Source organism: Delphinapterus leucas, chromosome 11 (genome assembly GCF_059928025.1).
Source record: "Delphinapterus leucas isolate spDelLeu-1000000601 "Yukka" chromosome 11, BTC_Dleu_Yukka2, whole genome shotgun sequence".
NCBI lineage: Eukaryota > Metazoa > Chordata > Mammalia > Artiodactyla > Monodontidae > Delphinapterus > Delphinapterus leucas.
Window position 1 is genome coordinate 73,620,567 of NC_143139.1, and position 72,089 is coordinate 73,692,655.

Below are 72,089 nucleotides of genomic sequence, written 5' to 3' on the forward strand. Positions count from 1 at the left end.
GAGGGTGTGAGGGCTCACAAGTCTGCATTTATTTCTGTGATCACCACGGTCATGACTCAGAGTAGAGTCCCTAAATGAGTCATATCTCACTTTGCCACTTTGGAAAAAAAGAAAAAGATGAATATCTAAGAGAAAAACAGTTATGTGGTTGTGCTGGATCATGGATCACAACCACTGAAAATACTAATCCCAATATGAGTACCAAATTTCTAATATCATTTTGTCCATGAATTTTATCAGGATCCTTCCTAACACCGACTCCTTCCTTCCCCATTTTCCTGCCTACTTCCCAGTTATATTTCCCTTTACTGCTCCTATGATTACTTTGTGATAAACGCAACACCTGCTGTTGTTTTATATATAATGTAAATATATACATAATGTGAATATATATTAATATATATTTACATATTTTATAATTATGTTATTTTACATATATAATGTAAAGTAAATGTGTATATGTATATATGTAATGTATGTATATATAAAAACATGTTCAGTAATTCCCCTACATACGGACCTTCAAGTTGTGAACTTTCAAAGATGTCCCTGTATGCCCCTGTATGCCAGCTGTTGTGCTGCACTACTGTACTTTTCAAGGTACTGTGCTGTAAGATTAAAAATGTTTTATTTTTGTTTGTTTTTTATGTATTATTTGTGTGAAAAATATTATAATATTACAGTATAGTACTGTATAGCCAATTGTGTTAGTTGGGTACCTAGGCTAACTTTGTTGGACTTACAAATAAATTGGACTTACAAACGAGTTCTCAGAATGGAACTCAATGGCATGTAGGGGATTTACTGTATATACATTTAGTTAATATGGTTTCCACACAGAAGAAGACTAAATAGAACAAGAAAGTAAACAAAGGAAGGGAGTGTACCATTACTTTTAGATTCACTACTTCAATTTTATTAGCTTTTATATATGATCCTTCTTAAGGAATACTGTTATAGTATATATTTGGAGAACATTCCTTAGAAAAAGAAAAGAAAGGGCTAACATGTGGTTGAATTTGAGCCCTCTGCTTCCCTTCCTCAATTCCAAATGTTACTTTCTTCCTAAATGAAATTCCAAGGTCTCCCTCTTCCACTAATATAGGAATCTTTACAACTGAAGTGGTGAAATATGTCTAAGACATTATTATGTGTTTGAAGACGGTCACTCTAAAACACCAGATCTAATCAGGTCTCTCTAAATACATCTCATTGTATATGCAGAGCTCCATAAGCAGTTTATTTTAATTCCTTATTTCTTAAAAGAGTCTTTCATGGTAGTGATATCTAGAGAAATTCACCATTTACCATTCTTGACAAAGGTAATAAAGATCATTAACGTTTTAGTTATTTACAATATAGAGAGCCCTTTCATGTATATTATTTGAACTGATCCTTGTTAAAACTCAGTGAAATACAAATTATTAAGTCTGTGTTAAAGATGAAGAAAATCAGACCTCAGAAACAGGACATCTGCCTCCAAATTCCTTGATTTTCAGCTCCACCATCCCTGAAAGAGGAGATACTGTCTCATGTTTTCCATTTCCCTTTGGATACTCATTCTCTCACCACCCCTCACGACCACCCCCAACTCAATTTGGATTCTTCCACTGTACATGGTACATGTAAGCCCTAGGGCTTTTCTCTCAGCAGGCTGTCTGTCTCAGTTACTCTTTTGTTTCTGTCATAATGTTATTGAAAGTGGGATTTGGCTGCTCGTTGTTCTAAAGCCAATACAGCGGCAAAGTTGGTGGAAAGGAAAGTTTGCTTTACTTTGGAGGCCAGCAACCAGGAGGGAGGGCGGACTCCTGTCCAAAGGCCAACTCCTCCAATGACAATCAGTAGGCAAGAGGTTTTGTGGGCAGAGGGAGTGTCTACATGCAGAAACGGCACAGTCAGCTCTGACAGTCATCTTGAAGTTGGTCATGCAGTGTTCAGATCAGTGTCATCTTGATTGTTTTAAGTACAGTTAATCTTCAGCTCCAGGATCTATTTGTTCCCATTTCTTTGAGGCCAGCTCTCGGAATTGTGGCAGCTTATGTCATGGCTATAGTCTGGTCATCATGTAGTTAACTTCCTCCTGGGGGGGGTTTTAGTATCTATAAGACAGCTCACAGGACATGGCTCAGAATATTATCTATAGCCCTTGAGGAGGAACTAAAAGTCTTTGACTATGCTTAATGACTAAACTATTAATATTTGGTCTTCTTTGACTGCTTTCCTTTGCTTCTGTTCTGCATTTTCTCATTTTTCTGATTAAACTTATTAAAGTTTTTCTGCAGACAAAGACCATAGGGTCCTGCTCTGCTTCAATAGCACCTATTACAATTTGCCTTTTATTTATTTTTCTGCTTACTCTGTGTGTGTGTGTGTGAGTGTGTGTGTGTGTGTGTGTGTGTGTGTATTCCTCAATGGAGTGAGATCATACTTGCTTTTTATGTTGTTGTTTTCACCGTAAAATCTCCAGCATCCATCACAAAGTTCTGCACAGAGTAGGAGTTTAAATATTTGTTGAATGAATGAACAAATACATGAAGATCATGGTTTAATCTACTCACAGCTAAAATATTATATATGCCAAAGGATTCTGAATTCGATTTGGAGTCTGATGAATATCTTTTAAGAATTAAACCATAATGGAGGTAGTTCCGGGATTATGTGAGGTCTTCCAGAAGTCTGGGAGATATCCGAATCTCCCCACACTTCTTAGGCTGTGTCATGAAAGCATTTAAGTTTGTTCCTTTTGCCTCACAGTAGAGTCTTTAAACTTTCACTTCTCAATCAATTTGTGCTTCAGAAATATTCATACTATGAGTCTCACAGATTTAACAGTCTCTCACTGCCAATTTAAAACATGCCATCAACACTAAGTTGGCGTGCAAATGATAAAGAATACAGAACTTGTGGACAGGTGGTGGGATTAGTTCTTTCACTAATTTGCTGGGTTTTTTTCTCCCTGGGGCAGTTTTTTAACTTCTTTGGACGTTACAATCTTTATCATTATAATGAAGTCAGTAAAGTATAACTAGGTAAAAAAACAACAACAAAAGTAATAGTAAGCAGAGAAAATCAGTTACCATTTTAAACCTATGAAATAACATTAAGAAAATTTTTTTCATTGGCAAATGTAATGAAATGTTCAAAGCCATTGATCCAGTAATCCCCATATCTAGATATCAAAATATTAAGTGATTTATAATCAGAACAATAAGTTTTTCAACCTACATAATTTTTTCAACATTATGTATTATTTTAGAGTCATAGAAAGTTGGACGAAATTCTAAATTAGAGGAGAAAAAAGCATGTGTAAGTGATTATATGGTAAACTCATGTAATGAAATATAATACATTACTAAAATTATACCAATATTATGTAACAAAGAGGAAACACTTTTATTCAGATAAATCAGTAAAAGTGCAATATATAATTTCATAATCTCTCTTTGCAGTGATATAGAGCTGTATGGTCTTGCATCAGCATACATACCTAACAATGAAATAGTAAAGTGAAATCATTGACACAATTATCTCCTTGAACAAAGATATTTTTATCTCTAGTCTCATAATTTTACACAACTTAATATCAAAATCATCTTACTAAGAAGCAATTCCTAATAATGAACAATTCCTAAATGCAGATGCAGAATTCATTATTTTATGGGTATTTTTTGTAATTATGATCTTATTTATGTATTCTTAGCCCAACCAGAAATAAAGTGAAGAGTTTGACTGTCAAACGTATGTGGGCATTTTGGATAAAAGCTTGAAAACTTTTCGTTTAATTTTTATACTTTGACAATTATAATAGCTTTTTGAAATGAAATTTGTATTTCAAATTTGAGAAAAGATAAAATAAAATTTAAATTATATATGTTATGAATTTATTCACATTTTTATTATAAATAATGTGAAAAATATTATGATACATTTTGTCAAGAACATCTTCCCTCATTTTATGCCCATATTTGTTTTGAAGAAAGTACTCTGGGTACTCAGAAAGCATTGCCTCACCTCAAAAATATAGTTTTAAATAAATGTACCGTCTGATGACCAAAGGAGGCTTTTCAGACATTATGCTTCAGGTAAACACAAGCCAACCTCAAAAAAACCCTGGCTCAGTTTGCAAAAAGGAATCTTTTAGGTGACTGTTCTTAAACTTCATTAACTCTAAGTTTCTGTTTCATCAGTAGCGATCAGAATTCCTGAGGACTGTCCCCTAAGGTATCGGTCTAACTCACCAACATCTATAGAACCCAGTACAACAGATGTGATTTTCCCTCATTTTGCTTGCTGAAAATAATGTGGTGTTTTACCACAACTGCAGTTTTCTGGTTTCAGAACCCAACCCATAGAATTTCATTTGGTTTTCTAATTTGATCCAGCTGTTGAAATAGAACTTTTCTTTTCTCTTTTCTCCTTCTCTTCTCTTCTCACCTCCCTTCTTTCCTTCCTTCCTTCCTTTCCTTTCTTCTTCTTCTACTTCTCCTCCCCTCTTTCTTCCTCTCTCTCTCTCCAGTCAATTATTCTTTGGAAACTTATGGCTAAATGGAAGTAACATTGTTAAAAAGAAGTGAATTTTCAGCATCACAAATGCTACCAGCACACACCTGTTTCATAAGGCAGATACAAGGAGTAATGAAGGCAGATACAAGGAGTAATGAAGACTTTACTAAATGTGCTCATCTTGTGTCACCTTGAACCTATCCCCTGCCTCCGCCTTCTAGAATCCAAGTTACTCCTTCAGGTTCTTCTGGCAGAACCCCTGTTATAAGTGTGAGTGTGAGTATAGAGTATAGAGTCTAACCAAATGGTCTCCTTTGCTCTGACATTCGTTCATTCATTTAGTCCTTCATTCATTCACTCAAGATATATGGAATGTCCAACTGTGTGTTTAGAATTAGCCTTTGTTCTTGACAGATAGCAGTGGATAAGATGGACAAGGCCCCTGCTCTCAAGGAGTTTTTATGGGGAAAAGGTAATAAACAAGACACTGTCCAAAAATAGTTTAAGTACTATGAAAAATAAAATAAGGTAAAGGGATGGAAAGTGATGGGAATATATGCTGTTTTATAAATGGTGGTCATGGAAATGGAATTTGAGCATAGATCAAAGTGTCCCAGACAGAGGAAAGAGCAAATATAAATGTCCTGAGGTAGGACCAAATTAGCATGTTACAGGTGAGAGTTAAGTGCAGAGGTTTGGACAAGGAAGTGTTTGTGTAAAGCCTTATAGATTGTGATGTGGGGTTGTGTAGGAGTGGGGTAAAGAGAGAGGGTGAGTGGAAGCAGGAAAATCACTCAGAATATTTCACATCCCAGGTGAGAGATGATGGTGTTGAATTGGTTGATAGCAGAGTTGATGAAAAGGGAACTTATTGAGGATATACTTTGGATGTTATGTTAGTAGTATTTAACTGATGGGTTATCAAAAAACTTCCCAGATTTTGGGTGAACTAATCAATGACTGTAGCATACTGACAAGAAACAACGTTTGATTATTTCAATAACATGAATGGAATGAAAATCATATTACATTCTTTTGGACAACAAAAAGCTAAGAATATTAATAACGATTAGTTGAAAAACAGGTGCACTAATTACTACCTAATAAGTAAAACTCATATTTCTTGTTTAAAATTCAGTGGGTTTATTACAGTACACTAGTGATTTGAAAAGGCTTTCTCTACTATTCCTTCTTTCTTTTTTTTTTTTTTTTGGCTTTCTAAAACTTATAGATTTTTTTTTAACATCTTTATTGCAGTATAATTGCTTTACAATGGTGGGTTAGTTTCTGCTTTATAAAAAAGTGAATCAGGTATACATATACATATATCCCCATATCTCTTCCCTCTTGCATCTCCCTCCCTCCCACCCTCCCTATCCCACCCCTCTAGGTGGTCACAAAGCCTGAGGTGATCTCCCTGGACTATGTGGCTGCTTCCCACTAGCTATCTATTTTACATTTGGTAGTGTATATATGTCCATGCCACTCTCTCTCTTTGTCCCAGCTTCCCCTTCCCCCTCCCCGTATCCTCAAGTCCTTATCTGGTAGGTCTGCATCTTTATTTCCACCTTGCCCCTAGGCTCTTCATGACCTTTTTTTTTTTTTTTTTTAGATTCCATATATATGTGTTAGCATGCAGTATTTGTTTTTCTCTTTCTGACTTACTTCACTCTGTATGACAGACTATAGGTCCATCCACCTCACTACAAATAACTCAATTTCATTTCTTTTTATGGCTCAATAATACTCCATTGTATCCATGTGCCACATCTTCTTTATCCATTCATCTGTTGATGGACACTTAGGTTGCTTCCATGTCCTGGCTACGGTAAATAGAGCTGCAATGAACATTGGGGTGCATGTGTCTTTTTGAATTATGGTTTTCTCAGGGTATATGCCCAGTAGTAGGATTGCTGGGTTGTATGGTAGTTCTATTTTTAGTGTTTTAAGGAACCTCCATAATGTTCTCCATAGTGGCTGTGTCAATTTACATTCCCACCAACAGTCAAGAGGGTACCCTTTTCTCCATACCCTCTCCAGCATTTATTGTTTGTAGATTTTTTGATGATGGCCATTCTGACCGGTGTAAAATGATATCTCATTGTAGTTTTGATTTGAGTTTCTCTAATGGTTAATGATGTTGAGCATTCTTTCATGTGTTTGTGTTGGCAATCTGTATATCTTCTTTGGAGAAATGTCTATTTAGGTCTTCTGCCCATTTTTGGATTGGGTTGTTTGTTTTTCTGATATTGCCTCTTAATTCAATTAACAAATATTTCTTAATTGCTTACTATAAGCCAGGTCTTAGGGAAATAACACAAGAGAGTGCATGGACATAGTCACAAAACTTTCTGTCAAAATACTGAAAAGTTTGCTCCATGTTCTTCTGGAGTTTAGTGCTGTAGAGAAGTCCAAGGCAGGTGTAATTATTTTCCTCCTGTGGATAGACTCTTTTATTTATTGTTGTTTGTCCCACATTATACCTGTGTGATGTTTCTGTGGTTGGTGTTATGTTCATTTTTGATATCCAAGTACATTACCAGGTTTCATTAAGACTGTTTTCTTTCCATTAATACTTCATGAGCCCCCTTGTAAGCTGCAGATTCCAGTCTTCAACTCAGAATGTTTCTCCAATTTTGCCTTTGATTATTTGTTTTGCACAATTTGAATTAGTTTCTTTTTAAAGAACAGCAATTACCCATAGGATGGTTTTCTCCTTCTGTTTTTATTTGTCATCACATTGAAGTATTCACACCTTTGTCTTTTTCCTTTGCCTTCTCTCTGCAGTGTTGATTTACCTCTTTACTGTTTCTGAAACGACCTTATTTTTCTCATAATGTATTTTCATTTCTTTAAACTCTGCCTATCACCCAGATCTCTCTTTCCCTCTATCTCAGTATCTCTTGTGTCATAAATGCTACTTTTTCAATATGTATTTAGAACTTTTCAAAATTTCTGTTTTCTAGATAAATGATTTTCAAAGCAGTGATTCCCCCCCCCAATGCCAGTTCAGTTCTCCTTTTTATTGTATGTTGCAGAATATTTTCCTAAAGTTCTAGCTGTTTTAACAACGTTTTCTCATCCTTGAGCGAGCTCTACTCAGGCTGGCATTTTGCCCATCAACAAACACTTCAGATTCTTCTTCTTGTCTTTTTCTCTCTTTCGATTTTTAAAAAATAATCCTTTTATATATTAAGCAAGGAAACTAAGTGGTGTGCAGCATTCTGGTCTTCCACAATGATTTTTAGACTGTGAATTTGCTGAGCTAAGGAGGAAATTCCTGGTTCTGTCACCTGGTCATCTTATCTTTCCAGATACAATGAAAAGAGGAAAGTTTCAAAAATAGCATAGAAAAGCAAAAGTGCAGCATTTCTGTGGCTCTGCCAAGAAACATAAAAACAAAAAGCCTGTATAAGATGTTATAAAAATGAATTGCCTATTTCCAAACTTACGCTGTTGCACATGGAATACCATTTTATTTTTTTTGGAATACCATTTTTATCCATTTTGCATGTAACTTATTGAAACTCCAATCCCAAAATTAGTGCAAAAAATATTAATTAAGGCATAAGATTAAAGATTATAAAAGCTCTTGTTCTTTCAGAAATTGACTCTAGATAAATAGTAGTGTTGGCTCTTTGACAATGGTCTCAGCAATATTTTTTTTAGATCTGTCTCCTCAGGCAAAGGAAACAAGAGCAAAAATAAAGAAATGAGATCTGATCACACTTAAAAGCTTTTGCACAGTGAAGGAAACTGTCAACAAAATTAAAAGGTTACCTACGGAATGGGAAGAAATATTTGCAAATGATATGTCTGATAAGGGGTTAATATCCAAGATATATAAATAACTCATACCACTCATATAAAAAAAAACAACACAGCCCAATTAAAAAATGAGCAAAGGATCTGAAAAGACATTTTTCCAAAGACATAGAGATGGCCATCAGACACCTGAAAAGATGCTCAGCATCACTAATCATCAGGCAAATACAAATCAAAACCACGATAAGATATCACTTCACACCTATCAGAATGGCTATCATCAAAAAGATAACAAATAAGAAGTGTTGGCAAGGATGTGAAGAAATGGGAAACTTGTACACTGTTGGTGGGAAGTAAATTGGTATAGTAACTATGGAAAACAGTATGGAGGGTCCTCAAAAAATTAAAAATAAAACTACCATATGATCTAGCAATTCTACTCCTGCATATATATTCAAAGAAAATGAAAACACTAATTTGAAAAGATATATGCACCTCAGTGTTCATAGTGCCATTATTTACAATAGCTAAGATATGGAAGAAATCTAAGTGTCTATCAACAAATGAATAAATAAAGAAGACATGTGTGTGTGCGTGTGTGTGTGTGTGTGTGTGTGTGTGTGATGGAATATTACTCAGCCATAAAAAAGAATTAAAAATTGCCACTTGCAACAACCTGGATGGACCTGGAGGATATTATGCTTAGTGAAATAAGGCCAACAGAGAAAGACAAATACCGTACGTTAACACTTATATGTGGAAACTAAAAGATAAGACAAATGAATGAATATTAAAAAAAAAAGAAACAGATTCACAGATACAGTGAACAAGCTAGTGGTTACCAGTAGTAAGAGGAATGGGGGAAGGGCAAGATAGGTGAAGGGGATTAAGAGGTATAAACTACTAGGTATAAAATAAAAAAGACACAAGGATGTAATATACAGCACAGGGAATATAACCAATATTTTATAGTAACTTTATGTGGAGTATAATCTGTAAAAGTATCAAATTACTATGTTGTAACCTGATACCTACATGTACTGTAAGTCAACTATACTTCAGTTAAAGAACTACCAAACCAATACATTGTACACCTTAAACTTAAACTATGTTATATATCAATTATGTCTTAATAAGAACAACCCGCCCCCCCAAAAATAGTAGTGTTGGTTTCCTTACTCTGACCGACAAAGAACCAGTATTTTTTTGGTAGGATAATTATACCTTGCCACCAACCAAATATGACCATTCCATATTTGAAGAGTTTGTATTAGAAGTCTTTTTACTTTTAGCCATTGTCATAGGTACAGGGTAGCATCTTATTGTGTTTTGTTTGTTTTGTTTTGTTTGTTTGTTTTGTTTTGTTTTCTGTTCTTTAAATAAAAATTATATATATATATATTAAAAGTGTACAACATGATGATTAGATAGACATGTAAATAGTCAAATGATTACTACAGTCAAGCTAACTAATGTATCTTCTCACAGAGTCACCATTTTCTTTCCTTTGTGGTAAAAGCATCTGAAATCTACTCTCTTAGCAAATTTCCAGTATTCAAAACAGTATTATTAACAATAGTCATCATGAGCTTTTAAACAGCATTTCCCTGAGGACTACGTGATCTGTACATGTTGTACATCGTTGATCTTACCATACATTTTTTGGGTTATTTACATATTTTCTTTCATGAAATGTCTGTTCAAAAGTTTGTCCATTTTTTGAAGGTTGTTTGGTCTTACTGAAGTTAAGTTTATGTGTGTATACACACACAAACACACACACACACATACACACACACACTCTAGATAAAAGTTCTTTGTTAAATATATGTATTGGAAATGTTATCTCTCAGTCTGTAGCATTCTTTATTTTTCTTAAAATGTCTTTTGAAGAGTAAAAATTTTAATTTTATTTAAGTCCAACTTATAAACTTTTTTTATTACAGTTCATGTTTTATGTATCATATCTAGGAAATATTTGCTTACCTCAAGTTCACAAAGACTTTCTCCTATGTTTTCTTCTAGAAATTTTATAGTTTTAATTTTTACATTATATTTATGATCCCTTTTGAATTCATTTAATTTTTATGTAGAGTATAAGGTAATGGTCAATTTGAATTGTTTTTCATACCAATATCTAGTTGTTCCAGGACCATTTGTTAAAGTGCCTTTCTGTCCCGTTTCAATTGCCTTGTCACTGTCATTGAAAATCACTTGACTGTATACGTATGGGCTCATTTCTGGGCTCATCTCTCTTTTGTTCAATTGATTTTTATATCTATCCCTTGGCTAATGCCACACTATCTTCACAGAACTTTTTTAAAAGTGTAAATGATCAATTTTTTTCTTGGAAAAAGAGCTTTGTATCTACTCAGTTGTTTGCATTTTCATGTAAAATTTAGAATCAGCTTGTCAATTTCTATATAAAGTCTTATTAGAAATATGATTGAAATTGTGATGAATCTATAGGTCAATTATCTTACAATAATGAATTGTCAAATGATGAGCACTGTATATGTCTCCACTGTTAAGGTCTCCTTTGACTTCTTTTTTTTTTAATATCTTTATTGGAGTATAATTGCTTTACAATGGTGTGTTAGTTTCTGCTTTATAACAAAGTGAATCAGCTATACATATACATATATCCCCATATCTCCTCCCTTTTGCATCTCCCTCCCACCCTCCTTATCCCACCCCTCTAGGTGGTCACAAAGCACCGAGCTGATCTCCCTGTGCTATGTGGCTGCTTCCCACTAGCTATCCTTTGATTTCTATAAGGGATATTTTATAGTTTTTTATGTATATGTCTTACATGTCTCCTGTTAAATTTATTCATAAGTTTTCAAACATGCATTTTATAATTCTAAGATAAACGGAATAAAAAAAAAATCCAGGTTTTTGCTACTGGTAAGCAAAAACAAACCTGATTCTTGTATATTAACCTTGCATTCTGTGGTCTCGCTAAACTGACTTATTAATTTTAGTAGGTATCTTTTATTGTTATCTTGGTATTTTTATGACTATATTCATGTCATTTTCAAATGAAGATGGTTTTACATCTTCTAATCTTCATTCTTTTCATTTATGTTTCCTGTCTACTGCATTATCTAGCACTTTCTGTACAATGTTTAATAGAAGTGGTAAGATTAGTCATTTTTGTTTTTTCCTGATCTTAGGGAAAAATGCCCCACTTTCTAATACCGTCATATTGAGGGATAGGGTTTCAACAGATGAATTTTGGAATGTCAAAGACATTCAGGCCATAACAGAAAGGGAATGGATAAATGAGAGAATGAGGAAGTAAGCCAGGGAAGAGGTGGAGGAGATACCAATAAGAATATTGAAGGAAAAAAGATATTTTTCTTCCCCAGCCTGTTAGCAATGTAACTCCTTGTCCCCTAGCTAATGGATTAGGCCTATGTTTAATTTCATTTCTCTATCAAAGCCTTTTAAAATTACTTATACCTTGTCTCTTTCAGAATATAAACAAATTCCACTGTTGGTCGTAAAACAGCAATGAGATTATATCAGTGAATACACTTGTCAACCAAAAGCTGTCATATCAATGCAAAGTACTGCTATTGTTATCATTACTACTGCAAGAAAACCCAGTGAAAGGATATAAACTGAGAGATGTTAACTAAACTTATTGTGGTGATCGTTTCACCACTATATATATAGTATGTGTGTAAACACCAAATTATTATGTTGTATAGTCGTCCCTCGGTATCCATTGCAGATTGGTTCCAGGACTTCCCACAGATACAAAAATCCATGGATGCTCAAGTCCCAGTCAGTCCTCTGTATCTGTGGATCTGCACCCATGGATTCCATTAACTGCGTATCACTACATGTGTTCATTGAAAAACATACGTGTATAAGTGGACCTGCACAGTTCAGACTGGTGTTGTTCAAGGGTTAATTGTACACCTTAAAGATAATGTTATTATTTATAGTATTTGTAATAATATTTGTAATTATATCTCAGTAAAACTGGGAAAAAATACATGCTTGCCCATGTGAAAAAATAAGCCAAAACAACTTCAAATCAATTTGCTGTTTTCAGAGTCAAAAAGGACCAAGGTCAAGAAGTTCTAGCAACCTATGAAAAGACTCTGTTTACATTATTACCTGATTTCCTGTTTTTGCCCACTAGGGCCAAAGGCATTCTTTCTCAGAAAGGAGTTTAAAGTGGACCCTAGATATCTGAGAAAATGTAGGCTTTGTGAATGTGACAGCAACTTTTATATCCCAGCTGTGTTCTACAGCCCACTCATGAGTAGCTGAGTTTTCTGCACTAACTTTCCCTTTCAGGAACTACGAACTCTATCATCACTCATCTTAGGTAAATAGATTTCTAGTATATTTATCAATGAGAGTTGCTGAAGCTAGGAAGCTATACCAGAGGAAAAAATCCATCTATCAGTCCAGATGTTATGAAAAGGGTCTTAATCAAAATAACAGCATTCATGAATAGCTGGTCTCATAAGCTTTATTTATCATTTCCTAGACCTCAGAAAAAGCTTTGTGAGTTGTAGGTGGCCTGGTATTTCTCACAGTGTTCCAGATGTTTTTCCTGAAGTCAAAGACAGCCACAGGAAATTTGTTTAGCATTATAATTTTTAATCAGGAACAGGGACACAATACTTTTGACTTTCATTTCCTCTCAGAATCTTCTCAGGTATTACCATTTCATTCATTTTTAAAGTTGATTGAAATAATATCTCACTTTCACATCCCACTGTTATTAACTACAGGAAATCAAATATACATTTTTTTGTTTTTATTTTCTCCAGACCTAGCATAGCTCCTGTCATATTCTATGTCTTCAATAAATGTGTGAATTAAATAAATACGTGAATGAATGATCAAATTAATTAGAATTTTACTTTTTCTCTTATGAGCATGTTAAGATTACAAGAAGATACCCCCTCCATACACAGCCCCCACATACATGGTTTTGTGAGAAGATAAGAAAAAGTAAATTATTTCAAGAGAAATGTTTTATATTTTTTTACATATCGATGCCAGATCAGGTGGCCTCATGGATTCTTCATAAACTAGTGATCAATAGAAGTTATAGCAGAATTGTCTATGCTGGAATTCCATGAAATAATGATCAGCTATGGAATTTATACGTGTTTCCGTGGTTTTCTAGTTAAATGTGTTGGTACAGTGCCTGAGGCCCACCGAGACCTCCTGCAGTTTGAGGAATATGCTTTCTTTATGGTACAGGACTGTTTATTCATAACTGTCAAACCACCAGCAAGTTATCAGTCCACATTCAAGGCAGACACCAAGCTGTATTTTTGTTAATGTGAACTCTTGAGAGAAACAGAAACTAGACTGTGTTTTTATATAATTTTTAACTCATAAGAGAAAACACAGGGATTTTTTCAAAAACCATAAAGTGCTTTCTCTTCAAGAGGTTTCTTTTCCTGGTATTGTTCAAGCAAGGACTGTTTTGGAAAGGCTGACAGGATCTTAGCAAAGGCATCCAGAGGGAAACATATGTTTATTTATCTAAGAAACCACAAGAACATTGCAAAAGGCCAGAATTGGCCCTGTAAAATGTGTTGCTAGCATTACGGTATGACTGCTTAGTTTTGATAAAGTCAAGCCATTTCTGTGCTGATAAAGGAGGGCAATCTATACTCTGACATCTCCCAAACTTATGTCTACAGCCCAACCCTCTCCCTGAGCTCCAGACTCCTAGATCGAGAGCCTCTTGTATACCTCTTTATAGAAACTGAATAGGCATCTTATTTTGTTTATTTATTTATTTATTTATTTATTTATTTTGCGGTACGCGGGCCTCTCACTGCTGTGGACTCTCCCATTGCGGAGCACAGACTCCGGACGCGCAGGCTCAGCGGCCATGGCTCATGGGCCCAGCCGCTCTGCGGCATGTGGGATCTTCCCGGACCGGGGCACGAACCCGTGTTCCCTGCATCGGCAGGCGGACTCTCAACCACTGCACCACCAGGGAAGCTCTGAATAGGCATCTTAAAAGGAACAAATCCAAAACCAGACTTTTGATTTCAGCGCTCTCCACCACAGCCTCCTCAGCGCTTCCCAACTCAGTCAAGGGTGACTTCATCCTCCCAGTGGCTCAGACTAAAATTCGTGGAGTTGTCTCTGTCCCTCTTCTTTCTCTCTCACACCCCATTTGATCTCTCAGCCATCCTTGCCCTCTGTATTTTCAAAACACTTCCATACTGTGACCCATTCTCACCGTCTTCTCTGTCACTAACCAGGTCAAAAAAAATCATCATCTATTGTTTATTACAATCGCAACCTAAATACCCCTCCTGGGTCCATTTCTGTTTCTGGGTCCATGCAACCTGAGGTACCCTTTCATAGACAGTTTAATCAAGTCATTCCTCTGTTGAAAACCCTTCAATAGCTTCCTGTCTTGCTCGGGGGAAAAGATAGTCTTTAAAATTGCCTTAAAAAGTCGTACAGGATTTAGGTTCCCATTACCTCTCTGACCTCATGCCATATCTTCCCTCTCCTTTATTCATTTTACCTGTTCACATTTGATCTCTTTCTTACGAGAACCTGCCATGCATCTTCCTGACATTGGGCTCCTTTTTTGGCTTGCTTCCTTCCATCCTTCATAGCTCTGCTCAAATGTCACTTTATCTGAAGGTCTTTTTCTGACCATCCTATATAAAATAGCAAGTCCCATCCTCTCATTTTCCTTATTCCCTTATCCTTTTCTTTCCTCTGTTTTATCATGCCCCAGAAGGTCTCCTCCCACTGTGATGTCTGCTGCATGAGGGTGGGACACTTCATTGCTCTATCTACGCCACCAGGGCAATGTCCGACACACAGTAGGTCTTTGATAAATATGTGTTGAATGAACAAAGTGATATGTGCTAGTAGATATGTCAGGCCTAGATAGGAGGGTTAGATTATTTTGATGTTTGAGTAGATTTAAAAATTGATTTGTGTTCCTACGTTTGTCTGTGAAGGCCTGGGAGCATGAATTTAGCTCTCATAGTCCTTACTGGAATAAGGAGCCTGGAGGGCAAGTCTCCTAACCATCGATGGCTAATCAATGGTTGGGAGTCATGTACTCAGGGGGCATTTCATCTAGTCCTTCTCTGGTTATTGTGCACTGGGGGGAAATATGGACTTTCTCTTACTTCAAATTTAACTCCATTTGAAGGTTGTTTTACATTCCTGGACGTTTATGTTTGATTTTAATAAGTTTAGTGTTTTCCCTTTCTTGATTTTCCTTTGTTTTCCACCGTTACAGTTTGTAGTGTGAAATTGACAGTCTGTCACAGACCTGTGACTTGAAGTAACTGTGACAGATGGTGCACTAGAATATATAAACAGATCTCTTAAAAGAAATTACTTAGCAATAAGTGTGGGAATTAAAAAATGAGCAGCAAAATCAGAAATGAAATAACTCAGCCACCTGTAACACTTGTTCTGCAGGAGATGAGAGTCTGAAGGGCAATGAAGTCTTGTAAAGAGTTAACAGTGTGGGCTTCCCTGGTGGTGCCGTGGTTAAAAATCCACCTGCGGATGCAGGGGACACGGGTTCGTGCCCCGGTCCGGGAAAATCCCACATGCCGCAGAGCGGCTGGACCCGTGAGCCATGGCCGCTGAGCCTGCGCGTCTGGAGCCTGTGCTCCGCAACAGGAGAGGCCACAGCAGTGAGAGGCCCGTGTACCGCAAAAAAATAAAAAATAAATTTAAAAAAAAGAGTTAATAGTGTGCATTGAGGGGCAGTCTTAGAACAGGCCTCGCTGGAACTCTGGATGAATGAGAAAGTGTTCTGTATATGTTTTTAGTTTTTAGTTTACTTAAGGATCAGGCATCTCTTTGTTTGCCTGGAAGATAAGGGAATGAGACCCTGCATCAGCAGCTGCAATAAGCCGTGGAATGAGGAATTGTATTGTGGAGAAGGAGGAAGGAAGAAAGGAAAGGAAGGTATGGGGGTGATTCAGTAAAATGAGTGAACCAGGAAAAAAAGCGTACACCCAGGTTACGCCTGATTTATGTGATGAGAATGACATAGTAACTTTCATTGCCAGGTCAAGGTCATTGAAGAGGAATGCATGAAAAGAACATAAATACTGTGCTCTGGAAAATTTGGGTCACTTGAATATGGTAAGATGATAGCTCTTAAGACCAAAATGTGTACAGCCTAGGCTAGCTTGAATGTATGAAAGGGGCTTACCCAGCCACAAAGGGTCAGGGCCAAATTCATACTTTCCAACCTGTTATGTAAACCACATACAGTCAAACAAAAGTGTTAATAAAAAGGAAAACAAAAAATAAATAAGCATTCTAATAAAGATAGAAAGAAGTGAGTGTTAATGGTTGAATTATGTCCCCTCAAAAGATAGGTTCAAGATCTAACCCCTAGTACCTGTGAGTGTGACCTTGGCAGATGTAATCAAGTTAAGACGAGGTCATACTGAATTGGAATAGGGCTTAATCCAATATAACTGCTGTCCTTATAAAAGAGGAGAAAAGATAGACACACAAGAGAAGGAGGCCATCTGGAGACGGAGGCAGAGATTAGAGTTATGCTGCCTCAAACCAAAAACATCTGGAGCTACCTGGGACCTAGAAGCAGCATGGAGGTGTCTCCCTTGGAGCCTTCAGAGGGAGCATGGCCCTGCCAACACCTTGATCTTGGACTTCTAGCCTCCAGAACTGTGAGAGAATAAGTTTCTGTTATTTTAAGCCAGCCAGTTTGTGGTACTTTGTTACAGCAGCACTAGGACACTAATACAGTGTGTAGCAAGGGGGCAGGGGGGGTTGTTCACAGGAGCCAAGCAGTGGGAGACAAGAGACAGACATGGTCCAATAGGAAATGAGAGGACCTTATTGCTTTGTCCCTCAAAGTACAGACCGAGGAACAGCAACATTCCTGGGAGCTTTTTTGAAATGAACAATCTCAGACCCCACCCTAGACTTGAGACATAATTTCCCTTGAGATGATTGCAGCCCAAACTATGCAGCCTGGGGAAAAACAGCAACAGCAATCGACATATTTAAACCCATTTCATGTATTAGGCTCTGATCTGAGAGTTACACTCTAAGTTAACCCACTTAATTCACACACCAATCTATAAGGTATGCACTATTATTATTCCCATTTCACAGACAGGGAAATGAGTCACAGAAGGGTAAAGTAACTCTCCTAAGTATGTGAATAACAAATGTTGAAGTCAAGGAAATGAGCCACATTTATCTTTATTTCAAAAGAAAATATACAAGAAAAAGTTGTGCTGATACCTAAGAATGGGATGCTGAAGGGTTAGTCCTCCCTCTCCTATGGATCTGAACAAAATTAGAAACAGTTTTACTGCTGGAAAAGGTGTGCTGGCATATCTACCTTGCAGAGGAAACTCCAAAATCTTCCCCATCATTCTATCTCTAGCCATTCCTCACCCAGCTGCAGATTAAGCAGCAGGGTAGCTGCACTTTTTCCCCTACAAGAGGAAGCTACAGCATGAAGGAGGCAAGACTAGAGAGGAGAGTGCAGCATTCAAGGTCCAGCTCTGAAAAAATTGTCTAGAGATGACGCAGACCTTGAACGCCAAATGCCTTCCCATAGAGATTACCGTTTCACTGTAGTCATGAGAGTGGGATCTCTTGAGAGGTGTGAGAGAGAAGAGGAAAGACGTTTCCTCCTTCCTATTGAACATTCTGGGAAATTGATATTTTGTGGGCCAGCAAGACTGTGGAAAGAGAAAAAAGGCCACTTCTGCTAATGTTATCCTCAGCTCCGTGTATATCAAATGTACATAAAAACCACTGCTTCTGCTTCAGAAGAAAGTAAAGGAGCAAATCCTCCTTTATGCCAGTGGATCAGAGATGACGTGCTATGTACACTTCTTTTTTCTTTCTTTCTTTTCTTTTTTGCGGTACGTGGGCCTCTCACTGCTGTGGCCTCTCCCGTTGTGGAGCACAGGCTCCAGACGCGCAGGCTCAGCGGCCGTGGCTCACGGGCCCAGCCGCTCCTTAGCATGGGGGATCTTTCCGGACTGAGGCACGAACCCGTGTCCCCTGCATCGGCAGGTGGACCCCCAACCACTGCGCCACCAGGGAAGCCCTTATGTACACTTCTGAGTGGTCGAACTTAGTCCCCACCAAATCTCCCTGTTGAACCTTCACACATTCATCAAAGTCCACTTCAACACTTATCTGCTCAGTGAAGTCTTCCATGTTCCTCTGTGCTTATTCTCCTACCCTTGGAAGATCCTCTGAACTACTGCTGTAACTTGCATATACTCCTATGATAAAATTTATCCCTCTGTATTTCTATTGTTGGGTTAAATGATTGTGTCCTTTGTTAAACTCTGATCACCTTAAAGTCAAAGATGGCATCTTATTCATTCTTATATCCCCAGTGCCTGGCACAGACCTAGTAAATACTTTTCCATGAATAAAAATCCACTCTGTACCATGAAAATCATATTTAAAGTCATTGGGAGTATTTAGAATATGATACCCACCAGTTACATATGGCTATTAACTTAAAATTCATTAAAATTAAATAAAATTTAAAAGTTCTTCAATTCTATCACATTTCTAGTACTCCATAGCCATATTTGGCTAGTGGATACAGTACTGAACAGTATCGATATAGAACATTTTCAAAGTTGAACAGTTTTTGTACAATATTTTCAATTTTTATGAGCAAATTTATCCTTTTTGAAATGTGAAAACACTAATTTGGACTGGTGGGATGCCCATTATTTTATAGCCCTGCACACTATTGCAAAGAAGATGGAAGATGCTATGGATGCTCAGTGATTCTTCATTGTTGGGCACATTCTTTTCTAAAGCAGCAGAAAGCAACGCATTGAAGTGACAGAAAGTTTGCCTTTCTTACTTACAGGCTGTGTATCCATGGGAAAATTACTTGACCTCTCTGTGGCTCCATCTGCTCATCTGTAAAAGGGATATTAAATAACCACACAGAGCCCACAGGGCTGTTGTAAACATTAAATAAGATACTTTATATACAGTTAAGACATAGTATTCAATAAATAATAGTGATTATCTTTATGGCACCTGCACCTCAACACTCTAACCTATTAACACTATGTGGAGGAACTGCTGAGAACCATGGATAGATTCCCTTCATAATTTTTAAGACTATCACCTTTGGTCTTGACATGCTATGAATTGCATAAACTGTTGCATAAGCAAGGGCTGACCCTAACTGGATCAGGGCTATGATTCTGAGTCTGCATTTCCTATATCTCAATTTCATTATCTGTGAAATGGAAATAGGACATTCTTATGGAATTTTTGTGATAAGTAGACATGGTCCAAAAAGAGCCAAACACAGAAGCTGGTAATTTGTTGTATGCATTGTATAAACTCTAGAAATAAATATCTATTGTTGCTACTGTTGCTGTTGTTGTTTTTATCTTTCTACCAGGAGTTATCTCATGTCTGCAATATATTCAGTGCTAGTTTATTGAATGAATGAACAAATGAATGAATAGAGTACGCTAAAGCAATAAATAGCATTTTCCATTTATTGGCTGATAATAGACTATGAATAAATATCACTAACATGATCACTTGATAATTAAATAGCTCGTACAGAGCTTTGTACATTCCAGGCAGTAACTGGTATGAGGAGAATATGACTTTAACTGCAACAGTTTAGAGCCCTGTGCTCTGACTCTCATGATTCTTGTTTTTTAAATTTATTTTTTATTAATTTATTTTATTTTTGGCTGTATTGTGTCTTTGTTGCGGTGCGCGCGGTTCTCACTGCCGTGGCTTCTCTTGTTGCGGAGCTCAGGTTCTAGGCATGCACGCGGGCTCAGTAGTTGCGGCGCACGGGCTTAGGTGCTCCGCGGCACATGGGATCTTCCTGGACCAGGGCTTGAACCCGTGTCCCTTGCATTGGCAGGCGGATTCTTAACCACTGCACTACCAGGGAAGCCCCCTCATGATTCTTATAATTATCCAAATATTATCTTGGTTTTCTGCCAAATTTATGTACAAAACATAATTGACTGCCCGTTAATATTGACAGTGTGCATCTTCTGTTTACTCTTCAATTTTTAATACTAACCATATTTCTTTCAATAAGTGAACTCTGTTTTAGTCAGAGCCATTATAAAAACAGTCTGCTGTTTCATAATGGAAAACCAGATTTAGCTAATCATTTGACAAAGTTTCATCAACTATTTTTGTATTTATTAGCACCTCTGATCAATGCAGAAAAGTGTAAAATAATTGGGGTCATAAAAAGTGCCTGAGATGACAAACAATGTAAATGTAATGCTTAGCTGAGGCTGGTGGAATTTGTTCAATCATCCTACGGATACTGTTATAGTGTTTGGGCTAGTTACTCTTTGAGTGTCCTGACCAGATCCATTCCCCTCCCTTCTCTGCTCTGCCCCAGGAAGAGGCTTAATCTTCCTGGTTTTCTTGATGGTTATCTTCCCTTTAGGTTTGATCAGTGAAAGGATGTTAAGTAGAAGGAAAGAAAGGTTGATACCCTGCTTCAGTACTTCACCTCTGGTAGATGTTGCAATCCTTCCACGGACATGGCTGCCTGGGCATGGAAACCTTCCATGGCTGTCCTCTCACTTAGTTCCAAAAACTCCATTTCTTCTGCTGTCCATTTAGCCACATGGGTGAGAATGCCTTTCCTCCATTGCCCATTCCTAGGTGCCTCACCATCCCTAATTTCATGCCATAAACTCTGCACACACTCTAAAATAGTCCCTTCATTAAATTATCCTCATTTAAATTCTTTGGGGTAAATTCTGTTTTCTACCAGACCCTGACTTGTACAAAAGTTAAAAGAGAAAGCTCTATTGCCAGGTATTTACCAGGTATTTAACTATAAGAAAGTTATTAAACTTCTCCTAACTTCAGTTTACTTTTCTACAAAATGAGAATAACAATAGTATCTACTCATTTACTCTATAGGGTTGTGAAATTTGTATGTAATGATGAGAGAGAATCTCATGACTTTTCCTGAAATTTTGTGTTAATATGCTTTTGTGTGTGGGTAAATGATGGAGGAGATTCATATTTTCCAACCATACGGGAAGCCAGCCTGAAAATGTAATGAAGGAAGGCAAAGCTGAAAGAATTGCAGAGAAACTCCACTAGAGGCTCATCTAATAGCAGGACTGTTTTGTATTTCCCTTTATCGTTACCAGTTTGGATCTGGGTCTCAGTATTTACAATCAGAAAACACCCAAGGCTATAAAAGAAATAAACTGTTTTCTCATGTTTACTTATTAGATGGTGATAGCATAAATGTATTTTTTGATAAATATTTACTCTTGGTAAATCAGCCCATTCCCCAGGCTTATTGAATGGTCTTCTTTGATAGCTATTTCTAAATCCTGCAGAAAAAAAAAATTTTAATTGAAGGTTTAACTAAATGCAGGAAATATTTCTAATACACCTAGTAAGTACAGAAATGCTCAGCCTGATTACACACATAATAGTTTTAAAATTGGTTTAGTATTTAGTAACTAAAAATATTGGTTTTTTAGACCAATAAGAGAAAGTCAGTTTTGTGCCTTATCAGCTTAATACTGAATATAGATAAAGTAAGTTATAATGCACAAATGTCAAAGGACAGAGGTAGAATACATACCTAAGAACTTGAAAAGGTGTGCTGTTTTAATCAAGAAAGCGATGTTTACTCTCTTCAGAAAATTGAGGTTAGGGAAGATTTACAATTACGCTTTTATACAATAGTAATTTAAAATGTACTTGTGAATTTATTTTTTTTCAAAATAATGACATTAGCAAAAATTTTACATAGCCTGTATTGAATTTACACACTCAAATGAGGCTTAATCAGTAATAATGGGGATGAATACATTATTGCTAGACTATGTCAAAGGCGCTAACCCCCCCTATGAGTTACAGAAGATTGATACCATTTTTATTGATTTCTTCTGGAAATTAAAAGCTCTACTAAATTGTTTACTCCAAATTTTACATTTAGTGAAATAAGAATATCTGCAATAGCTCAGTTAACATCAATAATAAACTTCAAAACAGGATTCTGAAAATGGCAGGCAAAATATTTTTTTTTATTGTAGGCAATTATTTAAACTGCATATTTGGCTTTACGCATAATAAGTCATGTGGGGAAAACATCCACATTGCAGTTAGGTTTCCAGTATCTAGCTTTCATTTTTTTTTTTTTTTTTTTTGTTTGAGTAGTGACATTAACGGGATTTTGCCAGGTTATAAAAACGAGGGTTTTCTTCGGAACTACTTGTAGTTTCCGAGCTGAATGGCAGAGCGCACATAGACACATCGGAAGGTGGATGGCTGGATCTCCCAGTACTGGACTGGGTTGCTGAAAAGGCTCACCCCAGAATAAGAAGCCTTTTTGGTGTTGTATCCAGGTGGGCAGAAGTCGTTAGGGCCGATTGCAGAGATGTTGTTGTTATGAAGGTAGACAACCTACAACCCAAAATAATGGCACATGGTTATTTTCCTCTAAATATATTGAGACCATACACGTATATACTTTATTCTGTTTTAGTACACTCATCCTTCAGTTTAAATACCTTAATACTTCTCAAACCAAACTTTTGATTTCTCTCTCTCTTTTTTTTTTTTTTTTGCGGTACGCGGGCCTCTCACTGTTGTGGCCTCTCCCGTTGCGGAGCACAGGCTCCAGACATGCAGGCTCAGCAGCCATGGCTCACGGGCCCAGCCACTCTGCAGCATGTGGGCTCTTCCCGGACCGGGGCACGAACCCGTGTTCCCTGCATCGGCAGGCGACTCTCAACCACTGCGCCACCAGGGAAGCCCTCTCTCTCTCTTTTTAATCTTGCTTTTCCCTCCCTTAGTCTTCCTCATCTCAGTATATGACATTTCAGTCTTTCCAGATGACTCAGGCTAAAAACATTGACATTATCTTTGACTCTCCCTGTCTCTTATACTCTCTGCCCAACCATCAACAAATACATAATCTACTTCTGCCCCATATCTACTCCTACAGCCTTATCCAAAGCCACCATTATTTCCTTCTGGATTATTGAAGTTGCCCTGATTGTTCTTCCTGCTTCCTCTTTTGCCTTCTTGAAATCTGTTCTTTCTTTCTTTCTCTTTTTCTCCCTTCCTTCCTTCCCTCCTGCCTGCCTCCCTCCCATCCTTCCTTCCTTCCTTTCACCAATTATTTAAAAATGTAAGCAAGTTATATCATCTTTGCCTCAATACCCCAGCAGCTTCCCATCTTATGCAGAGTAAAATCCAAAGTTCTCACAGTGGCTGACAAATCCTACATGATCTGGCATCCTTCTACTCTGAGCTCATCTCTCCTCACTGTTCAATCCAACCACCCTAACCTACTTGTTTCTCTTCTCTAGAGGATGGTCCCTCCTCAGGTTGACACACACTGTTTCCTCCTTCTGGCATAAACTTCTCCAAGATGTCTCCAAGTCTTACTGACTCATGTAATTCATTTATCCTTACCAAAGAAGTCTTTCTTGACTATCCCATTCTGCCATTTTCTGTTCCAATTATATTTATTTATTTTTATTCAGCATAATGATCACTATATAACACATATTTGCTTTTTGTCTGTTTTCCTCCTCTAGAATAAAAGCTCTATGAGGTAGGAAACCTGTTCAGTTTTGTTCGTGACTGTATCTCCAGTGTCTACTAGAACAGAGTAGGTGTTCAACAAATATATGTTGAATGAATAAATGAATGAATTCATGGTTATTTCATAAATTGTGTCTACATGGAATGTTATGTTTTCAGGGCAAAGGTAAAATGATAGACCTTTTAATGAATTATATAAAATAAGGAAGTAATATATAGTGAAGTAAGAAAGGATATAGAGTATTAGAATCAAAATTAAAAATCGCAAACTCTAAGAAAAGCTTGAATGTCACTGCATTTGGAATATATAGACCAAGAAATTTTTAACAAAAATGTATTCTATGTTACAAATTCAGCTCAATGAATATAATGTTATAGTTCATCAGAAATTTTTTCTGAAATATATTTTATGGTTATGTTTAAGATAATGGTAATTTGTTCATAGATTTTCTTAGGGAAATTAATATCAGACTTTAAAAAGAATTATAGAAATGAGTTTTTACTCCCATTATTTATATGTGAATTCTGAAGAATAAGAAGTGAATTGATTATAAAACCAAGGCTAAAATATAATGCTAAGGCAATAATTTCTAAAGCAAGCTATAAAACCTATGAGGTACTCCCTTAAAATAATTGATTTGATGGCTTCCCTGGTGGTGCAGTGGTTGAGAGTCCGCCTGCCGATGCAGGGGACACGGGTTCGTGCCCCGGTCCGGGAAGATCCCACATGCTGCGGAGCAGCTGGGCCCGTGAGCCATGGCCACTGAGCCTGTGCGTCCGGAGCCTGTGCTCTGCACAGGAGAGGTCACAACAGTGAGAGGCCCACGTACCGCAAAAAATAATAATAATAATAATTGACTTGAAATATTGTTCCACCTACCAGAACACTTGCACTCATATGCTGGTGAAAAGGGTCTTGATTAAGAAAGGGTTTAGAAGGAGAACAATAGATGTATTACAAAAATAGAAACAAGGAATATTAAAATCAAAACAGTATCTGTGAGGTTCGTGTGTGTGTGTGTGATTCTCAAACTTTGAAAATTTCTTCTTGTCATTGACCATTCTCCATTTCTCAGAAGTGATTAACAAGAAAGGAGAGAGGTGTTTGGTGAGAGTTTATGGCTAATAGTGAAAACGAGAGAAGGAAATAACAAGACATAAAGAAAGTATTAGTCTGTGTAAAAAGGAAAGTAAATTTCCAACCTGTTCTATGAGGTCAATATTTTCTTAAAGCCAAACAAAAATCATCACAAAAAAGAAAACTACAATTAAATATCTCCTATATAGACAAAAAATTAACAAAATATTAGGAAACTGTCTGTATCTCACAACATTATAAAAGGACTATTCACCATGGCCAAGACCAAGCATGATTTATCTCAAGGGTGTAAAAACTTATTTAACTGGAAATCAATTAATTTAATATAACATATTAAAGGAATAAAGGACAAAATCACATGATCATCTCAATAGAAAAGAGAAAGCATTTGAAAAAACGCTTTCATGATAAAAATTTTCAGTAAACTAGAAATCAAAGGGAATGTTTTTAACTTGATAAAGAGCATCTACAAAAGACCTATAGCTAGCATCATGCTGAATGGCAAAAGGTTGGTTGCCCTTTTAAACTAGGGACCAGGCAAAGATGTCTAATTTTATCACTTCTATTCAACATTGTACTGGAGATTCTAGCCAATGCAATGAAGTAAGGAAAAGAAATTAAAGGAATTCAGATAAAAAAGAATACTTAAAATTCTCTTTATTTACAAATTACATGATCCTGAATGTAGAATATCCAAAGGAATTCACAAAAAATTACTGCAACTAAAAACAATTTCAGCACAGCACTAGGGTAGAAGAAAGATACACAAAAATCAACTGAATTTCTATACACTAACAACAAAAAATTCAAAAATAAAATTATGGTAAACAATTCATTCACAACAGCATCAAAAATAATACAAAATTTAGGAACAAACTTAATAAAAAATTGTAAAACTTGCACACTAAAGATGCCAAAATATTGCTGTGAGAAAATAAAGACAAAATAGAGAGATATCCCATGCTTGTGCATTGGAAGACTCAATGTTATTACAAGGAAAATTCTCCCCTAATTGATCTACAGATTCAACACAACTCCTATCAAAGCCCTAGCAATCTATCTGAGAAGAAATGAACAAGCTGGTTCTAAAATCTGAATGGAATGCAAAGAAACAAGAATAGCCAAAATTTTGAAAAATAAGAACAACGTTAGAGGGCCTTCATTTCTAATTTCTAAACATAATCAAAACCTACAGTTATCAAAAGGTATAGTACTAGCAAACAAAATGTGGTATATCCATACAATGAAATGCGATTCATCAATAAAAATGAATGAATTACTGACACACGTTATGATATGGGTGACCTAAAATTACTATGATAAGTGAAAGAAGCCAGCCACAAAAGCCATACATTGTATGATTACATTTATATGAAATGTGTAGAAAAGGCAAATCCATAGAGACAGAAAGTAGATTAATGGTTCCCTGTGGCTGGGGATGAGATTAAGAACAAGTAGAAATATATAAAAGGGATATTTTGGAGGTAATCAAAATGTTCTAAAACTGGATTGTGGTGATGGTTGAATAATTACATGATTTTGCTAAAAATAATTGGACTATATAGATATAGAAAAGAAAGTAGAGTAGGTGAAACCCCTGGGACCCTCTAGAAATGCAAGTAAAATGGGTACATGGATGCCAATTAGAGATGGAAAACCAAGAGTGAGGTCCTTCTGAATGTGGGGCTCTGTGTGAATGCCCATGAGATTTGCTGATATTCAACAAAGATTTCAAAATGGCATGTTTTAGAATTTTTTCTCTGTGACCCACAGTAAGACACACACTATATATTGAGCTTTAGTATATATGGATCTATGCATATGAAACAAAAATTTTATAAAATACTTGCAATTACAGTGACATTTTCTATTCTATTCAACTTATTCCATCCCATCCCATGGGATGTTCCAAATGAAACTATTAAACTGATTTTATGAACTCAGTAATATGTCCAGACTAAAATTTGAAAAACAGTAATCAAGAAGATGAAAATTATTATTGTGAAATCTAAAAACAAAACCCAAACCAACCAAACAAGAAAGCCCACCACCAACAAAAACCTTAATAATGATAACATTAGCTATTTTTATTAGGTCTTCCAAGCATCTTGGTTTTACTTGTGGCTCCAAGCTATGCTTACTCACCGCTCTACCACCACCACCAAAGACCCACTGAAAATGAATCAGCATGAAATAAAACGTCTTTAATTTCATCTTCATATGTAGAATTCTTACACTTTACTGAAAGCTAGCTAATGTAAATTTTGATATGTAAACTTAATTTGGAGTTTTTGGCACAACTCAATAAAATAAAAGAGATCAGAAGTTTATTGACACTGTTGACAGCAAAGTAAAGGATAAACCCATTTTGAACCCCAAACAAAGAAGTTGAGATACTAGATTACCAAAAGGTCAACTTTATAAAATGGTTTTATCTGTAAAAGAGTGTCAGTTTAAGACACAGTTTCTGAATCACCATAATTTCACTAAGTACCTACTGAAATTTCTGAAAGAAACAATTTAAATACAATCTTTAAAAAAACTGAAAAATTAGAAGAAATATACAAATATGTAAAATCTGTCGATGACCACATTATTGATCTTTTAAAAATATATAATTTAAATAATGAGTTTGTTTAATTTCCTCAAGGTAACAATGGAAATCTTATATTGTTATATATGAAATTACTATGATTATTTAAGGTAATAAGCACGCTTTACATTTATAGATTTATGGACTGTAAAGCTATATTACCATAGTAGGCCACTGAACCATATCTTCTTATCTTTAAGAATACACTATAACTTGATAATTTGTATAAAGTTAATTTAGTCAGTCACACTACTATCAATAGATAAACACTGCCTTTTGACCTATATGACATCTGCTGAAGCTAAAGGTTACAATTACTATTTTATTCCATATCTATGCACTACAGATGATATCATCTTTTCCAACAAGTATGTATTTGTTACACTGATCTGTGACTTGAAACTACCCTACTTCATAAAAAAAAATATTACATTCTGGAAGCAAGCATTATAGTATGTTCAAGGCAGTAGTCCTAATTTTAAAAAAGTAATACTAATTTAAATCTATAGATTTCACAAAACCAGAATGAATATGTAGAAACATTAAAAATATCTCTGCAAAAGAATTTCTAAGCAGAGCTTCCTGCCTCCTAGCATCCCAGTAGGGAGGATTTGCTCCCTAGATATTCCTCACAATAGTTAGTGGCATTGCATTACCTGGATGTACTTATGATCCGCCAGCCCACCAGGCACTTTGATAAGCTTGTTGTTGTTCAAATGAAGTTCCCTCAAATGAGGAGTGTTGGCCAGAGAGTCATTGTCGACAGCAGAAATGCTGTTGAAACCCAGTCCCAACCTGCAACAGAAAATAGAAACGAATGGATACACTACACGTGGATCCTTCTTACAGGCATTGTGTGATTAATCAAGTCAATAGGAAAAGAATTTTGTTTTGTTTTGTTTTTGTACTTACTGTTACCTCTGCCTAATGTGATTTTTCCAAACTTTCTGAGTTGGATAGAGCCCATTGGTTCTTAAGGTTTCAGCTCAGAGTTACCCTCTTTAAAACTCCTCTGACAGTACCAGGCTGGATACGGTGTACCCCTAGTGAATGCTCATATGGCATCCTGTTATCACCCTCTTGTAAAACTCTAAGGACTGTGTACTTGTGCGTCTTGCCTTGAGAAAAGTGACTATCTTGTGGTATATCCAGTACTAACACAGAGCTTGATATGATCAATGAATAGCTGCTGAATTGACTGTATAATGAATACAGTGAATTCATTTGAGAGAAAAATGAAAGGAACATTATCATTTCTGGCACTTTGTAAACCAAGCAATTGTATATTTATTACACAAATTTATTTGTTGTAAATAAAAAGTGAAAGGTTCTAATGAGTCAATAAACCTACCTGCCACAAAGGTTAACAGAATTAGCATTTTACATTTGTTTGAGTTTATCAGTGACCGTTTGTTAACTGTCAGAATATGCCTGGTGCCAACATTCTTGGCCTCTAGAGCCCTGATCTCTGACCCTGATCTTGGCCCCTCTGACATTTCTTATACAATGCCACTCAAGGTTTTGGGTTGTATTTTTTTAAAATTAGATGTTTAACAAGTGAGAGTCTGCAGCTGTGATGTCCCCTCACAGTAAATGGGATTCAAAAGTCAGGAGAAGTTGACTTGAAGACAAAACTTGTGTACCCAACATTCTAGGAATAAATCTCTGTCAGAACCAGGGTTCTGTCAATCCAAAAGGGCAGAGACAGATGAGGCAACAAGGTTGTGGAAGAGAACCAGAAAGTTCCAAGGAAGAGAAAGGGGAAGAATCTATTGGATTCCTTCAAATTTAGTGAGAAAGACTTGGGTCATTTTTGTAGGATGATTCCTGCTTGCTTTCAGCTAGTTGAGATCTTTGAGCCCTTTTGGGATTTAGATGTTGGTTTAGGTAACCAAAGTCTTCCAATTTTAATCATGACTTGGTATTTGAAATAACTGAGATTAAAGTGTACTGATTTTAGGCTATTAATAGCACAGTTGGTTTGTCTTACCTATTGATTATCAACCTGGCATCTTGTCTCATAATATTTTGTTTTTTCCCAGTCTTAAACTTTCATCTCTTGTTTCTGGTCTTTCCTTTTCTATTTCAGGATCATGTCTCTATTTCTTATAGCATTCTAAATCCCATATCCAATTTGGGCTAATACATTTCTTAGAATATAATAATCTTAATTATCTATTGAAGGAAACTACATTTTCAATGATTAATTTATATTCACTCATCAAATGTTTTTGAGAACCTATTATGTTAAAGACTTTTATCCTAGGCTTGTGAGGGCAGAGGAGACAGGCTCAAAAACCACTATGATTCTTTCCATCGAAGAATATTCCACCTATTAGGGGAGATGATGATATATATGCTTAATAAGAAAAGGGAAGTTTGCCTGATTAAAACACTTTATTTTTTTGCAGAGGGACATACAGTATTTTCTCTTCACTTGTTCCTAGTAACTCATCGGAATATTTGCACTGCAACAATGTTCTGAGATCAGTGGCTGCTTTTTTCTCCTTTCCTCAGTTTTGATTTTCATCACCAAAATACCCTTCATGTTCCAAAATCAGTGAGGAGCAAAAAACATAAAGATTTGATGGTTTAATAGTTGGATTTTTCTGGACTTGATTCCAAAGATAAATGTATTTAGTCAATTCAAGAGTTGGGAAAGTTTGGTGGCCAATGAGGTCTTTTCCCTGATTTAATGAATGGAATTCAAAATCCATTTAAACAGAAATCTTCATTTCTATTGACCTTTTCAAAGTTTATTAGCTCTTTATAGTTCTATGCTTCTATTTGATACAAAGCATACGATTTTATATTAAAGAGAGGAAACTCAAAATCTCCATACCACTTTCAGTACAAAATAAACTTACTTTTCTAAAATGGCACAAATATTACGACTGATTTACCATATTTAGAATTTTATACTATGGTCAATCCCAACTGCTACTTCTACTCTTCCTCTTCCTCCTCCTAATAATAATAATAATCCAATAATAATAGCTGTCCAAAAGACAGTTCTACACAATGCACAATAAACAATGCAATTGTTCTACACAGTTCTACACAATAAACAATGCAACTTATCTTCCTACAGTTTTCTCCAGCTAGAGAGACCTAATCAACATAGAAAGGTAGGTAATGCATAACAGTATTTTGAAAAATATCTTCTTCATTAGAGAGTGTAATTAAAATAGCTTTAGATAAAGGATTTCTTATCATTTGAGACGCCAGGGTTATATATTGCAGCTATAGTCACATGCATATGACAACTTCAGGCCTCACGCTCCACTGGGTCACTGGGGGATACCCACAGAAATGGGAAAAACTGCATTATATATCCATCTGCTCTTAGGTATTCCTCAGAGACAAATGATATGCTTTATATTTATTTATCCACTATGAAATTTATATGCAAAAAAAGGAGTGAGCCAATTTGGTACAACCCTGTGCTTCTCTGTAAGGACATTCAGCAATACGTGTGGATGAAGAGCAGAGTGTTCCTTGAAGACAGCTGAAAGGGTCTGCCAGCACTCGTTTTTTATTGCTTCACCACATTGCAAATACAGAAAGACTGAAGTTAGGTTAGAAAGCAGGATGGGCACTAGTGATCATCTATAAGGAAAAAAAAAGTTAAGAAGGCTCAGAAAAAAAGTTTTTTTAGAGTACATTAAATGTCCAGAGACATTTTAAACTCTTTAGAGAATAGGAATTAGAGAATCTCATGATAACTATTCTGTACTGTAGTGTGAGATGCCCAATATTCCCATGTCTGGTAACTTTCATTTTAATACATTTTCAAATTCTGAATACTATGTTATAATTTACTTAGCCTTCTGTTTCATACAGTCAAGTTAGAACAGATTGAATGAATATACTGATTTAATCAAATATCTTGTACATATATCTAAATTAATCTAAAAACAATATGGTATTCATAAAAAATAAGGGTGATTTTGGTGGGGTTATGATAAAAACACTATTTCATTAGTTTTTTTTAATATTAATAATTGAGCAAGCTGAAGTTTGAGGTTTGTAGAAACAACAACAAAAAATGTGGTTTAGGCAAAAGAATCAATCATCATGTTTCTAATTCTGAGCATATAGGCACAATATACCTAGCCATTTTACTGATAGAATGTTATGAAAGAATATTATTACTTAGCCAAATTATTCAGTCCTTTCAGGCTAGCTGCATCAACTTTGGTGATTTTGTTGCCATCAAGATGTAATTCAGTAAGGGAAGGAGGAAGACCTGCAATATGGAAATATAAGAAGTTAAATTAGCAGATAAATGTAATTAGAGAATGTACAAAGACTTAATGAGAACATGTGCCATCAATTTTCCAAAAGACATACAGTTTCAAAGGATTTTCTTTGCATCTGATTCATCAGTTTTGCTTTTCATCTTTTTCCTTCATCCCTTTTATACAATACTATATCTTTTGGGAAGTAGTACAAGCCCTTTCTGCTTTTCTCCTAGATTTATTATGACAAAAACATGGACTGGGTTTATCATGTAGTAGATTTTTGTCTTAGCCACTGCCAGGATACAGTTGTAGAACTGAAGAAAAACCCTGAATTTCATTAGTTTCTTACAGCTTTGTTAATGGGCTAGCACTGCCATTGACAAAGGATAATAACTGTAAACTGAGGAGATGGGCATTTGCACTACAATAAAGCGATTATGTATAAGTTCAACCTATAAACAAACTTAACCAGGTATTTTATTAATGAGCATAATTAATAACTAACACTTATATACTGTGCTGGCTTTAGTTTTAATCAAGTTTTCCATGAAAACATCAAATGCCTCTGTAATACAGTGTGTAGCAAGAGCTAACACTTACTTGTTTCTTTAAAATCAAAACTGTTTCTTTATACAAGACGAGTACAGAGACCTATAATCAAGTGATCTGCCATATGTGGGGCACCTGGGGAAAATATTTTAAATCCAAAGTATCCACTAAACCTCTGGATAGTACTTCGTGAATGGCTACGACTTCTAAAAATTTAGTAATGTAAATTTAAAAGTTTAAATCTTTTATTTTCATTTCATCCTGCCATCTGTGGCTCTATTAGGTTTTTATACAGCTTTTTAAATGGCATATTGTTCCATTTACAAGAACAGCAATAACTACAAAGAAAATAGCAAATGGGTCACATGTAGAACTAACATCTGCTTAGCAGATATTGGGTTGGCCAAAAAGTTCGTTCGGGTTCTTCCATGAGATGTTTCAGGAAAATCCGAAAGAACTTTTTGGCCAACCCAATAGTATTGGTTGGTTGTCCATAAAGAATAAAACTGGAAAATCACAGGTTATGTTTGGTCTGAAATTTTCATTGCAACCCACTGAATTCTGTCAAGATCGTCTATTTAATGTAAAAGTTTATTCCCTATTTGATTTGAAAATGACTATTAGTTTCTCAATAGTAGTATGATTTGTGTGGGAGATACTAAGGAAAGGAACTTCTACTTACTAAATGTCTGTTATGTGCTGGACACTGAGATTAGCATTTTCGTAACTTAGCTCATGTAATTTTTTTCAATGTATAAATTATTTTTCATTAACCTCGTTTCATTGATGAAGAAACAGAGATTCACAATTACCCATTTTGTAGGCTATCTAGCTACTAAGTGGGGAAAGTAATATGCTCCCAGATGGCCAAAGAGAGTTAAAATAACATGTTCTTAAATGGAGGAAATGGAATAACAATGGCATTATTCTTATGAGTAAATGTCAGGAAATCAGTCACTCTTGGAATAAGGGATTTCAACCACTTGAGTCTCCTTAGAATAAATAAACGTGGATTTTTAAAATACTTCTATAAAGAAAGCAAGTGAGTATATAACAAAGCAATGAGTGTATGTCCTTTTTTCCCTATCACTATGAAAAGACATTAAAAAAAATGTAGTGTCTCTGGAACACCAATTATCATCTCATCCATCATTCTTACCTTGTTTCTAAGTGTCTTCCCTTGTGGGACATCAGTTTCCAAAAAAAAAGTTATGGGAAGTTTGACTGTGGAAGGAAATTTTGCAATGGGATGGAGAGAGGCAAATTTATAAAGAATATCATTAGCCTTTGCCACTATAGCATTTAGCCAAATTACTTTTTTTTTCTTTTCCTCTTCCATTTTTAAGATAAAATATATTGAGAGCTTACTTTGGGCCAAGTACTCTATATATATTACAAGTCTTATTTATTGACACATCTATTAATCCTCACAAATATCCTAGAAGATAGGAGTCGCTAATACCTTCATTTTATAGGTAACAAAACTGAGGTTTTAGAGATGTGGAATAACTAGCCTGAAGTCACAAAACAGCTAAATGATTGAGTCAAGCCTCTCACCCAGGTTGGTCTAACTCCAGAGTGTGAATTTATAATCTCTCTACTCCTCCATGGCCTTTTCATGTCCCTCAGTGATGGGACATAATATATGGAAATTAAGACTCCTGGAAAGTGGTGGCATCCAGGCATAAGGGTCCCAGCCTAGGAAAGGTAGACTCATACATGACACAGGCATAAATATTCACAGGAAGAAGGACTTAAGATGGCAGCAGAGTGAAATGGTCAGACACATGAGCTCTGATGTCAGCCCAGCACAACCCAGCTGTGCCACTTCCTAGCTCTAAGGCCTTGGTCACAATTTACTATCTCTTTAAGACTTATTTTCCTCATTTATAAGACAGGTGTGATAATATTACTATAAAGGATTGTTTTGAGATTCATATAACAGAAGCTATGAAAAGCATTGGGCACAAGTGCTTAATAAAACTTACTATGATTTTAATATTATTAAGAGTTTAGTAAATAAAAGCAAGCTAGAGAAGATGAGAAAAGAGCACCTAGCATAGGGATAGACACATATAAGAAATCAAGGAAAACTGATCACTAAGTGATGAAATGTGTTACAGAGGTATATTTAGGAGATGTAATTAGAAGGACAGTAAAATCAAAGATTGTACTTAATGCAAGTCATCTGGCAGCATCAAGTAGTGAAAAATACCTGGACTTTAACTTCTAGCTACTTTACTTCACCTCCTACAGCTCTAAGGCTTTAGGCAAGATAATATAGAAAATTATATGTATATGTATATATATATAATAAAATATACTATTGTGACTATAAATTAAAAATATATTTACAAATATAAAATCCTTGTACTTGGGATTAAAAAATTACTTGTTACATGTACCAAGTCAGAGACTCAACATGGAAGTACTTAGTGAACTATAAATCAGTCTCCATCCATCCATCTATCTATCTATCATCTGTACCAGTACTTGCTATTAATAGGCATCAAAAACATACTTTGTAGCAAAAAGACTGTGGAGAGGGCAAGGGGTAGCAAGGAAGCATTCTATGGACTCCGTACTCTCTAGACTTGAAGTTTCTGTGGAAGCACAGTAAAGGGAAATTGTTTTCTGTGGGCAAGTACCTATATTTTCTACCCAATTCAAGAACAAGACATCCAAGTTGAGGAAGGGCCAGACTAAGGGGAAAATTTGAGAATACAGAGGCAGTTTTGTGAGACTGAAAAACCTGGGACCAGAAACATGTAAAACTTAGAGAAACTTATTTTTGGTGATTTGATGCCTTTTCTGTCACAAGGATTGGCTCATGCGCCTCTCCTGGCTAAGCCTTCGCATGACGAGCTTACCCCTGTGACTGTATGATGATTGCTGTTTATTTGCCTGTCTTTGTTCTATGCAATAAGATCCTTGAAGGCAGGTCTACATCCTATTCACTGCCCTGTCTCCAGTGTTTGTACTTTGCCTAGGCAAAAGGAGTGTTTAAAACACTTTTAATGAATAATACAAGGTAATATTAATCCACTGCTTATCTACAGGCCAGATATTTCTCTATTTATTTAGCTTTAAAACAACCCAATGAAGTGGATGTTAATATTATTACCACTTTACAGATTTAAAATATGGGTCATACATGTTGAATAACTGGTCCAAGATCGTAGAGCCGATTAGTGACAGTCTGAACTCATGCAAATGACCCCCAAAATCCACACTCTTTACAGCACATACCACCACTCTTAAATAAGAATGTGACCACTGTGAGTCCTGTTATTCAGATAGTAATGACTAGAATGTCCTAAGGTGGAAAGGAATTCACTAAGGGATTAGAGACTCAAAGTAAAAATTGGCTCAATATCAGAGGTACTTCCACATATCATTTTTTTTTTAACAAAGTACCACTAAAGCACTCTATTTTTTAAATAACTGTACTTTTTCCCTGTGATATCACAATTCCATAATATAAAATCCTTGTGTGTTAACCTACATTTTATGTTAGATTTAAGAGACTTTATAGGTGAAAGAGTCTAGGCATCTCTACTGTGAGCCTAGAGGGCCCAGTGGTCAGCTAGGTTCAGTAGAAACACTTCGAGGGATAGAGAATGGCCGCTTGAGTCACCATTCAAATTTCCAAAACCATTTTTCAGTGTCAAAGCCTTTGGATTTAGATATTCAAATTGCTTTGGAGAATTTTCATCACCTTGAGGGATGGTGGTTATATTGGTGTCAGCAATGCGGATGTAGGAGAGCTTCTTCATTCCCTGGAAGGCTCCATTTTCAATGCCTGAGCTCTTCAGAGGGTTGGTGCCAAGTTCTACAAATGCAATAAATGCAAAGCTTTTAGAGGACAATTTGAGGATATTGCAAGTCAGAGTACTGTCTGTTCAACAAGAAGAAATTTGGGTTAATAACAACTTGCCTGAAAAACAAAAGAGAAATTAAAGGACATGCTTCTCAAAGGAATGGCAAATAGGGTAAAAATTTCCCTTATTAAAACAATCAAAAAACGAACAACAACAAAAAACCCCAAAGATTTATGAGAAAGCAATAGTAGCAAAAATGATAACAACAAAATTATTTAAGGTCCATACACAGGTCTGCCTAGAAATCAATAAAAGTAAGTGTTTACAAATCACACTTATTACGGGGCAATTACTTTACTAAGATATATTAAAATGTTGTTAAAATAATTTGAATCTAGGATTTTTTAAGCCAATTATAAAATTACAAACATTTTACCACACATAGAGAAAAGCTTTAGAACACATTTTTTTTAAGCAAATGATTTATAGATGTTCAGACTAGAACAAATTCCCACAACAGAAAGGTATCCTCCAAATATCTCTAATAAGCACTACTTAATTCCATCCTGTACCTTGGGCATGCGGAAGCTAGTGTAGCATCTGCCCTAGAGCTTTCTTCCACATTCTCAGATCCTCAAGGACAAGAATAAAAACGTCTTAAGGCACAGATTCAAAATCCCATTTCTCCTGGCCCGGCTACTGTTATTTTTATAGTATTAAGACATGTAAGTTCTAGCTAATTTACCTTCCTGTAGCTAAAGCTTACTTGTAATCTCTTAAGGTGAACCTTGAATCCTGCCTGGTCTTAGAGTTATAAGAATATCTGTACCTACGACAATCAACTGGTTCAATCCATTGAGCACAGACTTTCGCACTTTGGTGATCTCGTTCTCATGGACACGCAGCTCCTGAAGAGTTTTGGGCATTTTCTCTGGCAATTCCTTCAGTTGATTCTTGGACAGATAAAGTCGTTCCAATTTCACCAAAGGTGCAAATGCCCCAGGGCTGATTTTGCTAATTTTGTTGTTGATAAGAATCAACGTCTGTAGGCAGTGAACAAAAGCAACATCTTAATTCCAAAACCTTCCACACATAAATATGTATGTAAAGCAAGTGTGTGGTTTATTCATTCCATTCATGGGACTAGCAGAGAAATCTGCAAAATTAGAAGAAATCAGAAAAAAATTAAACTGATCTGCTTCCTTTACTTGAAAACATATGTGGACCTGAACATCAGGAGTAAAGGGGAGAGAAATTTGATAAAATACAGATTATAGATAGATAGAGATACTTAATTTTTAAACAATAAATACTCCAAAATATTGAAATTACTAGAGTGACCTGTAAAGAATCGTGTGCCACAGGCATCCATTCTCCAGTCAGCTTTTCAACCTAAAAGTCCATCTTCATTGGTTGTTGTCATGGATTCCACTACAAAGGGGTGGCACTAATTTATAACATCACAAACAATGCAAGAGAGTAACATTTTCTTGCAGCCTCACAGAGTTAGATATAATCGTCTTCTAAAAGTTTGCCAAATTAGCACATTATGTTGTAGCTCATTGCTTTACTTTGCATTTCCTTGTCACTTGAGAGGCTAAACAAATTTCCTTTTTTATTTTGCTACCATTTATTGTTTGGAGGAAAAGGATTGCTTGCTCACAAAACTTCACATTTTTCTTAAGTTTTTTTTTTTTTTTTTTTTTTTTTTTTTGCAGTACGCGGGCCTCTCACCATTGTGGCCTCTCCCGTTGCGGAGCACAGACTCTGGATGCACAGGCCCAGTGGCCATGGCCCACGGGCCCAGCCGCTCCGCGGCATGTGGGACCCTCCCAGACCAGGGCACGAACCCGCGTCCCCTGCATCGGCAGGCGGACTCCCAACCACTGCGCCACCAGGGAAGCCCATTTTCTTAAGTTTTAATGTATTTTAATAACTGGTTTACAGAATAAAGGTATAGATAATAGGATATGCAGAGACAATATATTTTTCTTATGTTTTTGCCCTTTTGACATATAAGGGCTTTATGTAGTCAAATATGTTATTTTTGGGGTAATTTAAAAATGTTTCTGAGTTCCATTCATATAGGAAGTTACTTGTATCCATTATTGTTATACTATAGATATTGCTACACCTACTTTTGGACTACCTCATTCTCTTCCAATGATCTATATGTATACAGAACAACACTGATATTATTTTAAGTCAATTTATCAACTAATCCTAAGGAATTTAGGATAATTTTATCAAGGTTTAAGAAACTTGTATTTTCAATTGTAGTACATTTTTAGGAGCATATGAAAATGGAGAGAGGCAAAATAGGAACTAGAGTAATAGAACAGTGAGAACTTTCTGTCTCAGAAATGCAGGACTACTTTCTGAAGGTAACAGCTGGTTTAATGACCCATGTACATCCTCATATAGTTCACATTATTTGACTAATTAAAACTTATTACAAGTAACATAATCTTTTAACTAATCCTAACAGGTACATTGGTTGATTAAAACAAAATCCTAGGAAATTTCAAAGACTATTACAGAAAGTTCAAAAACCCATGAGGGTTAAAGTCATAGGAAATTGATATTAACAAGCAAAATGTCCAGAAAATCAGTAAAAGCCAGAGCTAGAGGAGAGAAGAGAGAACTTGCATCATTAAAAGGCAGCCAAAATGGTGGATGCTTAATTATAAAGGCAAAGGCCATCCTTAATTGCCACCCATGCAAGAAAATTCTGAAAGACCGATACAATTAAATGAATTAAACGTGGTCTGAAAATCTGTCTTATTTTACATTAAATGTTGAAACCTGTTATGAAGAATCAACCTGCTGATGTGTTATCTGAAATTTCAGGTAATAAAATATTACTTCTTTTCCTAGATAATAACTAGACAATGTCTCTACTGGTGAGTATGCTGTAGTAATAATAACTGCTGCTAAATTTTGGGGTGGTGTGACATTTGTTCCCAATTATTTTTTCAGTAAAGTAGAAACTATAATAACACCTACAGGGGGTTGTTGTGAGGATTAAAAAATGATCATGCATATAGTCTGCTTCTTTGGAAAGCACCTTTCAAATGGCATTGTTGATTGAAAGGTCTAGTCCAGCAAAAAGCATTTCCACTTTCAGAATAAAATAAATGTGAAAAATGAATCAACCATACAAATTTTGGTCATCATGAGGTAAAATGTTAAGATATATAAAAATTAGAGCTTCATCTAAAACAGATCCATATGTGAAAAAAGGTACTCATGTATATACAGTACTGCTAAAGATGGTTAATGTTAGTTTCATACACAGGGAAATGTATTTAAGAAAGCATAGTTATAATATTACAACAGGTAATGGAAAGATGTCAACATGGGAAAAAACTGACTAATTACATTGGCTAATGACAAAACAGAGAAAGAATCAAAGGTGAACCGCAGATATTCTTCAGAAGATCAGCTGATGAAAAAATGAATCACAAGGGCTTCCCTGGTGGCGCAGTGGTTGGGAGTCTGCCTGCCGATGCAGGGGACACGGGTTCGTGCCCCGGTCCGGGGAGCGGCTGGGCCCGTGAGCCAAGGCCGCTGAGCCTGCGCATCCGGAGCCTGTGCTCCGCAATGGGAGAGGCCACAATAGTGAGAGGCCCACGTACCGCAACAAAAAAAAAAAAAAAAAAAAAAAAAAGAATCACAAGTAGAAATGGATTATCATTAGTTAGGTAAGAGGACAAGAGAAGTCGAATTAGGAGACACCTTGTTGCTCAAGGGTCAGGAAATGCCTTGAGTACTATTTAACCTGAAATTGAAGCACAGGCTCAAAAAATCAGGACTGCCTACTTCTCTGGTGACTAAAGAAAAGTGATCTAGCCTGGTAGGTAGGGGAGAGGTGACGAAAAAAGTGACTGACCATAGAAGTAGACTGGAAGGGGGAATAAAAGCATTTTTACCACCTTCATCAAAGAAAGTGGTCAAAAGGTATAAACTTACAGTTATAAGACAAATAAGTACTGGGGATGTAATGTACAACACGATGACTATAGTTAACACTGCTGTGTGGTATGCCTGAATATTGCTAAGAGAATAAATCCTAAAAGCTCTTGTCACAAGGAAAACATTTGTTTTTCTTCTTTTTTTTTAATATCTGTATGAGATGATGGATATTAATTAAACTTATTATGGTAATCATTTTGCAATATATGTATGTCAAGTCATTATACTGTACTCCTTGAAGTTATGTAGTGCTGTATATCAATTATATTTCAATAAAACTGAAAAAAAATGTTGAAACCCGACTTAATAGTATGTACAATTTTCTCCAAAGCCATTTATGTAGGGCTCACACTGTACCAGGTGTTGTTTAAGGGATTTTATTGTTACTGTCATATTTACAGGCAATTTATAAGTGCACAGACTCAAGCCAGACTGTTCCCGAGGTTCGATCTCAAACTCTGGCTCTTATTTGTTGTGTGACAGTAAGCAAGTAACATAACCTCACTGTGCCTGAGTATCCTCATCTGTGTTAAAGGTGCTCTCAAGAGTGTCTACCTCATTAGAATAGTTATAAGAATCAAACAAGTTAATGTATACAAGATATTAAGAACAGTGCCTAGTATATAGTAATGGCTAAAGTGTTTGCTATTATTCAACCTTTGACAATTTTTGTTTATTTTTAATTAAAAACTTTAAAAATTAGATTTATTAAGCTTTAATTCAAAGGAAATATATTGAATGTTGATATTATTATACTGAATTTTCCATTGCTTTATGGAATAATTATGTATTTTTTTCTGCTATATATAAGTATACAACTACTCTTAAGCAATATATACTGCTCATAGTGAGGCACGGTTGTAAATTAATAAAATTATTGAGAAAAAGGCAACATTTTTCTGTTAAATCCTTTCTATTTTAATCCTTGGTAAATTTTTATTTCTCTCCCTTCTCATTCAAGGGTGGCTTTCCTGGCTGAAATTATGATGTTTATTTGCATAATAACAGGGATAGAAATGGTCATGAATGAAAGAGTAAGAGAAAAATAGCTGTTTAACATCCTCTAAATGGTTAGAAGCTCTAATGAACTCTGTCTTCCTCCAGTGTATACTTTGAAGCAGAAAGAAAGAGATTGCCAAGATGATAAGTTGCCTAAAAACATACTTAGCAGGAGACGGGGAAAAGAAAGAACACATTGTTACAAACACCAGATTCAGTGAGAATGTCACAGAAACTAGGTATCTCTTATTTAAGGTATGAGGAGTTTAAAAAAATTATTGAGATTATACTTAAACATACAGGAAGTTGGGTATAAGAGAACTTTCCTTCCTTAAAAAAGTAGCTTTAGGCTAAAGTTATGCCAAAAAAATGAAGCTTTTTCATATTTTAGTTTATTGAAACTAATATATTCATTTTTTATTATCACCTCTTTTAACTTATTCCAATGATAGTTTAAATACTCACTGACAAACTTTGCTGGTACCTCCAGCATTTCACTCCCAGTGAAATCATAACATGAAAGCAGAGAGAAGGTGAGTAGGGGCCCATGTCCAGTAGCCTATCAGTGGAGGAGGATCCCATTGGTCCAGGGCTCGAGATCTCCAGCACAAGCCTTACCTTCCACTACTTTGGAGCCTGTATCTTTCACTTTAGCCATCTTCTCTTTTTGTCTGCTGCTCATTTTCTTCTGCCTTTCCTTTCCTCTTGCACAGAAAACTCTCTTCCCTTCCTTTCAAAATTCTGCTAATCCTCTATGTCGCCTTTGTTCCATATTCTCCAATAACATTAACTGGGTAACCTGATATGAGAGCATGTCTTTTTCTTCTCTTACTTAGTGCCTGAAATATTCACTACTTATATCGTAATGTGCTTATATTGTTGGATACTTCAGTAATTTGATGATGCCATTTTATTACTTGCTATTATTTTTGTTAATTGTTCCATGGGCAATCTTAAAATCTCAAGGAAAAATTCTTTGCTTCCTTTTAAAAATCTGGTAAATTGGGCTTCCCTGGTGGCGCAGTGGTTGAGAGTCCGCCTGCCGATGCAGGGGACACGGGTTCGTGGCCCGGTCCGGGAGGATCCCACATGCCGCGGAGCAGCTGGGCCTGTGAGCTATGGCTGCTGAGCCTGCGCATCTGGAGACTGTGCTCCGCAACGGGAAAAAATCAGGTAAATTTTCTCCTAATGGATAAATGTTTATTGCTTTTCTCATCTTGGCTGTCAGAAAGTTGATAACTAAATCTTGCCTTGATCATGCCATCTCTTTTCTGCTGGAATCCTGACTGGTAGACTGGATGTGTTACATTACAATAGAGTAGAAGTAAGTGAAAAAGCAGAATAAAAACACAGATATAGATAAGGATGCAGCATGCATAATCTTAAATACAAAGCAAAATATATAGCTATATAGACATTTATTTTTTTTCTCTTGGTGCCAGTCTTTGAGCCTTTACAAAGCCATTTGCATGTCCTAGAAAATGAATGAAAGAAAACAAAAGAAACAATGAAATAAAATAATACTAAGATCAGTCCATTTTGTGTTTTGTTCCACTATTGAAGTACACTCTAATTGGGAAGATAAAGATTTTTATTGATAAAATGTGTGAGAAGATTAAGATATAACATATCTTTTAGAAAGCCAATACTAAAGTTATATGAGGTATATGTAAGAAAATTGGATGTTTTTTTAGGGGTTAATGAATATAGTGCTTTGCTCCTTTATCACCCCCTAAAAAGAGAATTTAATAAACACTTATGTGCTTATTTATTACCGTATGGTAATCTTGGCCTTACCTAAGTTTTGTTTTCAAAAATACTTTGAGTAAGATCTTGTTATAACTCAAATAAATAATAATTCTTACGTGAAGGTTCTTCAGGTTCTTAAAGTCTCCATCTTTGATTTCAGTTATTTTGTTGTTTTGCAGGTCCAGCAGTGCAGTGTCAGGGGGAAGATCTTTTGGCACTTTTTCCAGATCTAGCATGAGAGTAAAAGCAATGTGCACTCAGTGAAAAGGGACACATGACTACAGAATCACAAAGGATGGTTTACAGAGAAATCAATGTTTCAATGATAGTTTTACTGCTACCATATTTTTCTTCTTCTAGGAATTATATCAACTGTAGTTTAAAATACCTGTTCTATCTTTTCCAACGAAGTCAAATGATTTTTTAAAAAAATCATAAACAGGTACATTATTTACCCCATGTAATTACTCTTCTGCATAATAGGAAAATTAATATTTTGTAAGGTGTGGTTCAAATGTCTCAGTACACAGTGTGTTTTACCTCATTGTTCTTGTCTTAGAAAATCATTCCTTTGATAAGTGTTAAGTGGGAGTGATTTGTAAACCTGTATTTTTCTACATAGATATCCTTTCAGTAGAGAAGAGCTTTAGCCAAATCATCAAAGATCCTTTTGATAAACCTAACGCTGTCACAGATCTACATATAAAATTAAAATTATGTGAATATGCAACCACGCTGTTGTGTCAAAAACTTGAAAATTTATCCAAACTTTTAGGAGAATGGTTCTTTCAGTTTTAATTGGAACGTTAAAACAGTATCAATTTTATGACCAATAGATATGTAGCTAATCAGAATAAAATGAACAAAATTTGTTAATATAACTTCTCTAAAATTTATTATATGAGGGCTTCCCTGGTGGCGCAGTGGTTGAGAGTTCGCCTGCCGATGCAGGGAACATGGGTTCGTGCCCCGGTCAGGGAAGATACCACATGCCGCGGAGCGGCTAGGCCCGTGAGCCATGGCCGCTGAGCCTGTGCGTCTGGAGCCTGTGCTCCGCAGCGGGAGAGGCCACAACAGTGAGAGGCCCACGTACCGCAAAAAAAAAAAAAAAAAAAAAAAATTATTATATGAAGCATTACTTTTGGACTTTAAATTTAGATCTAAATAACTGAGTTATTGTTTTTAGTTTATAAATGTAAACACATTGAAAAACCAAATGCTCTATGGCATTAAAAAAAGACATTTCAATAGTCATTCAACTAGATGTATAAGGATCAACTGCTTTTATTCAAAAGGTATGGCATTTAAAATAAATTATCGGGCTTCCCTGGGGGCGCAGTGCTTGAGAGTCCGCCTGCCGATGCAGGGGACGCGGGTTCGTGCCCCGGTCCAGGAAGAGTCCACATGCCGCAGAGCGGCTGGGCCAGTGAGCCATGGCCTCTGAGCCTGCGCATCCAAAGCCTGTGCTCCGCAACGGGAGAGGCTACAACAGTGAGAAGCCCGCGTATTGCAAAAAAAATAAAAAATTAAAAAATAAAAAGTAAATAAAATAAATTATCATTATGAACGTTAACGAAGAAAATATTAAATTATATAGCCTTTTTCCTTTCTTTCTTCCATTGGCTTTGTTCCATATTGATGTAAGCAAAAATTTGATATTTTATTAACTCAAATTCCTATGGTCATTTTCATATTTTAAGATTGCATAACGTAAATCAAAAACGCTTTTCAACCTCTCCATCATATCTTAGACTTAAAGTGCTGAAGATCATTCTTTCATTCATTCAATAACATCTTATTGAATACCTTTTAGACACCATTAATTTATTAGGCTCTGGGGATATAGCAGGAACAGAACAGAAATTGCCCACATCCTCATGGAAAAAAGGGTTCAATCTACAGTCTTCAATTAAAAGGAAAATTGAAACAGGGTATATAATAACTGCTATGTTGGGAAGATATCTTTTCAATTTTCAATCTTATGTAAGCATACAGGTAAATTGTCATGCTAACCATATTCCTATTTTCATATTGCCATGAAAATTACAGAAAATGCATCTGAAATACCAACTTCTGATTTCTTCCCCCCCAAATTTTTTTGTTCACATTATCACTGTTCTGTTGATAATGGCAAAAAGTCTAGTTCCCAATTCAGTGATCAGCTATGGTTATAAACTTGAATATCAAAGTGCAGGTAATTCTGCACATGCATAAATAGTCCAAGAACTCACTACAGAAATAGTTCACAGAGAAATAACAAAAATGAAGTGTTTTCAGCGATGAACAGCAAACCACCAGAACAGCTACCTTGTAGGAGGATATTTAACTGCACTATACACTCATGATCACTGCCATTTTCAGAAATGTCAGTTTGCTAATTTCATGCAATTAAGAGTGGTAGACTTCTGCCAAATCTTTGGTAATTAGTGTTCTTCAACGCAGAAAAGGCACATTTCCTTTCATTTGGAGAAAAGTTACTGCCTACATTTCATCATTACTTCGTGGGCTTCTTTGTCAAAGTCTTAATTCCCACTTATGCTTAGTTTTATACATTGTTGAACTTATATTATAGTGGCCCCCTTAACAATTGTTCAATGCCAAAGTGAAGATGCATTGCAGATGTGAAGAGAAAATGATATATCTGGATGGCTGACAATTTTGATTATGTCATCCTAGAATTTTATAGTAATAGGAACTGCTTGGGGTGAATTATTTACATCTTTTCCCTGAAGATTTAGCATAAAAAAAACCAGGCTTGTGGTTCCTGCAGCTTAGTTCTTAGAGAGTTGTTATAATGATTAAAATCATAAGCCTACAATCTTCTCTGAATTACTAGAAAATTCATATTCATTTGAGGGACATCACATATCAGCACTTTACTATTAAAACTTTATTTAGCTTTAAATTTATAAGAAAATTGAAAATATGTTATCTCATTTACCTCACAGCAATCCAATGAGACAGGTAAGGCAGTATGATAATATCATTTTTTCAGATGATTTTTAGAAAAAGTTCAGTGACATGAACAAGCTCATGTAGCTAGGAGTGACAAAATGCAGACGAAAAGCCTAATGTCCTGGCTTCCAACAGGATATATTTTTTTCCTATCATACCTATTTGTATCCCCAACAAGAATTATTCTGACATCAGACCCAATAACATGCTGTACATTTAAGGGCTAGACAAGGTATTGAGGTATTAACTAGCTCACTCAAAAAGTATAGGCAGAATACAAAGGGGAAATTATCCTAGCTATGAGTTCTTAGAATGTCACAAAGGGAAGGACCATTGAGTATCAGCTAATCTATGGTTTCCAAATTCTGATCAGGTAGACTCTATGATGAGGTTCTTATCAGTCTATATCATAATCAGAAAACTATGAGGGCAATTTGGTTAGTTTTAATGTAAATTATTAGACACACATACACATGTACATACACACATTTCTGAGACTAGCTCCTGCCTCCATTTTAAAAATACCTTCTTTAAAAAAATGATTCTGATAGCAGATGCCAGGTTGTTGTTATTTTGTTGGATTTGGTTTTGACCTTCATAAGAAAGTAACTTGTTCAACATTCAAAAAATTTTACTTGTCCCAGAAATCAGGAACTTTCAAGCCAGTCTAATACTCTCTTTTCATAGGTAAAGAAACAGAAACCTAATGAAGTTAAGTGGCTTCTCCACAGTGCCTCATGGCTAAACTAAACCAAGAACAAGATGCATGAGTCCTCACTCTAGAACTGCCTGATATGCCATGGATGCATGGAAATGATGTACATATTTTTAAAAGATGCTGATCTACACTGTCCCCTGAACATCCTGTGCTTATTCCCAGCTACTCATTTTGTTCATATAATTTGTTTTATGGAATACTCCACCCACTCATTTCCTTCCACTTCCGTTCTAACAGCCCTTTGAAGTGTACCCGCTATCCCAACCCCCCTCTATAATATTTGTCATAGCCACTCCAGAAAAGAAACTCCTCCAAAATTCTGATCTATCAACTTATTATGTATTAGACCACATTTTAGTTTTCTTTCTTTTCTGTAAGTTCTGGGTAAGCAAGGACAAATGACTATTTTTCCTGAGCGCTTTGATCTTACTGCCCTATGTACAGAAATCAAGTTTTGACTGATTAGTTTTAAAATCATAGTGTATTCTGCTGTCCCACTGTGAAAAGTTCATGGCCATGGCTTCAAGATCTTTTCTTCTATGTTTTGTTACAATCATCTCTTCACATCCTTCTTTCATAAAGGTACATATTCTCATAGTAAATCTCCCAAATTATTAGGATGCAACTGGGTCAGAATTCAACAAGCTATTCTAGAAAATAATTTCCTACTATAGTGCATAGCAGGATCCCAACTCCTGGTACCTGTAATTATTATCAATAATGAGAAGAGAGGGTAAAACTCTATCTTGCTGATTATTAGTCTGTAAGTCTGTGACAAATGATTGTTATTTTTATTTTCTGTACAATACAATTATAATGCATATTATCCTGAAAGCTGCAATCTATTTTTCAGTTGTTATCGCACACAGACTTTTCACCTAACGCACTTGATTCTGAGTTGGTTTTTCTTGTCATTTTGTGGGTTTGTTATAGTCATCATTTTTCCCATGAAGTTCAAGACCTTTGGACAACTCGTCTACCAAGCCCCCCACTTTTGGATGATAACCCCTCAGTTTAGTAGGCACATATTCCCAAAAAACAATTAGACCCCCCAAAAAGCTGTTCACGGTCAATTTAACCCTAGTTCAATTATGGCAAATCCTACAGGCTTGCAAATCTGTAAAGTATCAGTCTTTGTTTATATTAGGATATTCTTTCCTTTCTTTTCCTCCCTCCCTCCCTCCCTCCCTCCCTCCCTTTTTTCCTCCCTCCCTTCCTCCCTCCCATCCTTTCTGCCTTCCTTGGCATTAATTATATCTCCCATCTTACATGTTCTTATCCAATACACACTTGTCCAACCCCATCAAAAGATGGAGTCAAATTCCTATCCCTTCAAATGTGGCATGGCCTTATGATGTCTCTCTGACCTAATGGAACGTGGTGAAGGTGACAGAGCATGACTTCCGGAGCTAGGTCAGAAAAGGTTGTTCAGCTGCTACCCAGTTCTTCTGGGATGCTCGCTCTGGGGGCATCGAGGGGTCATGTAAGAAGTCTTTCTACACTGAGACCACTATGCTGGAGAGGCCATGTGAGACACTCCAGATGACAGAAGAGCTGAGCTCCTAGGCAACAGCAGAACACACTGCCAGTCATGAGAGTGAGCTGTCTTAGGTCCAGTCTGGGCCATCCTCCCCATGGCTATGGCCTCAGCCAACACCTGACTACAAATGCATGAGAGACCCCAAGTGAGAGCAGCCCTTCTAAGCCCTGCTCAAATTCCCTGTAGCTTAAATCATGAGCAAAATAAAATGATTTTTTAAGTCACTAAGTTTTGAGGTAATATTTATTCAGCAATAGTAACAGGAAAAAAGTGGTTTCCTAAATTTAATTATTTTTCAATGAGCATTCTTTAATATAATTCTAAATCTCCCATCAAAATGCAATTATTTTCAAGGCTAGACTGAATTATTTAGTTGCTCTTCCAAATTCAGTAAAGGAAACTTTATCTTCTTTAAAATAGGGTTATTAATTAAAGTAAATAAAACTCTATTTAAGACATTACCAAAAAGTCATTTCTGAAATAAAGGCTAATAAGAATTGTACTTTTTTTTTCTAGTTGTCTCAGTGATGAATAGTATTGTTGTGCTAGCAAATTTCATCAATCTGGTAAACATCATGTTGGACAAAGGCCAGGTCGTCCTAAAACATCATGCCTTTTTTTTGTTGTTTTCTGCCCTGTGGCAGGGGTCCAAACTCCAAGATTTATTCTTGTTGATTTCCAAAATGTTTTTATATTTCTGTCTTCAATTTAATAATTAGGTCAGTGGTGATACACTTTAGTTTTGGCATCTGATCAAAATAATATGTAGGAGTCCCAGCTCCATCAAAAACCATTTCTTCCAAAGGCAGGAATGTTTCCCCCTTTTCCTCATAAAAAATAGCAATTCGACTCTGATGGCAGTTGGATTCAGAAACAATAGAACATCATTTTAATTCGACTCTCTTTCCAAATAACTTAAGGAAGGTTTAAGCTTCCTGGTTCTATAGTCATCCTCAAAAAGAATACGAAAGGATACGCTACAGTTCCATGACTCCTAATTTCCAGTCAGCCATGTTCCACCCTGTTTCCAGCTTGAGAGAATCAAGAATATTGTAGAACTATGCACTCATTCAAGCACTAAGCCATGCATATGTTAATTTATTCACTTATCAAGCATTTATTGATGTTTGAGAACCTACCAAGTATAAGGCATTTTTTGGAGTGGAAGACCAAAGATAAATTATCACCATGCTCTTCTTCTGGTAGAGAAAGTAAATATTTAAATAAGTAATTAAAGATAATGAATAATTATTATCTATGTACATATAATTGATTATTGCAGAATCATCAAAGCAAATATAGATTACAGTGAAAGCACAGAAGTAGACAAGCTTCAGAATTTGCCTCAAAACCATCTTCAGACTGAGTCAAGGGTTAATTGAATCTTGAGTGTTACAGTGTAGCTGCTACAGGGCTTCTTCCTTCTGTTAAGACTAGATTGCAAACTGGGTTAATTCTTCTTTATCCTTGTTTTCAAGGAAATATATAATTTTCTTGCTACTCTTTTGAAGGAGAAAAGTTAAGATTAGAGGGTCTCCTGCATTTTCTCTTTCATCCAGGAAATTGATATTCTGACTAACCTATTCCCATCCTGTCCTCTGGAGCCAGAAATGATCTTCCAGAGGAGAATGCATCGCAGCTGCAGTCTAACCAAATGCCTTGATCCCACACAGCTGCCTCTTTCTCCCTCCTGGGACTAAGAAGGAAACCAGGGAAATGTCAGTTGTCAGTCAGGTCAAGGAGACAGATGCTTCCTTTGGCCTTCTCTGACCCCTCTCTTCCTCCTTCTCACCTTTAGCCCCTTGAGTCAGGGCTTTGGTTATCTGGATCACACCTGAGCATTCCTCTTGCTGCATCTGAGATCTGTCATACTCTATCCCTACCCAAAACTATTTTAGGCAACCCATGGGCATGCTCTGTGCACAGCCTCCTTCTTGCACCACATCCTAGAGATACCCTTTTGATGCATCTGAAACTCTGAATGAGAGTCACCCCACATCCCTGCTGCTGTAAAGCTAGATATAAACAATGAAAGCAACTAAGCTTCCAGCATTCTCTGCCCCTCTACAAATAGTCCTAATTTATTCTTCTAGGATGATTTCACGGAAGAAGTCTAATGGTTCATTTACTTCATGCATAAGATTTGCTTCTGGAAAACCAGTTTCCCCAAACAAGAGACAAGCTCTGGCATCTGTGTCCCAAGTGGTGACCACTAACAAAATTTCCACCTATTGAGGCAAAATGATTAAAAAGAAGAAAACTAACTTTATGCAATTTAAAGGGTTGTACATTTTCCTGAGATTTTTAAAAAGTAAAATATCCTTTGCATTATGAGGTACATTTTAGGGACCATTAGTTATTTACAACGCTTTTGCTTGGCAAAATAAAATGTTTCATCTTCTGGCATCATGTCTAGAGGGCTAACTATGCAGGCTATGAATCATCTGTGATTATTAAATAGCCAAAAGCTTTATTGTTCTCTCTACTCAACCAAACCAATTTTGTTCAAAGGAATAGTATTTGGAGAATACTATTTTGATAATTATACAATTTTCTAATTTTTATCTATTTTGTGATGTGGCCTTCTTTGCGGGGAGGGGAGAGAAGGTGCTATTTTGTATCCAGCTTGACAAGCCATATACTTAGTGTTTCTCAATTTCACATAAAAATAAAGAACATCATGAGAAATAACTTCGTGTTATTAGCTGACTTTGTATGAAATGGTCAACTGAACATAACAGTTACTATGAAAAATGTTTTTATAAATATTTTCTATTCTTACCTAATAAGGTAAGAGATATTCCCATTTATCCAGTGAGGAAACAGGTTTTGAAAGTTTCAAAGTTACAGGTAATAAATGGTAACGCAGGACTTGAGTTCAGAGGTGTTGAACTGCATGACCCAAGATCTTTCCACTATTAAATATTTTTAAGGGTATTTCAATTCTTTTGAAAGTTGTTTATAAGAAATATGTCAATAAATATTGCTTTAATTTGGAAGAATACTTATGCTTATTTCACTTGGCAGGGCTGATGTGCCTTTAATAAATGAGATGAAGGTCGGTACCAAATAATGCTTCTTGGTGACACTTGATCCACAGATGAATGGCTGAGCCAAAGAGTACATAAGTAAGGGAACTGTCTTCCTTTAAGATACTAAGTACATAAAACAAAGCATCCAATCACAGGATTAATATTAGGGCATTCAGACAAGAATGAGTAACATTGTGGGATTATTATTTTAAGGAAACCCATAGGGTTCTGAATTTGCTAATCCTACGTTGACTTTTATATTGTTATTTTTATAAATGCTATAATTATGAGTGGATTTTTTATGTCTTAAGAGGATAGATAAAGAAAGACAAGAAGATATGGGTCTCATAAAATTCTGGTTCAAATTACAAGTTAAATTACAAGTTCAGCCAAATAATCTGGCCAATATCAATGGAGAATTCATTACTTTCTTAGACAGGCTAAAATATGTGTTTACTTTTTCAATCCCCCGTGCTCTAGAAAAACATATTATAATGCTATTCTGATAAGTTGGAACTAGGGACTAAAACAGTCAATGGATATCCTTGAACACCTCAAGTTTCCCACGGACTGATTATTCAATTTTAATTTCACAGTTTTTATATCTTAGGTTTGAAAGAACTGTTTAAAATTTTGATGTTGTTTAACTTTGTCAGAAATACTTCTTACTGGCAAAAATAGTCAGACCTTTGAATAAGACATGTTTGCTTATATTAAACATTATGTAGATAATAAGATGACAAAGCTCTATTGTCCTTCAACACTGAAGCTCCGCTCTGCTCATTAAAAGCTCTAGCAAGAATAATCCTTAAGAAAATATTAGTCCTTGGTATAAATAGGCATTCACATTTCTCACCCCAAAGTGCATTTCATTTTTTCTTTGCTATAATAATTCAAGCTTCATGTTCAGATTACTAGAGAACTTAAAACAAAAAATAAAATAAACTGCATTGCCTTTACTATGAGTGAGGTTGCCCTTTTCCCCTTCTCTGCTTTTTCCTATGCTTCTTTCATCTTTTACTCCACATAATCATCATATAGAAAAAATGTATGGAGGCTCTACTATGGGTCAGGTACCTTACACAGATAATCGAATCTCTAAGACTGACTGTGATTTCTCTACAGATGAAAATGTCAAGGCTCTGAACAGCTTGCTGTGATCATAAAGGGAGCAGAGGCTATGCAGTAGTTGAAAATGTGAATACAGTGTTTTCTTTAAAGGCAGTGCATTGCTTTTCCTTTTAAGAAATGTATTTTCTGTTTCAGAAATATCTGACTGATTTTTTGGACAATATATTTAAATATGCACATGTGAAAAAAAAAATAAAAGTAACTTGGTTGAGGCCATTGCTCATTGGAACTCAGTACTCCCCTTTAAACATGGTTCCCCAAAATGAATCATTATTACAATCTTAGCTACTACTTCTGTATACAAGATCAGTAAGCCCAAAGGAATGATGTACACTCTGGGCTCTTAGAGAAAAAGATAACTTGGAAAACGTTCTCATCTGAAAACAACACAAAATAAACAAAGCAAAACAATAACAAGGACAACCAAAAAACTGTATCATGAGACATCCACATCAGTGAACTTGATGTTCCCTAAGGCTACATTTTTCTGTTTAGTTTTGAGCAATAGGCTTGGGAGTTTTTTTGTGATAGACAATTAGAAAACTGTCCCAATGCTTTAATCAGAGTCAAGCTTTATGAGTTATTTATCATGAAAGCAAAGTAAAACCATATTTTTGGAAGAATAAAACTTCAGTGAAGTGACTGGACAAGGCTTCCTGAAAAGTATCAACTCTTTATTGTTGATAATATGTGTAGTGGGGGGTAGTTATGGATCCTTTTAAACTTGTTTTCAGGCAAAGTGAGATTCCATTTGCCTCACATTTCTTAGGAACTCGGCCATTTTTGCAATATTTGAAAAACTTTACCACTAGTATATCCATCATAGGGTGATTCCCTTCTTCAGATATTTTTAACACCATTATTTTCCTGTCTAAACCAGTAATGGAGGTAATCTCTAGATGCCATAAAAGTTTCTGTAGAATTTGCTAGTAATATGATTCCCCTTGTCTCTAATACACAATTCCAAAAAGGAATAACTACCACCAGTAGAATATCAGACCCACAAGAACTAGGACCATATTTGTCTTCCTCATCCCTTTCTCCCCAGGGCCCAGAACAGATCTGACCCGTTATGGGATCTCAATATATTTTCTGAGTTAATGAGTCAATTAATTAATCTAGTGGAAGTATCCTGGAGCCTTTTTAAAGCCTTTATTTACACGTTTTATTTGGGTTTAAATGGCTATACAGTACATGCCAGCATCAAAGAACCTATCTCAAAGTGTTTGTTTTTCAGTTGTCACTATTTAACATGTTTTACATTTTCCTGGGTTCCTGTATGTAGTTTATTCCAATTCTAGGAGTTAGTAGCAAATTTTCCTGCAAAATACTCCTAGAAAGCATATTCTGAATAAATATAGGATTTCAAAAGTAAGTGCTCTACAAAGCTATGGGGTTTATTCTATAAGGAAATGCACCATGGCAGAATCATTCTGTGTGGATTTTTTTTTTCTTTCCAGTAAGAAAAATGAACCAAAAAAAAAGAGGAATGTGAATCAGCTGCCATGTAAACTAAATTCATTCCCTTTTGGCCCATCTGCTGGGGCTTCGAACTTTCTGGAGATTTATCTTCTGAGTATATTGCTTTTGGAATTCCCAGGCCAAATTTTTCTTGAAAGCTAATAAATCAAACTGTATTTACAGTGTTAGGGTAAAGATATATGCTTCACGATTATGTTGAATATTTATACCACAACTTAGTTATAAAGATTTCCTTTGCAACTTTCTAAAGAATATAAACAGCTAGATTACAAAACGCCAAAGGCAGAGGCAAAACTAAGACCCAGGGATTAAGGGAGTATTTTGGTACTTGAAAGATAAATTTCTGTTCTAAAAGTTTACTTGTTTTGCTCTTGATAACTCTGCATGCTTTACAATTTAGTAATGTTCAAACTTTTATCTGGGCTAAGCCAAGAGTAGAGAGATCACCCAGGTTTTCTTAATATCTAAGATTTCATGAGAGCAAATCATAAAATTAAAATAAGCTATCACCCTGGAATCATAGAACATAAGATATTATTTTGTTCAAAATTTTATTTTACAGAATGGGAGCCATGAAGCTCAGAAAGATGATTTTTATTTTTAAGTGACTCTTCCAAGATTGCAAAGTGATGGAGCCCTGACTTAGAAGAATGTCCCCTAACTTCAAAGCTATTTCTTTCTCTCCTGCTCTGCTTCCCTTACTCCTCGTTAGGTGGCACTGTCTCTCACATTTGGAATTGCAGAAATTAAAACTGAAAATGTTAAACTCCCACAGAAGCCATTCCCATGAATAAAGCAGACAAGGTAGGTGAAGAGAGCCTGCACCCCACTCACCCAAATCAGAACACTGGACAACTCGAAGATGGCATTGACAGCGGAAGGGGCACACTGGCACCTGAGGCTCTAATTCAGGAACTTCGTGAAAGCGGTCGTCCGGGCCTATCCCAGAAGCCTCATCTTCCAGCATAAAGTCAAATAAGCCTTTCTGCTGAAATGGTCCAGCCCAGGAAACTTGTGCAAGCAAGAGGAAGATGAAAGTTGCCTTCATGATTTATCTCATGTATTTTCACAACCAGGGAACCTAGGAAACAAATGAAAGGTTTAGAAGAGTAGCCTTGCCTAGTGTATGTGGTTACTCTTAAGTAACACCTGACAGTGGAATGAGCATAGAGAAAAGAATAAAAAGTAATATTTTATTTATTGTTAGGAGCAGAGCGTTAGAAATATATTTGGAAGGTAACAAGGTACATTAGAAATTAACTCGCACAGCTATTCACTTATGAAGAAAAATTTGAATAGTATTTGAATCTGCTTGGTTTAATTTGGGTCTGAATTAAGACCATGGGTTACATAGTCAAGCCACCTGCAAAACTATTATGATGATAAACCACTTTGGAATTTTCAATGCTCACTCAACACAAGCCATGCCACAGTTAAATAAAGTTTTGTCTGTACACATGAGAGGTCTCCAATTACTGCTTCAGAAATATCTCTGGAAGCCAATCTCATTTCTCCACCCCACTGTATTTATCTTGGTCCAGACCCTTCTCATCACTCCCTGAACAAGAGCTTCCAAATGGACTCAGCCTTGAATATTTCTTCTGCTCCAGGCCATCTTCCATTCTGCTGCCCAAGTTATCTTCTAAAAATTAAATTTCATTGTATTAATTTTCTACCGCAAACCCTTTGTTGACTTCTCACAGCTTGCCAATAAAGTCTACATCCCCTTTGTTGCATATAAGATCATACATAATTTGATACCAACTGATATTTCTAGCCATATTTCTCTCTACTCCCAGTCTCCACCTCAAACCTGACACTCAAAGCTAATCACCATTTAAAATACCTACCTTGTAAGAGTGTTGTAAAGACTAAGTGAGATAATGGGATTCCCTTGCGTATTCCCTGGCTCATTCAGGCAGGATGCTGCTCTCTCTTCTATGCTCCCAAAGCATGTTGCTTACCTCTTTTAAAGATCTTATCACATTATATTGTAATTTGTTTCGCATGCTTGGCCTGCCCGCCCCCCCACTAGAAGATGTACTCCTTCAGGGCGTGTCTTAATCTTTGTTGTGTACCAGGGCCTTGCACAATATTTTGCACATAAATGACTCAATTGACCATCAATTTATTAACAATACACGTTATTCAATATGTTCTAGGCAACAAACTAGTCTGATTTTTAAAAATATGATTATCTTTTTTCAATATCAAATTTCTAGCATAAGAAAGATATCAAGTTGATAACCTCAACTTGGTATAAGCAAGATTCAGTTTTTAAAATAAATCTATTGGCTAGTTTCTCAAACTAATCATTTTTAATAAACTAATAAACATATATGGAAAATCCTATCTGATTTTTATATGACTTATATGTTATCTGATTTTACCAACAGGACTATTTTGTAAACAAATCGACAAACAGAAAGTATGATTTCGACAAATCCAGACAGTTTTAATCCATTCATTCAACAAGCCCTTATAGATATGTACATCTATGTTATTAAGTCAGTTGTTTAGTTGGCTGAAGTGAACTAAATGTATCTGAATAACAAAATCTTAATAAATCTGAATAACAAAAAGTAGTTGATCATGGGGGAACAGTCTATTTTTGAGTTCTTGTATTTTCAAACCCCACTGAAACTGCTCAAAGTATTCCCAGAACACATTGTAGATATTATCTTTAGTCTCATCATCTTTAATTGTACATTTATAAGGGTTCATATTAAAGTTGTACATTCATAATTAGAATTAGAGAATTATTTTCAGTCATTATCCAATTATAGCATATACAGAAAAGAAAAAGTCTTTGTATGCTCTAACCTTAATGTATCTTCTGGAAATGTTTGCCTAGATCTACTAGAGGGGAAACAAATGTTTTAAAATTTCTTACAATTTTATTCTTAGTTTGTATTTATTACTGACGCACATCTCAGGCAGCACGTATGCAATACAGAATAGTGACTTTTCATTTAAATAATACCACGAAGATTATTATTCACACTGCCCCTTTAAATTCAGTATCAGGTTTCCTTTAGAAACCCATTCCCACTCAGTTACTGCATTGCCTTTTAAAGGAGACCCTATTGTTTTGGCAGTGTTCCCTTGGACTGGATCTAAGGGAGTGGTTTTCTGTCTGTTTCACATTAAAATGCAATGTTTATGGTTTACCACAAGTTTGCTAGCCTTGCATATTTAATGTCTTACAATTTTTGAGAAAAATGAAGCAAACTAATTGCAGATTTAATAAATAGCAACGAGAATTAATGCAGATGTCACTTTCTGATCTTTCTCCAGAGCAGAAAATGCCTGGTTCACAAATCCAAAAAAGGAAATACTAAACATTAGCTCAGAGGAATATTGTCATTTACACTTGTTTACTCTTGTTAAAATGGTACAAATTCTCTACACAATATTCTTTTTGGTTGAAGCTGAACTCAGACAGCATTTAAGCTTCCATTACTTATCATTTTGTGTGTGTGTGTGTGTGTGTGTGTGTGCACACGTGTGCATGCATTTTAACTCTGAATGTCGTGGGGAAGAATAATATGTGTCCAGGTACTTTATACAAAGTCCTCCATGAAATAACTTCTTTAAATTAGTGTCATAGTACTTAAAAACTCAGCATCTTAAAACAATTAATGTGGGCTGTTGATACTGATGACTTCTTTAATCATTTCCTTCCTTTCTTAATAAATCAGAAAAATAAACAAAAAAACCCCAGCAGTTGCCCATGTAGACAGCAAGGAGACTATTCTTGAGACGATATGCTATTAAAATTTCATTTCAACTGTTTTAAGTATTCTTAGAATGTATGCCTCTTTTTAAAATGCTAATTGCTAAGAATGTCACTACTTTACTAAAGCTCATTGCCATAATTTATGTGTTCTATCAAAAATAATGATTTCTGGTTTCTTAAACTACTTCATTTCATTATACCATTCAGATCAACATTTGTATGATGTCATTTAAGCCTTTGGTGTGATTTTCGAAGTCAAAATTTAACCCTCACGAGATAAGTGAAGCTGTAAATGCAGAGCAAATTAAATCCCCCAGCACTAGGTGAATTAAAACCTCAATAATAATAGAAATAAGTTAAAAATAAACAGTAAAAACGGTATCCATCCATAAATAAAGGCTACTATAGGAGGCATTTGGTTCTTTTTCTGGTCAAAATAGCAATTTGAAGAAAAAGCCACAGGTATTTACATCACTGGGAGTCCATTTAACCAGTGGTCATCATGTTACCCTGTTTTGAAATTAGAAAGAAAAATAACCCCCACTTTCATTTTATAGTGAATGTATCTTATAGTAAAATTTTATTTGCAGTGAAAATTCTGGCAGGGTCTCTTCTTTACATTTAAGAAATTATGTAGCTAACTGTGAGATTATCTTAGTTCAGTCCTTAATAATCAGCATAAATATATTCAGTGTTTATTTTCACCTCTCTGGTGATAATTTCTATTATTTTCTAGTATACATTAGACTTCTATAAGTTATCACTAGAGTTCACTTCTCTGAGGTTTTAAAGTTCTTAAAGTATACAAGAATTCAGGAGGAGAATAAATCCTTAAATATATAATCCAACTACGAATAATACGCCAGTCTAGAATACTTTTCTATAAACATTTCCCAAAGAGCTAAACATTTAATTAGCACAAATAAAAAATATATCAATAAAGATAGTCATGATGTTAGGTTATAGTTTCTTAAGAAACATCTTTGCAAGAACAGAGAGAAAGAACTAAAGCAATGCATTCAACCATTTTACCAAATATTTACTTTCTGTTTTCAAGCAATACTTGTTTAAAATGCTGCATAAAGGTTACTAAAAGTTTAGCACACATTGTTTGCTTTTTTCCTCTTACCAAATAATCCCTTTTTTCTCAACTTGATCAAAGTTTTATTAGTCTGTAGCAGAGTTCAGGACAATTATTGAAAACCATACCTTTTAATCCGGGGATCTGCCACAGGAGCCCTCAAAGCTGAGATGTAATTACACTAAATATTCAGCCCAGGCAAAAGAGTTTGCAGGTGTGGAAAGGAGGAGGGGGCAGGTGCTGCTCTGTGACTGTCACTAGGTTGAAAACCTCCTGCTTCTACTCCATAGCACAGTTAAAAAATAAGGTTTCCCTCAATGAACACAATCCGGCTGACACCCACATTAGATCATATGGTAATGATATGTCTCTTGTATTGTAGCCAGAAATTTTATCGGCCTTTTTTTCTCCCCATTTAAATGCTTTATTCCTTTTTCATCTGCTTAAGATTCTAAACTTCTTCTGTAGTATAGCAGTGGAGCAGCTTGACTTGGAATTTGTTTTACCGTGTGGATTCATTTCCCTAAAATTGTAACTAAAGGGTTTATTTCCCCACCCCCAACCCTACTCCTTTTTTCCACCCTTTCTAGTCTTGTTTATAAGTCACATTTATCATATTACCGAAATGACAGTTTTTCTTGCTTTCAGGATGTGTAAGTCCAGCAAATGGAATGAAATTATTTTAAGTGTGGTCTGTGAAAATAAATGAGTAGTCATTCAGATTCTTACTTGCCTTGGGCTGTTTGTGCAAGTTCAAGTACTACACTGTGGAGATTTTTTATGTATTTTGAACGTATTTCTAAAGTGTCCTGGAAGAAAGCCATGGTTTTATATGAAAAGCATGTCATTTATTACTTTCCTTACTCATAGTTTAAAACCTTTCTTGTTGTCTACCAGTTGTGTGTGTGTTTTTCTTAAATGAAACACATAGATATTAGAAGTTGATCACAATTTAACTTAACCTGTATATGAAAAATTTTATTTTCATAGGCTACACTTTTATATAATTCAGAACTTTGAAAATGGCAATAAAGTCTATGGCTCTTTCCAAATTCAGTAAACAGAAAGTGCAAATTCAAGGAAAGATATTTATTCAGCCAGTGGAAGCTTTTTTGAGTTTTTGTAATTCCCTTGCTGGATGCTGTCAGTTCTCTGTGTGTGTCTCTATGTTTTGACTTGTATCTTTATGTCCTGGCCCCTAGGCTGTTACCAGGTAGAAACTTGAAATCAACATCTGTGAAACATGAGAGGATAACCTTCCCATCCTCCACCCTCCCTCCCTCCCTCCTCTAGCTATCTAAGTGCACAATTCTACAGTAAATATACTTTTGCCTTGATGAAATGTGAAGAAATTAAAATTTTGAGTGTGCATCTAAAGAAGGGAGGAAGGGTACTATCACATGCTATTTTGTCTTATTTTCCAAGCCCAGTCTCCATAATTTTAACACCTTACCCCACTCCTTTTCTCCTTGGCATTTAATAAACCCATGCCCAGTTAGTCTCATGGTTTAGGAAAAGGCAAATATTTTCCCTGGACATTGGTGCAAAATCCATGCTCCCCTTACCTGGAATCAATTAACTTTTCCACTTGAACTCCTCTTGCATTTATCTCATTCTTATAACATGCAATCACTTCTTCATATTATGGTTTTTTATGTACATCTCTTACCCCAAGGAATAAAGCACATCCTCTTCATATTTGTAAGAGTCCCCACACTCAGCACAAAGTATATAGTAAATTCTCAAGAAACACTTGATGAATGACTATTACATGAAGATAGATCATTAGCTATGGATCATACCATGATTATTGTTTTGCTCAGGTCTGGTTTGCTCCTTATCAAAGCCCAATCTACTATAGTGCTATAGTGTATATGATGAATAACAGTAGTAATTGTTACCAGAGAGAGAGAGAGAGAAAGAGGGAAGGGGGATTGGAAGAAGAAGAAGAAGAAGGAGGAGGAGGAGGAGGAGGAGGAGGAGGAGGAGGAGGAGGATGAGGAGGAGGAGGAGAAGGAGAAGGAGGAGGAGAAGAAGAAGAAGAAGAAGAAGAAGAAGAAGAAGAAGAAGAAGAAGAAGAAGAAGAAGAAGGAGGAGGAGGAGGAGGAGGAGGAGAAGGAGAAGGGGGAGGGGGAGGAGAAGGAGGAGGAGAAGAAGAAGAAGATGTAGGACAGGAGGAGAAGAAGACACATTATCTTGATATGTAGATCATCTTACTTTTATAAAGCAGAACCATTTTGGCTACGTTTCACATCCAGGTTCTTCCCTCTGATAGTAAGCTATATGAACTCAGCATTCTTATCCTCTCTGAGTCTCAGTTCCCATATCTGTAAAATACATGAAAAGCATTACCTAATACATAATGTTGAAATAAAGATGAAATGAGGCAAAAGGTATAATAAGGCATATAATTCAGAGCATGGCTGGGATAAATTAAGCTCCCTGTAAATGTTAGTCTTTATTGTTTTCTGATGTATATCATAGCAATCCTTTGAGTTGGGCAAGGGAAATCATCTTTACTCTTTCCAGTTTATAGATGAGAAAACTGAAGTCCAATGCTCTACCCAAGCTCACAGAGCTAGTAAGAAGCCCAACAGAAATGAATACCCAAACCTTCTCATACCTAATCTAGTTTACCATTACTATACTGCATTTTAAGAAAGATCAAACTCTTAAGTTATAGGAAATCAATAATAAAAATTCTTGGGTAACATGTGTTTGCAGACTAGTTTAAAAGCTGTGACCAAGTTTTACAATTCCTTTTAAACTTTATCTTTGTGCAGGAAAAAATATTTCTATCTTTTAAGTTTTAGTAAGAACCTCACCTCCAAAATCCCAAGGATTTTACTGAATATCATATTATTTAAAATTTGTACCTTTAATCAGATGTTGTTACATATGTTGTCATATCCACTTTTAGATGGAAAAAATTAAGTCACAACAAAGTCATATACAGCAAGTCACAAAGAAGCCATAAGGACCATTGTCAGAATCCTAGGTCACTTGCAATCAAATGGGAAATGAAACAGTTTTGAGGCTAGAAGCCATGCTTGTGCAAAGGAGGCTGAAATTTATCCTGGCTTGGAATGTTTGGGGGTAGGGTTCACTGAAATCTTGGCTGCTGTATAGATATTTGAAATATTCAAATACAGAGCAGATACCAAATTAAACTGTGATTTCTACTGACAAGCCACTAGTTAACAGGGTGACTATATTCTGCATGTTATCAAAGTTCATTTCAAGGCTAGTCACTCTTTCTCACCGACATCAAATACAAGTGATGTAAATTGTACCTGCATACTAAGATGTAAAGAATGCCAGAGCTTAGGAAGGTCTCCTTCTGACACCCTTTTATTTTCAAAGAGGTCTGGAAGTAAGTGATTATCTTCACAAACCTGATGTGACTGTTTTATTCTCAGACTGACTCTTCAAAGTAAGGTCAGCAGCTGGAATGGGTTGTTTGGCTCTTTCTTTTGCCACCCTAGACAGATTTTCTTCTTTAGCCAAGAAAGAAGGCTAGGGTGGAATTCAGGGTGGCCTAGAATGCAAGTTTGAAACAAAATTGGTAGAAAACGATTACCTTGGCCATCTTCTTTCTTCCCCATATGCCTCTACTCCCTCAACCTATCGCCACTGTGTTCAGTGTCCTTGGGCCTTGCATAAGTAACATAACCTTCTGTTTTTCAGGCTTCTAATCTATAAAATGTGTCTAAACATAGTACTACCTACATTATAGTTTTGTGGTAAGGTTTAGAAAAAGATTAATACATAAAGCATCTAGAACTGCACCTGACACATCTCAAACAATATATACGTGTTTGTCGTTGCTTCTGCTGCTGCCACTCTTGTGGGCATGGTTGTTACAAACCTTTCCTTGGACACTCCAGTCCAGTAATCAGACCGCACCCCTGTCCTAGCCTAAGGTGTTGTCTAGCTAGCAACGCAAAATATCACCTCAACTTTGATATAGTTGGAAAAACAGGGACTTTGCAGTTAGATAAGCTTGTGTTTAAACCTCTACTTTGTACTTGTAAAATAACTGTCTGGCTTTCTTCATGCATGATGTTTTAGTGGGTTCCAAGCCCTGCTGAAATCCATAAGGATCTGAAATTTATAAGGATCCACAGACTCCAGGTAAAGAATCTCTACTCTGAACAATGAAGGAGAAGTGGGAATAGAAACAAGGACAGGGTAAGTTATGAATTAAGATAAAGGTATGGAGATACGTGGCTCTCTTTCATGACAAGGAGGTATTCAGTTCCTTAATTCTCTGACTCTTGAATGTTCAGGAGCATCTCTTTTGTCAAGTGCAGTCAAGAGATTTATTATTCTTTTCACAGAATTGATCAGTAGGTTGTACTGAGACACCAAGCCAAGATTTATTGAATATCTAGTAACCTATCAAGCAATCAATCAATCAGCAAATATTGACGGATGAACCACTCTGGAAGAAAATGTTAATACTAGGCCCTGTGGAGGATACTAATAAACAGAAAATATAAAGTGAAGGGCACGACCTCAAAGGACTTACACTGCAGTGAGGAGATAGGGCATAAGCTATATATATATATCTATATAAAATAACATTTTAGAGTTGTAGTACCATAGAACTTATAATGTACTATACAATTATAACTCCTGGCCAAAGTAAAGTATGATGTAATTAAAAATAATTGTCTTAGCAAGTCAGAAGAGGAACAGGGGAGAGATCACCTTACATATGGGTGGTTAGCTAAGTGTTTATGCAAAACAAGGTACAGTTTGAGCTGAATCCTGAAGGATAAAAAGAGTGTGAAAGAAGAGGGACAGCTTTTTTAGGCTGGCAGAACAGCACTATCAAAACCTTGGCAATGAGAAAGCAAGAGATAATAAATAAATAAATTTGGCTTAAAAGGACACTTTTCAAAGAAGCTGTGAGCTCTTTTCTCATCCTTGAACATTCAACAACTACAGTGGTGTCTGACATGTGGATATCACACAATAAATAAATGTTCCATGTTTATGATAATAACTAGAGACAAGGAAAGAGATGAGGGTAGAGTACGACTGTGGAAGGACTTGAAAGTCTCCCATGGGGCACTTATTTACTCATCCATTTGTTCAGCAAATATTCATTTGATGATTAATATGTGCCAATTCCTGTGCTAGCATCTGGATGTCATCAAAGGTACTTGAAGGAGGTAGTAACATGATACAATTTTATTTTAACAAATCAAATCCAGCAAGCATGTGCAGGGTGGTGACACTGGAATCAAGGAAATCAGGAGGCTATTGCTTTAGTCTTGAAGTATGAATACCTTAGTAAAAAGAAGATGATCATGGCCAAAAATTGGGCCACTGCTCAGGAAGCTGATGTGATATATTAAAGATAAATGTTTAGCGCACCTATTCTGTGCCAGGCACTGTGTTGTGTTCTTGAAATTCATTATCTCAATTAAGACTCATGTTAACCATATCAGTTATGCACTATCATAATTAATTTTCGTAATCAATTTTAAAAGCCTGGAACTAAGGCTTGAAGAAGCTCTGTACCCCACCCACTGGTCTCTTTACCACTCCAACCAGCTGCTTTTGTCACGTAAGCAATGGCAGGAAAATAGTTAACTTCTTTGCTTGCATCTCTATCTCCAAGGAGAACATCGTTTAAATGGAAAAGAGCATCAAACAGAGATGATTAATTAAAGCTCTTGATGTCTGCAAAAGTCATAAGAAATTAACTATTTTATGTGAGGTCAATTTTTAAGGCACTAAAATAATCAGTCATCTTTTTTTTTTTTTTGCTGTACGCGGGCCTCTCACTGTTATGGCCTCTCCCGTTGCGGAACACAGGCTCTGGACGCGCAGGCCCAGCGGCCATGGCTCACGGGCCCAGCCGCTCCACGGCATGTGGGATGTGGGATCCTCCCAGGCCGGGGCACGAACCCGTGTCCCCTGCATCGGCAGGCGGACTCTCAGCCACTGCGCCACCAGGGAAGCCAATCAGTCATCTTGATAGTGACTCTAGTGTGAGTAATTATGGAGAAATCATGCAATCTAAATTATGGAATAAAAAAAAGAAATGAAGGATTTACATAGAAGCCTTCTCTGTGAATTCTCACATGGGAAAAGCCCTTGGGTTGCATGAAGGCTTGCTTCCCACCTTGAGTGATGGAAGAAATGTTGACATTTTACAGACAAGACCACCTTTGGAGATGTGCCTATCGAAAGTGAGTGGAAACTACAAAAGAAAGAGATAAAAGCCAGACGTTATCTGAAAGACCACCAGGAGCCATGCTCCTGCCTGTTTACTTATTAGTTAACTAGTGCCGCCGGAAATGAAACCTGCTACCACAAACCCACCAAAGTTTGGCAATGCTATACTTCCTTCTCAAATGAAGAAAAACATTCTGTGTGAAGATGAAAGTTGAAGCCAAGCAGATGAGATAGACCACAATAACGTGCAATGCCTGCATTGTGAGTTGAGCACACACACCCTGAGGCCAGAACGCTCAGGTTTGATTCTTGGCTCTGCCGCTGATTATGTGTGTGACCTCAGGCAGTTTCCCCATTAACGATCACACCTTATTACACAGGAATAATAATCACACTTTACTACACAGAAGGATAAAATGAGTCTGTATCTGCAAAGGGTTTAGAACAGAACCTGTCCTATAGGATAACCTATGTAAGTTTCTGTCAAGTAACGCAAGTTTCAGAACAAATTGAGAATTTTAAGCGATTATTTGCTTCTTCGTCTTGCCTTTTATTCATACTCTCGCCTGAAAGTTATGCCCTGTTTAGTTTGGAGCATGCAAATGCAGGTCATGTCTGTGCAGTGTACTTACTGCAGGGCACCTATTTGGTCTGTAAATATTCTCCTTTCGGTTTACCCTGTATCCTAGGAAAAAATAAATGCTCCACCACAGAATACAGTCCTCCAGAATTTAAGTAGGCAAATGAATGAAAAGTTCGATTCTAATGTCCGTACTGTAAAATAATGGTTTTGTTTAGGAAATTTTTCTGAGATAGTTATAGCCCCCTGAGAATTATTTGACTTGATTCAAGTTGTCCCTTCAATAGCAGTAATTCATCCCTTGTAGTTTTTTCTTGTTTAAGTTATTTCTTTAATAATTCATGAGATGAAAGTTTTGATGCAGATAGATATTAACATGACAACAAAGTGAACCACGAGTGTTTTTATTTTTGGAAACAAGCCTCTATTTTGAATAAAACCATTTTAACTTCTTGAAGAAATATTACTGTTTAGAAATAATTTATGTGCCCATTTTTTTGTAGAATGATGTCTGAGCATATTATTTATAAAAGCATTAAATCACCAGTGTGTGAGCTTACTTTATAATTATGAGTCTCTGGGGGAAAAACAGAAAATGGAGGCCTGATCACTATGGTGCTTCAGGTTTAAATTCTCTTTGGGGCTTTCTTCATCAAAAGGTTGGCTTCTCATGAAACATCTTCATTCCTTGAGGCCAGTTTCAATAATTTCTCTGGCATTCCTCATGGTCTGAGACAATACAAAATCCAACTAGAAATTAAGTATTTAATTCTTCCCATAGGCCAAGAATCATACAAGTTGGTGCTATCAAGACAGCTCTTAAAGATTTGTTGCCTTCTGAATTATAAGAACATTATGTGCTTGTCTGAGAAGAGTAAAACCACGTAGTGAAAGCTGCTGAGAGATGACAGGAAATACGGGGAAGATTTTTTTTGTTTTTAATCCATGTAGTTGCAAACCCCAGTGGTTGCTAGCTGGCAATTAAAATGTAATGGCACCAATATTACATTAACAAGTACTTAATGATGCTGTTGCAAATCTGGTGGTGTCAAGGGCTTTTTTTGGTATGTTTTCATTGTAGTAAAAATATACATAACATATATTTTATCATTTTACATTTTGTGTTCAATTTAGTGTCATTAAGTACATTTACAGCGTTGTGCAACCATCACTACTATCCATTTCCAGAACTTTTTCATCATCTCAAACAGGAACTCTGTACCCATTTAACAACTCCACATTTCCTTCTCCCCTCAGTCCTCAGTGACCTCTACTTTGCTCTCTCCATGAATTTGCCTATTCTAGATACCTCACATAAAGTGGAATCATACAACAAAATTTTAATTTAGGGGAAAAATAAGCTTTCCTTTCTTTTTTTTTTTAAAAAAAGAATGTATTTAAGTGGAGGGAGAGTGGAATACAAAGAAACTATCAGGGACAATGAAAGAGCTGGAACCGTGTTGCTCTAAGGGAAGGGTTTCTTCCAGGAGGAAAACCCTGGCCTCAGTCATTAAACCTGATAGATGGGCCTGGGAGCTCACTCACTCTGTTTATGTCAAAGATGTAATTTGAAGGCACCTAACATTCTTTATTAAAATCAGCACCAAACAAAAATGTAACAATTAAGATATATTAATTTTCTGTAGAAAATAATTCACCAAGGAAACTTTCTTATCACCAAATGTTTGTTTATAAACATTGAGAATATAATTTTCAGGCCAGCTAATGCATTTGGAATGAGGGTATTGACACTCCTTACTGGTAGGCATTTATTTTCAGTTCTTTGCTCAGTGCTGGTAACTGAGCTATAGTAAGTATGTGTGTCTTGTCACAGCAGTTCTGTGAAATAAGGAACAAAAGGGTATGTTTTGTGACTATAAAATACACTTAAACTAACGTGGCATAGCCAAATAAAACCTTTAATCTTGGTCTTACGAGAAATACTTTCTGAACCAACTATTTTTATGAAAGTACTAAAGAAAATATTTTCCTGAAAGAATAGCATCTATTTCTATAAAGTGCTTTTAATATTTCTTTTAAAAATATTGAGTATGTTAAAATTAAAAACAAACTTCTTAAATGTTTAATTCCAAACAACAGAAATAATTTAAGCACCGTGCAAAGATTTTTAGAAAAAGATATCAGTACCAGACAAAAGCTACCCTGGGAGAAGTGAAGTTACTTTCATCCATAATTTAAAAATCAAAATTCAGTTCCCTCCAAATTTAATTTATACTTAGGCATCCTAGATGTGGGTGCCAGAATGAAAGTTCCATCAAAGCGGGGATATTTGCCTTTTGTTTCACTGCTATATTTCTTGTGCTTAAACAAGCATGGCACGTGGTTGGCCAACGTAAATAGTTGTTGAGCACTAGCCCTCTAGGGTCTGAGGTTCCCCAAATTCAGGGCATACAACATTCAATTCTTCCATGTTACATCCCTTAAACACCTAGAAGAATCTGTCTTCACTGTTAAGACCTCTTAGATTGGCACAGGATCAAGTCCAAGTTCCTCCTTCAGACTGGTAATTTTGGAGATAGTCCTTCCAGCTTTCCCTGCCACATTCCCAAGTTCAGACTGCACCATCCCTAATTGCTCTTCAAAGCACCACAAATGATCCCCAGGTACCCACACATAGAATTGCAAAACCTCATCTGTCTAAACTTCCTTATGTGCCTCTTTACTTCCATTTCCGTATCCCAAGTTTTATTCACCCTGCATCTTTTCACTCACAGCTGTCATTTCCCCCATAACTCAGTGATCTTCAAAATTCGTTAAGTTGATTACCAACATCATAACTTTTTATCTTCTCTGTCTTACCTAATGATTATTAGTTTTACTTCATAATTATTTACTTAATGACTATTATTCTAAATAAAGTCTGAAAAACCATATATCTATATAGTAGTTATATTTCCTATTATATGTTTAAATAAATAATTATAATAATAAAACTATTTATCAATGAACCCCCTAAAATTTCATTGCCTACTATCAATGAGAGAGGTTTTACTTTTTGGAAAATATTTAATAATCCTTAACCCAATGCTCTTAAGACCAAATTCCAATATTTTATATTTGACAATGTCAGTAATGATTAATCCATAATAGATATCAGGCATGTAGATATTTGAGGGCTTCCTATCTGATGCCCCTTTATTTTGCTGGGGTCAGGTCAGAAACATATCCCTAGTTCTCCATGTCTATGAGGTCATTCAAACCTCTTTCCCAAGTGTCACAGAGATTCCCAATAACAGCAATCTAAAGGCTACACTACTCTTATTTTCTTTGTATTAAATCTACTCTGTATGGATCCTGGGCTGGTTACCCATAATGCTTTTGCTGGGTGAAGTTACCTGGAACAACAGTATCTAGACCAAATCTCACAGACCTTCTAACGCCCTATCAATCCAGTGTTAGATCTTCCCTAATAGATTCCCTTATTATTGCTTTATCCTATTTCCAGACTTGCCCCTCAATATTTTCTTTGACAGTTGAGACTCTTACATATACATATACTCAGAGATGCCTTAGGTCAGGTTCATCAGAAAGTAGATTCTGAGACAAAGTTTTCTTGCAGGAGGTTGATTGATAAAAGCTCTCAGAGACAACACTTGTAAGGGAGAGAGGGAAGCAGGGGTTAGACAGAAGGAGAAGTTGAACTGTGTTGAGGTCACAGCTACAACCTTGGTGAATCCGGTGGAAAGCTTTGAAGATGAGTGGACTTTAGACTTGATTCGAATTCAGCAAGACAGCTGAACTCCTATACCCCAACATCAGCCAGATACAGTGTGTGAGTCGCCTCTGAGAAGGGACTTAACCTTGTGCAATGTAGCTCCCTTCACCAAGGGACCATGATGTGAACTGTCAGATGACAAAAATTCTGGCAGTTAGAGAAATAATTGCCTCAATACTGAAGAGGAGATCTGAGCAATGACCCACATCCACCACAAGAACTTCCTATCCTATAGTATAGGAAAACACAAACCAAATTTTTATATGAATCAAGTTCACAGTATTTTCCATTATTTTGAAAATGCCTTTGTAATTGTTTATCTCACTGAACTATGAGTTGGTTGAAGGTCAGGGCCAAGACTTTTCCGCTTTTAATTCCTGACATCTGGCACAATAGGTATATAGTTGCTCAAAGATTGTTAAAACATTGAAACTAAAAAACTGGACATTTGACACAAGTCCATAAGCAAGCAAATTACAACAGATTAACAATACAGTTGACCCTTGAAAAACGCTGGTGTTACTGGGCCCTCCACATACTTGGATCCTCTGTCCACACAGTCCTTTTACATCTGTGGATTCAATGAACCACAGATAGTGTGGTTCTGTAATACGTATTTATTGAAAAAAAAATCCATGTATAAGCGGACCCTCCAAATTCAAACCTGTGCTGTTCAAGGGACAACTGTATATAAAAATCACAAATTTAGCTAACAGACTTATACATGACTTTATATATTATAGCATTTTGTTATAAAAGTATGATGAATTGTAATCTAATCCAGGGGTTTCAAACACACTAGCACTTGAGGGTTGAGGAAAGAAATGGCTGATTCTTCCCCAAACCTCCTCTGCAACTAGAACAATACTGACATTTTATGTCCACATCACCCCATCACTGAAAAGAAGTCCATAAAAAGCTAATAGTTCTCAACAGTTATTTCATACAATATCTATGAAGAAGACACAGTGTTTTAGTCTGTGGAGGCTGCTATAACGAAATATCAGAGACTTATAAACCACAGATATTTATTTTTCACTGTTCTGGTGGCTGGGATGTCCAGCATCAAGGTTCCAGAGATCCTGTATTTGGTGAGAGGGTGCTTCCTGGTTCATAGAGGGTTGTGTGTTTGCTATAACCTACATGGCAGAAGGGGCAAGAGGTCTTCTCTGGGGCCTCTTTTATAAGAGCACCAATCCCAATCATGAGGGCTTCACCCTCATGACCTAATCACCTCTCAGAGGCCCCACCTCCTAACACCATCACATTGGGGATTAGATTTCAATACATGAATTTCGAGGCGCTGTAAACATTGAGTCTATAATATACTACTTTACTACAATTTCTCATATTTACAACCAGCTCTAAAGTAAAATAATTACAAGAATATACAAATTAGATATATGGTGTCATTTTTTAAAAATTTGGCTATTCATAAGATTCAAAAACATTTTTTAAAAATTTTGTCTATTTTCCTAAGATAGCCTCCTAAGTTGAGGCTACGGATTTTAGATCTTTCTTCTTTTGTAATATATGCACTTAATGCTATAAATTTCTTCTTACCACTGCTTTTTTACTGCATTCCACAAATTTGATAAGCTGTCTTTACATTTTCATTCACTTCAAGTATTTTCAAAAAATTCTCTTCAAACATTTGTCTTCTTTTACTTAAAAGTTATTTAGAAGTGTGTTGTCTAACTTCAAATATTTGGGAATTTGCCAGCTATCTTTCTGTTTGATTTGTATTATAATTCCTTTGGGTCTGAGAGCATACTATGTGTGTCCTCTATTCTATTAAATTTGTAAAGGCACATTTTATATCCCAGAGTGTGGTCAATCTTGGTGAATGCTCTATGTGAGCTTGAGAAGGATGTTGTTGGCTGGAATAGTCCATAAATATCAATTAGTTCAAACTGATTAAATTTGGTTAAATATATCCTGATTTTCTGTCTGATGATCTATCAGTTGCTGAAAGAACAGTGTTGAAGCCTCCCACTATAGTAGTGAATTTGTCTGTTTCTCCCTTCAGTTTTAGCCTCATTTTTTTGGATGCTCTATTGTTAGGAACACACATTTAAGAGAAATTAAAATTGACTCTTTTATCATTATGTAATGCCCATTTATCCATGATAAATTTCCTTGTTCTGAAGTATGCTTTGTTTGAAATTAATACAACTACTTCAGTTTTCATTTGATTATTGTTAGCATAATGTCCATTGCTCTATCCCTTTTAACCAATCTGAGATTTTTTTTTTAAAGTTGGTTTCCATCAGACAACATAGATTGAGTCTTGCTTTTTTATCTACTCTGACAATCTTTGAATTTTAATTGGTGCTTTGACTACTCACATTTAGAGTAATTCTTGATATAGTTGGATTAATATCTAACATTTGTAACTTTGCTCTATTTGTTGAATTTGGGTTTTTTTTTTTCCCTTTTCTGCCTTGTCTGCCTGCTAAATGAACATCTTATATGATTCCCTTTTACTTCACGTCTTAGCACATAAATTAGTTTTTAATAATGTAGTGTTCGCCTTAGGTTTTCCAATATACATTTTTAATTAGTCTAATTGTTATTAAAATGATACTATATCACTTCACTTGTAGTGCAGGAGCCTTATAACAGAATATCCCCAATTCCTTTTTCCTCTCCCTGTGATATTGCTGCCGTTCATTATTTATCCACAGGCTATGCTCACACAGAATATTATTACTATTATTACTTTAAACAAAGTTATTGTTTATATCAAATAAGAATAAGAAAAATAGGGCTTCCCCGGTGGCGCAGTGGTTGGGAGTCCGCCTGACGATGCGGGAGATGCGGGTTCGTGCCCCGGTCCGGGAAGATCCCACATGCTGCGGAGCGGCTGGGCCCGTGAGCCATGGCCGCTGGGCCTGCGCGTCCGGAGCCTGTGCTCCGCAGCGGGAGAGGCCACAACAGTGAGAGGCCCGCGTGCCGCAAAAAAAAAAAAAAAAAAAAAAAAAATAAGAAAAATAATTTTTTTTAATCTTTATG

The 72,089-nt window shown here is 36.0% G+C and overlaps 1 protein-coding gene across 2 annotated transcripts; it reads right to left on the minus strand.

The window, feature by feature from the left end:
* Positions 1-21,990: 21,990 nt before the first annotated feature.
* On the minus strand, positions 21,991-58,870 carry DCN (decorin). 2 transcript variants are annotated; one of them, XM_022552471.3, is made up of 8 exons: positions 58,695-58,870; positions 54,581-54,827; positions 43,005-43,117; positions 36,995-37,208; positions 36,063-36,176; positions 31,707-31,800; positions 28,208-28,346; positions 21,991-22,710 (listed from the first exon to the last, which is right to left on the minus strand). In XM_022552471.3, exons 2-8 carry the CDS (start codon positions 54,792-54,794, stop codon positions 22,516-22,518), a joined length of 1,083 nt encoding a protein of 360 aa, XP_022408179.1. In that variant the 5' UTR covers positions 54,795-54,827; positions 58,695-58,870; the 3' UTR covers positions 21,991-22,515. The 2 variants fall into 2 exon arrangements, with proteins under 2 accessions (XP_022408179.1, XP_022408180.1); XM_022552472.3 differs by lacking the exon at positions 58,695-58,870 and adding an exon at positions 55,597-55,722.
* Positions 58,871-72,089: the final 13,219 nt, after the last annotated feature.

Bases quoted from the DNA above. Each gene is read 5' to 3' on its own strand.
- DCN (XM_022552471.3), bottom strand. From the start codon at position 54,794: ATGAAGGCAACTTTCATCTTCCTCTTGCTTGCACAAGTTTCCTGGGCT. The intron at 36,177-36,994 runs GTACAGATATTC...TTGCATTTGTAG, and splicing joins GAACCAGTTGATTGTCGTAG to AACTTGGCACCAACCCTCTG. The intron at 31,801-36,062 runs GTGATGAAAATT...TCCATATTGCAG, and splicing joins TATAACCACCATCCCTCAAG to GTCTTCCTCCTTCCCTTACT.